Source organism: Balaenoptera ricei, chromosome 17, assembly GCF_028023285.1.
Source record: "Balaenoptera ricei isolate mBalRic1 chromosome 17, mBalRic1.hap2, whole genome shotgun sequence".
NCBI classification, from domain to species: Eukaryota; Metazoa; Chordata; class Mammalia; order Artiodactyla; family Balaenopteridae; genus Balaenoptera; species Balaenoptera ricei.
Window position 1 is genome coordinate 17072259 of NC_082655.1, and position 72089 is coordinate 17144347.

Below are 72089 nucleotides of genomic sequence, written 5' to 3' on the forward strand. Positions count from 1 at the left end.
CATGCCACCATGCCAGTGATACAGGCAGTGTCCCAGGAGATGCTAAAGAACCAGACCAGAGTGTGGGAGACATCCGGGCCCTTGTGGTGCTGATGGGCTGGGCTGAGTTCCCTTTAAACCCCTCTTGGGAGCCATCCCCCTGTCCCCACAAAGAACCCTGGACAAAATTGAAGATCATATGTTGTGGCAACAGAGTTGGCCCAGAAGACTCTTGGAGCAGCACAGAATGAGGGGTTGGGACTCAGAATTAGCAGGCTGGCAAAGGCTGCTGCTAATTTCCTGTAGTTCTGGCCTCAGAGTACAGTTGGGGCCAGAGCAGGTTTGAGGACTTCTGGGAGACAGGTTTTGCCAGAGACAGCTTGTTCTTTCCCAAACTCCTTGGGCTGTGCAGTCTCTGCTTGGAGAAGTACTGGGGTCTGGTGGGAAGGACTTTCACGACACATTTCCTTGGATGGGTGGATTAGGGAGCTAGAGAGGAGATAAGCATCTATAGTGATGAGGAAAACCTTTTCATGATGGAGTCAAGGGTATTCAAACCAGTGTTGGTTGCCTTTTGTTCAAAAGCAAAGATAAAAATTACTTTTTTTCAAAGAAAATTTTTATGGTTTAATTTTTTTCCTTATAAATAATATAATAAAACTTCTTAGTTAGGGATTGCTATGTGCCAGGTACAGTTCAAAATGCTTTAAATATATTAATTAAATCTTAACAGCACTATGAAGTAGTTACTCTTATTCCCATTTCACAGATGGAAGAACAGGCACAGAGAAATTAAGTAACAATTCCTGTCACTTTTAATGATTAGTCACCTTTCAACATAACATTTGCATTTATTTTCTAGTTTGTTCATAAGTCACCAGGGCAGGTAATAGTTTCTCTTGTTTTTCCTCTCTTTATTATAACTTGACTCTCAAATCAATCTGATTGATTTCTTCATAGAGGTGATATTGGCATTTTGGGCTGGACTATTTTTCACTTCTTAGGATGGTTCAATGAAGGGTGCCAGAATATGCCACCTCTTTGGTATATGAATTGTTTTGAGCTAAAGACCATTGAGAATAAGCAGATGTAGGAAAAGCTGTTTATCTCCCCCAACTGCCTAAATATAGAGTATAAATTTCCTCTTTTGTAAAGAAAATTTACATTCATAAAGAAAATTTCGATTTGTAAGTTATCTCCACGTTAGGAAGAGAGCTGTGCCCTGAAGACATCTCATCACCTGAGAGACTCTTACCTGCATAGCGTGGCCAACAAAAGATGCTCAACATCACTAATCATTAGAGAAATGCAAATCAAAACTACAATGAGGTATCACCTCATACCAGTCAGAATGGCCATCATCAAAAAATCTACAAACAATAAGTGCTGGAGAGGGTGTGGAGAAAAGGGAACCCTCCTGCACTGTTGGTGGGAATGTAAATTGGTACAGCCACTATGGAGAACAGTGTGGAGGTTCCTTAAAAAACTAAAAATAGAACTACCATATGACCCAGCAATCCCACTACTCGGCACATACCCAGAGAAAACCATAATTCAAGAAGATACATGTACCCCAATGTTCATTGCAGCATTATTTATAATAGCCAGGACATGGAAGCAACCTAAATGCCCATCGACAGACCAATGGATAAAGAAGATGTGGTTCATATATACGATGGAATATTATTCAGCCATCAGACAACCCTTGTTTACCATACATCTCCTCCCCTCATCTTTCCACAACTTGCTTCGTGCTCCCAGAAACCCCAAACCCCTTTTCCTTTCTTTAGCCTAAGATGGTAAAAAGCCTCAATCATCTGGCTGCCTCCTTGAGCCCCATGTTTCTTTGTGAACTCTTGTATATATTGATACACAGGTAATTAAACTTTTTTCTCATTAGCCTGTCTTTTTTCAGCTTGATTTGTGGGCCCCAGCCATTGAACCTAAGAGGGTAGAAGGGAAAAAAGAGTTTTTTCTCCTGTACACCACACCTGTAGGACATTTAGAGTTCTTGGCTTGCACCCCCCTGCATGCCAATAGTACATTTCTCCTGGTTATTAATGACAACTGATCCCCCCTCCTACAGATCTAAAAGCCCCCCAGCGGGGTGATTCCACCCCTGGTTGAGAAGCACTGAGGCATTTTCTGTGCACTTACTTTCTGGACATGCCCTTTAGTTATTTTTAAGTATTGTAAATTGTCAGGGTTTTTTGTTTTTTTGTTTGTGTGTTTTGTTAAACAAATTTTTCTTGCCTTTTATTTTCACTGTGAACTTTTTATCATGGCAAATTTCAACCACATAAAAAGTAGACAAAACAGCATAATGAATCCTTATGTGCCTACCATCCAGGTTTAACAATTATTAACTTATGGCCAATCTTGGTTCTCCTCTACCCCAATCACTTTCCCCATGACTGTATTATTCTGAAGCAAATCTCTGATGTCATTTCACTCCATCCATCAATATTTCAGTAAATATCTCTAAAAGATAAGTCCGTCTTTTAAAAACTATAACTAAAATGCCATTAGCATACTGAAGAAATAGCACTGATTCCTAAAGTTCCTATATCTAAATTCAAATGAGATATCCTCAGTTTTCACATTTATGGTTTTTATGTAAATATCATACATTTTAAAGTTTGTTTGAATTAGTATCCAAATAAGGCTCACATACTGTACTTGATTAGAGTAAATATTCTGTGTCTTTTTTAAACTATAGGTTCCTGATCCATCTGTGTCTCTATCTCTCAGAATTCATTTGTTGAAGGAACTGGGTCATTTCTTCTGTGGACTTTCCTATAGGCTGACTTTTGCTGATTACATCCACATGGTGCAATTTAACGTGCTTCTACGTTCCCTGTTCTTCCTGTAAACTGGTATTTGGATCTAGAGGCTCGGTCAGAATCAAGTTTCATTTCTTTATGTTTTTTACAGAAATATTTCATAGGGGGTATTGTTCTTTCTAAACGTGCGCAATGCATGGTTTTCTCTCCTTTTTTTTTTGGACATCAGGTACCTTTGAATCTCATTATCTTCAATTCATTAGGAGTTGCAACGTGACGATATTCCAGTGCTCCATAACTTCTTCTACATTAGTTATTTTTAAGTACTGTAAACTGTAATTGTTAGGGTGGGACTTCTTGCAGCGCCCTCTTTGGCAGGCGTAGGTTATACTCATAATTGAGTCACATCTGAAAAATCCTTTCTCCTTGAATCTAGATCCTAGAGCCTCTGTTGTCAGCCTCAGCCTCAGGGACTAGGTTCCATGGAGAACTGAAAAATCTTTACAACTAGGGTCAGTTTACTACTGTTCAAAGATAAACTGAGGTATATTAAAATTTCTGAGTTTATTTGAGCAATAATCAATTAGAATCGCTCAGTGCCAAACTCAAAGTGGTTAGGAGCCCTTCACCGACAGGAACTATGGGAAAGACTTGTAGAAAAAAGGCGGAAGCAAAGCAAGAAGCTTATTTGATTGGTTATATCTTAAGCAATTGCATTATTTTGGAAAAGCCTAGTTGGCTGTTTGCAATTGTTTGTCCTTAGATTTTGATTTCTTAACCTTGAGGAATTTACAGGCTTAGATTTTGGTTTGCTTTTGAGGGTTTCTAAGGCATTAGAACCATTTCAGTCTAATGGCCTCCTTGTTTAATTAATTTAACACCACCATTACGCACAAGGCTCACAAATATGTCAGCTTTTTTTGAAATCAGAAGAAAAAATGGACATAATCCAACTGGGGTTATATTTGTCTTTATAACAATGCAGTCAGAAAATGTAATTTTAAATATTTTTTTTATGGAGGAAGGAATCATGAATGGAGGAACTAAACCTTGGCCTTGTGAGTCACTGGACTGGTGGCCACATAATCACTAGATAGGTCATGGTGTCAAGAATAGAATGGAGGGGCTTCCCTGGTGGCACAGTGGTTGAGAATCTGCCTGCCAATGCAGGTTCGAGCCCTGGTCTGGGAAGATCCCACATGCCGCGGAGCAGCTGGGCCCGTGAGCCACAATTACTGAGCCTGCGCGTCTGGAGCCTGTGCTCCGCAACAAGAGAGGTCGCGATAGTGAGAGGCCTGCGCACCGCGATGAAGAGTGGCCCCCGCTTGCCACAACTAGAGAAAGCCCTCGCACAGAAATGAAGACCCAACACAGCCATAAATTAATTAATTAATTAATTAAAAAAAAAAAAAGAATAGAATGGAAATATTCAGTTTGGTTGGCTTTTGCCAAGACAGTCCAAATTCAATATGTTGGTTTGGAATTCAATGCATGATGAGTTTCTTATAGTTTTTAAAAGTACCATGCTATTTAATGAAATTGTTATACGTACTGGGAAAAAATATCTTTTTGACCCCATTTGGAGGTCCTTAAGCCAAGTCCATCCTTACAAAGAACACATTTCAGCTAGTCATTAAAACAAGGTGCAAAAGCCAGATGGTGTCTGAGATCATTTTTCATGTCAAGGCCTCAACACCCTTCTTACCCTTTCTCCTCTGACCATTTATGCTCAGAACTACTAAATCTCCTCTTTTGTTCCAAATTTTGACTCCATACTTACTTTCAGTTTCTACTTCTGGTCTTTAATAGAATTTTCACTATTCCTGATTATGTTTAATATTTGGACTTTGCAGTCCATGTTTGATTTCTGGCTTAGCTCATTTCTCTGCTCTTGCAACCATCATGTCACAAATGAGTGCTTCCCACTCTAAGACTCTGGTTCTGGACATCACCCTGACCTTGCCCTTTGAATTGGGGTCTCCTCTTTTTAGACTATAGATCCCTAAAGGAGCCCCTTGGATGCTCCAAGCCTTTATCTAAATTGAGCCAGTACAGACTTTCGGTGCTCTTGAGTGCAGCCTGATTCATTGCCTTTGTTAAAGAAGAGAGAGCCTGTGGCTCACAAAAGCATCGCACTAGGAATTTTTTTTTCGACAAGCACTTTGACCAGAGTTTTATAAATTGTAGAAAAAATCATATTATGATGATACATTTGCACATTGGTTTCCTGAGAATAGATTGTTTTGACTTTATCATCCTTCTAGAAAATGTGTGTTTACATTGACATTTATGGTTACAGTCTTGAGACACAGCCAAACCACAAGTCTAGATTTGGAGTAATGAGCAATGGGGCTGCAAAGATGGGTCATCCTAATGGGAGAGTAAATCAAACACTGATGCGGTGGCTGATTAACTTGCACTAAATGAATGAGAAGAGTAACAAGGTGTAGGTTGTTTTTCCTAAGGTTGATATAAACCTTTTCTTTTCCCCTTAAATTTGATTCTTTTGGATACCAGCCCAGCTTAAACTGTTGTTAGAGACTCTCCGAGCCAGTGATTCTTAGCTCTGCACTTCATTCTTCATCTTCAGGACATACTCACGCTTAAAGTCACAGGATTAGAGAATCGTAAACGTGACCTGCAGAGTAACTGGAGATTGTTCATAAGTGGGTAAGCAGGGTTCTCATCTAAGTTTCATAGATTTTTTTGGGGAGACCATAGATTATCTTTGGAGAGTCTACAGAACTCTTAGTATTCTATGTAAAACTAATATAAATGTGTACTTTTGTCCTGGAGAGAAAGCACAGTTATGTGCTTTTTCGTCAGATTCTCAGAGTGGCCCGTAGTGCCCCAAATCTTTGGAACAATTAGGATAAGATACAGAGACAGGTAGTGCCAGCTCAGGGATTGAAGCCATAGGCTGAAGCCACGTGGCCTCTCTGCCAGGCATCAGGTCTGCAGGTTCCTACTCAACAGGGGCTTTCTTACTTATTTTTGTTACCCTCTACTTTCTAGTGCAGTGGCTAGCCCCAGGACATTGTCACTGTAGGATATGTCAGCAAATTAATAGACATCTTTGCAGAAGGAAAAAAAAGTATACACTGTGTATATTTAATGTAAGGTCACTTCAATTTAAAAAATATTGAAATGTGAAAAAATGTTGGTCTCAGAATTGAGAAAATATATAGCATAAGCTTAATTATTCCTTGTCGAATGGATGAATGAATCCATGGTAATCAGCATGAATAATCATAATTACAGCTGCCATTTATTAAATATTTATTATGTGCCAGGTACTTCACCAAGCTCCCTAAATGCATTATCTCATTATGTGGGATTTCAACACAGTGCAGCAAGTATTAGTGTATCAGTTTGACAAATGAGGAAATGGAGCCTTAGGAGAATAAAGAAATTTTAAAAGACCTTAGTAAGAGGCAGAACAGAATTTGAACTTGGAGTTGTTCGAATATAAGTCTCATTCTTTACAGCTTGGGAGGTAAAGCCATATTACAACTAATCTGTAAATGGATCTCCATGTTTCTCCCTGCCCCCAGTCAAAAACAGAATTTTTGATATTGGTCTTGGTGATGCCTTGGTTTCTTTCATAAACTTCCCACTACCCCGCATTGGGTCAATCACGACACTGATTAGAACTTTTAGCTGTAAAAATGGAGACAGGTCTGATAAATACCAATCAAAGAGAAGTGTAGCTAAAGGTGTTTTCTAAGGAGAAGGGTAGTGGTTGCCTTGTAGAAAGATCAGAGAAAACCTCTACGAGGAATATGAATTAGCTTCTATCACAAATTGTTATATGTGTCACTGTACGTGTGTAAGCACATCTATTTACTTCACAATATACAAATGGGCACATTGGCAGTAGGAATAGATTGTCCTTCCAAATATCTTGGATCCAGAAAAAGAAAAAGCCTGGCACACAATTGCTAATACTTTTTTTTTTTTTTTTTTTTGATGGCTGAAAGCAGAATGATTGTCTTGTAATTTGAGGAAGAAACTGGGACATGAACTTTTATCGCTATAGGCAAAAATTATTCCAGAAATAGCAGAAGCATTTTAGGATATAATCTGAGAGTGTGGAAGAAATCAAAGGACAATCACCATCCAAATATATGGCCATTCACCATTCTCTGGTATTTTCTGTAAGAGAGTAGGAGATAGGTTCATAGGTTCATAATCATTTGAGGTCACTCCAGTTTTAGTAAATTTCAACCCAACTCTTGATAAATATAAGCACTTTTAGAGTCAGGACTCTGAAATCTTAAATCTTGCTTTGCACTTACAGGAATCTCTAAATCTCAGTTATGATGACAATGTACAGTAGAATTCCTTGGTGGATCTATAGATTTTTCCAAGGTAATTCAGATTCTATTTTCTTAGGTTATTATACTCACTCCATTCAGACTGACACATCACTTGAATCTAATGTTCAGCATAGTTTTGGACCTAATGTTACTTCTTCCTGGGGAGTTGGCAAGAGGTCTGGTGAACATTAATTTTTAAATCCTGCAAAGAGATATTTAGTTTAATTGAAACCCCTTTGGAGCTCTCTCAAGTTGGAGTCATAAGTTCTTAGGAACAATAGTGGTAGCCTGTCAAAATATTTTAAAAAAGACAGTGATTTTTCTTGGTTTACTTCAGAGGTTACCAAAAACTGCTGCTGCTATTTTAAACATATAATAGTTTAGAAAACATCTTTGGCTGTCCAAGGTAAAATAGATTCTTTTTGATATTCTGGTTTTAATATGTATGTTGTGCTTTTGTTATAAAAGTAGGAGACAGTTTTGTTTTTTCTTTGGAATTGGCACTTGACAGTTTATTATAAAATAATGTCTGTACTGGGTATAGTACCTAGATTTTTTGTATTTATTAAAAAATTTTGTTGTGATGTCTTTGTTTATTTTTGGCTCTTTTATACTGAGAGATTATAGTTTGGAGGCAAAAATATTAGATTTGGAGGAAGAAAACTTAGGTTCTTGGATAAGCCACCTAACATCTAAATCTCCATTTCCCCATCTGTAGAATGGGAATAAGAATTGTTCCACTTCCAATTTTATATAACCTTTCTCAAGATGAAGTAAAAAATGTATGTCATAATTGCCTTGTAAACAAAACAAAACTAAAGTATATGTATGTATGTATTCTTTTCATCTGTCAAATGGAAATAGTAATAACACTTCATGGAGTTTGTTATGAGGATTAAAGAACTCATATATGTAAAATACTTAGAATTGCACTGGCACATGACAGATATTCAACAAGTGTAGATAATATTATTATTATTCTGATAATTAGTTGTATTAAGCTTGTAGCCCAGCGGTTCAGTCTTGCATATTATGCAAGACAAAATAATCCATTTGAACAAAGGTGTGGCATCATGAAACAAGAACAAAACCTGGCTAAGAACTAGAAACAGAAACAAAAACAGTCACAGAAATTTTTAAAAAATCAACAAAGATAAATTTCTAGTGTGCTATATATTGCTTATGTCTCCTCAAAATTCATATGTTGACATTCTAACCCCCAAGGTGATGGTATAAGGAGATGGGGCTTTTGAGAGGTGATTAGGTCATGAGGGTAGAGCCCTCAAGAATGAGATCAGTGAAAGGGGCCCAAGAGAGATGCCTCACTCCTTCCACCACATGAGGACACAGTGAGAAGGTGCTGTCTATGAACCAAAGAGCTTGTTCTTACCAGACACTGAATTTGCTGGCACTGTGATCTCTGACTTCTCAGCTTCCAGAATTGTAAGAAATAAATATCTGTTTGTTTAGAAGTCACCTAGTCTATGGTATTTTAAAAAATTTTTTATTGGAGTATAGTTGATTTACAGTGTTGTGTTATTAATACTTTCTGTGTACAACAAGGTGAATCAGTTATGCATATACATATATCCACTCTTTTTTGATTCTTTTCCCATATAGGTCATTACAGAGCATTGAGTAGAGTTCCCTGTGCTATACAGTAGGTCCTTATTAATTACCTATTTTATATATAGTAGTGTGCGTATGTCAATCCCAATCTCCTAGTTTATCCCTTCCCCCTTTTCTCCCCCTGGTAGACATAAGATTGTTTTCTACATCTGTAATTCTATTTCTATTCTGTAAATCATATGAGATAGGTTATATGTGGAATCTAAAAGAATGGTACAAATGAACTTATTTAGTCTATGGTATTTTGCTTTAGCTGCCCAGACAAAGACATAATACTTTTTGGGAATCATTTCAGGACCAAAAAATGTGTCTGGGCTTAAAATACCTATCAGGTGCCTTTTTTGGGCAACTGCAGTTTTACTGGCTCCAACAGGTGACTCCACTTGGATATCCTGGTGCAACATCCAAAGCTGTCAAGTTTAATTTTCAAAAACTTAGAAAGATGACTCTTTTGCAAATGTAAAATGAACATGTATCAAATATTTTATGAAACTCATTAATTAATGAGGGAACCAATAAGGTGGTGAAGCTGGTTCAAAAGAAAATTGGAGGAATGGAGATTTATATAGACCGACATTCAAAGACACACTAAAGTAAACTTGCTAATATGTATACACTGGTTAATATCCCAAAGGGCAATGCAACTATAACTTTAGGTTTCTCTTTTCTATTAGCAAGAAATCTCCAAGTTCACATGGAACTTCACAGAATCTGGACTCTAATCAAAAAGTAAATAGCAAAGACAAATTAAGGTGTCTTCTCCTTGGTAATTAAACAATTCCTAGGTAAATCTGTCAAACAATGCCTTATATTGAAAGAGCATCCTGTTGTGTTATTTCCAAGTTTTGGATAATTTTTTTTTTAGTAATAGAAAGACACCAAAGGGTTTTAAAGAGGGGAGTGACGTATGATTTATGTTTTAAGAGCATCTCTAGGAGAATCTTTGCTTTGGGGAAATAAACATTAGGATACCAATAGCGGAAGCAGGGAGACCTTCGAGGAGGCAAATACTTTAGTCCAAATGAGAGATTATGTTGACGTGGATTACAGGAGTAGTGGCTGAGCTTAAAAGAAGTGGCCATATTTGAAATATATTTTTAAGGTAGAGCCAACAGGATTTGCTGATGGATTGGATGTATAGTATATGAGAGAAAGTGAGGAGTTGGGTTGAATGCTAGGTTTTTTGCTGAGTCCTGGGTGGTGAGGAACACAAATTCCCAGCCCTCATGGAGCTTACAGTCAACTGGGAGATTTTTTTTTTGTTTTAGAAAGCAAATTCTATTTTAATCACAAATTCTAAATTGTGTGCAATACATAAAGTGTTATGAAAAATACAAAGTGTTGAGGTAGTGACCAAAGGGAAGGAGCCTTTTAACAGCTACTGAAGGAAAGCCTCATGAGAAGACAGGGAGATGAAAGATGAGAAGGAACTAGTTACCTAGAGTCCAGGGAAGAACATTCCAGAAGGAGGACATAGCTACATAAGGGATCTCAGAGCCAACAGCTCAACTTTTAGGAACTGAGAGTAGACCTGCATGGCTGGAATACATTGAAGGAGGACTGGATGAGGTCAGAAAATTAAGCATTATAGAGCATTGCATGGAAAGTGAAAACATTTTGGTTTTATCGTTGGTACAACAGGAAACAGTAGTCTGGGTGAGAATGATGGCTGCTTGGACTAGGGAGGTGGCAGTGGAAATGAGATAAATGAATAGATATAGGAAATAGTTTGGAGTAGAGTCCTTCATTCAGATTACGTTAATCATGGGGAGATCCCAGAGTGGGGGAATAAAACCTCTCTTGAGTCCTGGCTCTCCCACTAATTATGGGTATCACCTGTGAATAAAAGATTTAACTGTCTCTGGTTTTCGGGTTTCCACACTATGAGACTAACACTGCAAGTAACCAGGCTGTTAGTGAGAGAAGTGCAATAAAGGGGAATTAATTGCCTCATGGATTCCAAGAAAATGTTAAAAAACATAACTTGCAAGTTCAGAGACCTCATCAGAGCCTCGGAAACAATTAGGTTCAGGTGCTTAATGATGCAAGCTAAGATTCACTGACTTTCGTCTGTTTCTCTGGGTACCAGCTTTATATTCTCTCAGGGAAGCTCCCGAATTGTACACCTTAAAACTTCTGCCAACAGACAAAGACTGCTTTGTGGTCCCAAGTTCAAAATCCTAGGAAAAAGCTCTGATAAAGTCAAGCTTGGGCTAGATGCTTATGGTGGGATAAATCAACTGTGGATAGAAGCAGGAGGTCACGTAGGAACATGGTAGCTTCCATGAAATAGCTGGAAAAAGAGGGAGGACTGAAACCTACAAGTGGTTGTGAAGGGCTAATGGTGTTAGAATTGTCATACTTAATCTGAGGGTATTCAGAAAATAATTACTGAGCATCTACTATGTAGTCATGGACTAAGTGCTTACGATATACGATGTCTGCTTGAAATCTTTGCCAACAATGATGTTCTGTAATTCTGTGAGATTTTACAACAAAACGATAAAACAGCCAGTTGCTTTGGTATCTGTGAATTTCAAATAATTATCTTCAGGTTTACCGTTCTTTCTCAGTAGTGGAAATAAATGGTTTAAACTCTCCAGACAAAACAAAGCTTTACGTTTCTAATTTATTATACCTTCTTTTTTGGAGGCGATCCATTTCCTACTGTGTTTTGGGTTTACTCAAAACTAACATTAACACTGTATGAAGACTTCCAGTCTTGAGTATTTGAGAACACACACAAACATAAGTGCCTTGGCTTTCACTTTCCCCTCTGTCTGGAAAGCTCTTCTTACCAAATTTCCACAAGGTTTGCTTCCTTACCTCCTTTAGGTTTTTGCTTAAATGCACGGTGGTACTTAGAATAAGGGCCCTCAAAGATGCTCGAATCCTATCCCTGGAACCTGGGAATATGTTAAGTTACATGGCAAAGGGTAAGTAAAGTTGCAGGTAGAATTAAGGTTGTAATCAGCTGATTTGAGTAGAACAGGATTAGCCTGGATTACCCAGGTGTGTTCAATGTAATCCCAGACTCTTAAAAGGGGGAAGAGGGAGGCAGAAAACGCTGAGTCAGAAGGAGGCGTGAGCACAGGGTAGTGCTTGGAGAGATGGAGCGTTCCTGGTTTTAAAGACGGAGAAAGGAGTCTCTGAGTTAAGGAATGTGGGTGACACGTAGAAGCTGGAGAAGGCAAAGAAATGGATTCTCCTTCAGAACTGTAAGTTAACGCATTTGTATTGTATTTATATTGTTTAAGTCTCGAAGTTTGTGGTAAAGGGGGGTCCCGGGTTAGGTATCCAGGGTTCTTCGGTTTGCTCTTTATTGGCAAATTAAAACAGAGCAGGAATTAAAGCTCGGGAAATTTTGACAAGCAGGGTCACTCAAAAAGGTCAGTTACGTAGGTTACCCAAGGCTTTCTAAAAAGGGGAACTTCATGGAGGGGGTAGGTTGGATTTTTATGTAATTGTGTAGCTGGCACTGTGTTTATTGGAGATGGATGTCTTTGGAGTGGATGTTTTGGCAATGAAAAGCTTAATGTCAGGAACTTACAATACAATAAGAAAAGCCAATTGTTAGATGCTTTACAAGACACCTTTCTACCCATCAATGTGTGATGTTGAGGGGATTGCTGGTGTGTAAGCAAATGCTTGTCTGGCAATTACATACAAGGCTAAGTATGAAGCCGTTTGAGACCATCAGAAGTGGCTGCACAAAGGGTTCAGAGAAGGCCTCAGGTAAAGTCTGAGGTCAATAATAGCAGATTAGCACATTTACATGAAAGAAATTGCACTTTATGTTTAGAGCTTCATACTTGTTATTAAACTTTGTCTGCCTTCTCTAAGAATTATAAACTTTAGGAGGTCATGGACCATATCTGTACTGAAACAGTCTGAGAAAATCATGCAGTGAATTCAAGGTTAACTCAATATGCTAATCCCTTAAACTTCTAGTGCCCTTCAGAATGTATAAAATATTTTCACATCTCATTTAAGCATCATTAAGACTCTGAAAGGAATGTGGACCAGGTGTTTTTTATCTTAATTTTATAAATACTGAAATCATAAAGGCTAAATGATAAGAGTAGTGTCATTATTGGTAGCATTCTTCAGTATTCTGTGCTTTCACATATACCGTCTTACTTCATCCTACCCACAATTTTGGGTGGGTAGGTAGGTAGGTAAGGTCTTCTTGCCCTGAATTTGCTGATGAAGAAATTAAGCCTGAGAGAGTTTTAAATGACTAGCTATGGAGAAGCGAAACTAGGATTCAAACTCGGGCCATCCTATGTCACCTCCAGTTCAGTGAGTTTATTTTCAATCTGTTGATTGGGAAGAGCTCTGGGTCATTCCTGAGGAGCTATTAGAGACATAATAGAAAAGAGCTCAGGCTTTGGGGTAGAATCCAACAGTCTTTGGTTCTTCCACTTTCTGTAAATCTCTGGGTCAGTCACTTAAACTATTTAACTCTTTAAGCGTTAGTTTCCTAGTACGCAAAATGAGAGTAACATAGGATTGTTGCAAAGGTTACATAAAACAATTATATATAAAATCCCTAATGCAGTGCTTCATTCCCCAGTAGATGTTCAATGAAGAATTCTTATGACGATAAGGATTAAATTCTAGTATGCAATTGGGTTTACAGGTATACGGTTTGGGGGAGAAATTGGGCCTGGATTTGGGCGCCATGGGCATACATATTAAAGTCTAATATTTCTACTGAAGGACATTTTAATGAACAACCTGTTTGATTAAGACCAGAAGCGTTGAAACCTGTGGCCTTTATATTGTCTCCTGGCTCCTTTGTTTTAATCAGTCATTTTGTTGGCCAAGAGGCTAATGCTGCCACCTGATATTATCCTTAAGAGAGTAGTAAAGAAAAGGGAAAATCTGGCATCCACAAGAAAAGGGAACATTTTTATTGTGTTTTGTGTACAGGATTGTCTGAAGGAACCTAAAAGCAGAACACAGGCCTCTGGAATGAAAAGTCCACTTTTTCCACCTCTATTCTCTGCTTCTTTCTCTGTGTCTGCTGAGTTACTCTCTCCCTCTGAAGACCATATTTCTCTTCTCCATTCCATGTGCTAGTTCCTAGGTCAACATCTTATTGCTCCAGGCCACCCATGGAAACTGGCTCAACACTCTTGGTTGAGATTCTAAATTGCTGGGAGACATAAACTCCTTACCCCGGCCTGGGTCAAGTATCCTCCCCTGAGTGAGTTCACTAAGCTACAGTCAGGAGGGAAGAACTCTATGGAATAGATGTGACTGCAGCAGGCCACTCCTGTGAATGGGATGGGTCCTGGAGGTGGGACAGATACCCCAAAGATGTTCACAAAATTCTTCCACACTTTGTTTTTTTTTAACATCTTTATTGGAGTATAATTGCTTTACAATGGTGTGTTAGTTTCTGCTTTATAGCAAAGTGAATCAGCTATACATATATCCCCATATCTCCTCCCTCTTGCATCTCCCTCCCACCTTCCCTATCCCACCCCTCTAGGTGGCCACAAAGCATCCAGCTGATCAACCTGTGCTATGTGGCTGCTTCCCGCTAGCTATCTATTTTACGTTTGGTAGTGTATATATGTCTATTGCCACTCTCTCACTTTGTCCCAGCTTACCCTTCCCCCTCCCCGTGTCCTCAAGTCCATTCTCTACGTCTGTGTCTTTATTCCTCTCCTGCCCCTAGGTTCTTCAGAACCATTTTTTTTTTTTAGATTCCATACATATGTGTTAGCATACGGTATTTGTTTCTCTCTTTCTGACTTACTTCACTCTGTATGACAGACTCTAGGTCCATCCACCTCACTACAAATAACTCAGTTTTGTTTCTTTTTATGGCTGAGTAATATTCCGTATATATGTGCCACATCTTCTTTATCCATTCATCTGTCGATGGACACTTAGGTTGCTTCCATGTCCTGGCTATTGTAAATAGAGCTGCAGTGAACATTGTGGTACATGACTCTTTTTGAATTATGGTTTTCTCAGGGAATGTGCCCAGTAGTGGGATTGCTGGGTTGTATGGTAGTTCTAATTTTAGTTTTTTAAGGAACCTCCATACTGTTCTCCATAGTGGCTGTATCAACATTCCCACCAACAGTGCAGGAGGGTCCCCTTTTCTCCACACCCTCTCCAGCATTTATTGTTTATAGATTTTTTGATGATGGCCATTCTGACCAGTGTGAGGTGATACCTCATTGTAGTTTTGATTTGCATTTCTCTAATGATTAGTGATGTTGAGCGTCCTTTCATGTGTTTGTTGGCAAACTGTATAACTTCTTTGCAGAGATGTCTATGTAGGTCTTCTGCCCATTTTTGGATTGGGTTGTTTGTTTTTTTTATATTGAGCTGCATGAGCTGCTTCTAAATTTTGGAGATTAATCCTTTGTCTGATGATTCATTTGCAAATATTTTCTCCCATTCTGAGGGTTGTCTTTTCGTCTTGTTTATGGTTTCCTTTGCTGTGCAAAACCTTTTAAGTTTCATTAGGTGCCATTTGTTTATTTTTGTTTTTCTATTTCTCTAGGAGGTGGGTCAAAAAGGATCTTGCTGTGATTTATGTCAAAGAGTGTTCTGCCTATGTTTTCCTCTAAGAGTTTTATAGTGTCTGGCCTTACATTTAGGTCTTTAATCCATTTTGAGTTTATTTTTGTGTATAGTATTAGGGTGTGTTCTAATTTCATTCCTTTACATGTAGCTGTCCAGTTTTCCCAGCACCACTTATTGAAGAGGCTGTTTTTTCTCCATTGTATATTCTTGCCTCCTTTTTCAGAAATAAGGTGACCATATGGGCATGGGTTTATCTCTGGGCTTTCTATCCTGTTCCATTGATCTATATTTCTGTTTTTGTGCCAGTACCATACTGTCTTGATTCCTGTAGCTTTGTAGTATAGTCTGAAGTCCAGGAGCCTGATTCCTCCAGCTCCATGTTTCTTTCTCAAGATTGCTTTGGCTATTCAGGGTCTTTTATGTTTCCATAGGAATTGTGAAGTTTTTTGTTCTAGTTCTGTGAAAAATGCCATTGGTAGTTTGATAAGGATGGCATTGAATCTGTAAATTGCTTTGGGTAGTATAGTCATTTTCACAATGTTGATTCTTCCAATCCAAGAACATGGTATATCTGTCCATCTGTTTGTATCTTCTTTAATTTCTTTCATCAGTGTCTTATAGTTTTCTGCATACAGGTCTTTTGTCTCCTTAGGTGGGTTTATTCCTGGGTATTTTATTCTTTTTGTTGCAATGGTAAATGGGAGTGTTTCCTTAATTTCTCTTTCAGATTTTTCATCATTAGTGTATAGGAATGCAAGAGATTTCTGTGCATTAATTTTGTATCCTGCTACTTTACCAAATTCATTGATTAGCTCTAGTAGTTTTCTGGTAGCATCTTTAGGATTCTCTATGTACAGTATCATGTCATCTGAAAACAGTGACAGCTTCCTTCTCCTTTTCTGATTTGGATTCCTTTTATTTCTTTTTCTTCTTTGATTGCTGTGGCTAGAACTTCCAAAACTATGTTGAATAATAGTGGTGAGAGTGGGCAACCTTGTCTTGTTCCTGATCTTAGTGGAAATGGTTTCAGTTTTTCAGCATTGGGAACGATGTTGGCTGTGGGTTTGTCATATATGGCCTTTATTATGTTGGGGTAAGTTCCCTCTATGCCTCCTTTCTGGAGGGTTTTTATCATAAATGGGTGTTGAATTTTGTCAAGCTTTTTCTGCATGTATTGAGATGATCATATGGTTTTTCTCCTTCAGTTTGTTAATATGGTTTATCACATTGATTTCTGTATATTGAAGAATCCTTGCATTCCTGGGATAAACCCCACTTGATCATCACACTGTCTCTTGATTCTTAAGGTTCTAATTTGACCTCTTACAATGAAATATATCATTATGATATTCTCAGTCTCAAGAGCACTGACTTTTTCCTATTCATTTCTGGATCTTGAGTGCATGGCATATGGCAATAGCTATTTATTAAATGTTCTCAGGCCAGTGTGATGCATTCAGTACATTATCTTATTTATTCCTCATATAGCAGACCAAAGGGTGGGTGTTATTTTCCATTTTCTACATGAGGCATTAAAGCACGGAAGTGTTATATACCTTGACCAAAGTCCACAGCTGATAAGTCACAGATCTGGTATTCAAACCAAGTTCTGACTGGACTCTCAAATGCTACATTACCCCTTACCCTTTGCTTTTAAGTGGGTACATTCTTGTCAGCGGGATGCTGTTGCCCTAAAATTTCAGTCAACTCTAAGAACCGCCCACATTGTTGCTTTTGGAGAGAAATTTGTTTACCTCAATATTATTCAAAAGGAAAGAATCGCTGACTGCCTTTTGAAATATCTTTTGTGGTGTCAAGAGGTTATTTGAAATGTTGGAATGGTGCAGTGTAGACAAAAGGTTGATGGGTAGAATCTATTCATTTAACTGTGAACCTTCACCCCCTCCACCACGTAATTCTTTAACATCCAGCCTTAAACACATAGACACTCACAAGCCTATACATTTAGGGCAGACCTCTGGGGTGTTAGTTCCTTTTGTTCTGTCTGGGTTGATTAGAGGGAGCAGCCCTGGGGTCTCAGCGCTTGGTGGGTGTAACACTCAGACCTGGTGTTGGAAAGCTTAGCAGACTTTTCCCTCTGTGAGGTAAGATTACACCATGTGAAACCCATCTGCAGATCTGTATTTACTTAGTTTCTGGTTACAGCTGTCAGGAGAAGACTCTGTAATGTGCTGCAGCTTCTACTATGATAGCCTAGGTGCAGAGGAGGCAGGCGGCACTGTTTTATTATGATGTGGACTAAAATCAGCTCATCTATTAATGTAACAAGCCAACAGGAGAGTAATCAGAGAACTTGGATCTTATTGAGACATCATTTTTGCCCAGAGAGTATGGATTTCTTTCTTTTCTTTTTTCTTTTTCTTTGTGGTGAGGTTGGATGAATCGTATACTTAGCCATCCTAACCTGCGTCTGTCTTCTCTTCTGAATGTGTTACTTTGCTCCTTTCTTTTCTTCCCGAGTCAAACTTAGTGCTTTCTTTGATCTTTCTGATCCTGCCAGTTAATGGAAAAGCTATTTTTTCCAAATCACAGCTGAGTATGAAATAGATACTGCATTCCTCCCTTAGTAATGGTCTGTATTTACAGGGACATGTCGTTTCCCAAGGCAGGCACTAGTTTCACCACATTCTTAGCCATCTTTGTTTAGTACAAATTTCCATTTATTGATCAGTATCTAGATGTGTGAGATATGGCCTATAGAGGGAGACAGAGGCTGTGTCAATGATTCAGGACAGTGGAAAGATTCCCAAAACTGTTTTGGCCACTATTTTTTGGTCAAGACAGTTACTTTCCATAGTCAATATATCTGACAGCAAGTTCCACAGAGGCCGGCCACTCGTGATCACACAACCATGCAAGCATGTCATAATTCATGATTTGGTGGAAAAATTAAAATCGTTTCACAGGACCTTTTGGCCTTTCATTCTGAGAGTAGACACAACCAAAGAAAGCTGAGTAGCAGAACAATCTTTGGATCACAACTGTTTTTCCTCCAGAAGGACCGATCCTCGGTGGAATATAAAATTGTAGTTCATTTTGAGGATGGAGTTAGTCCAGTTCTACCATGTTCTGTGTAAGCTCACCTCCCTTGTCCATGACTTTGGATTTCATCCTCATGTCTGAGAATGGTACCTTTAAAGGACTCAGCATCTCAGAGATGGGAGAACCTGAAAGAGGATATAATGTAAAACCATTCTGATAATTCATAGCCAGGTCTCTGAGTTCTAGTCTTTAATTTAAAAAAATCAGCAACTCTAAGGGTTTGGGTCATAGGATTTTCAAAGAAGGAAGCTTTACCTGGTGTGAGAGTGATGAGTTCTTTTATCAGAACCAACACAGTGGTTTGACTCTTCTCTCCCCAACCTTGTATGCATAGAGAGTAAACTGGGGACTCTTTGGATGCTCTTTGTATTCTAGGACAAATCAAGTGGAGGTCTTCGAGGGAAGGGTTGCCCCTTCATCCAACAGAATGAGGATATGAGAAATAGTGATGATTTAGTTTTCTATTAGGCTTTTTGTGCCCTAACAGTGAGTAGAGTTGCTGAGAGAAGGACTGGTGCTACTGCAAGAAGAGATACTGAATGCATCTCCGTGTATTTAGGAACCACTGGGCAGTAGAAATAGGGTATTAGAAATGTGAAGGTATTGCTGAGGGATTCGTGATTAGACAGTTCTAATATCTCAAGACCTCAGAAGTGCTGTGGTTGTCCTGGATAGAGGGGAGGGCACCTAAGCTTGGAGAAGATACCCGGGCAAGCAGGAGGTAGCTGCTTACACCAGCAGAGCCTAGCCCTACTGGAATTTCATACCTGTGGTGTGTTGGTAAATGTTTAACAACTGTCTCGCTCTAAAATGGGAGTTTTTTGTGTTTGCCCATTTTGATAGTGTAAGTATTCCCAATATTTATTCTGTGGCTGCTTTCAAGCTATCAATGAGACATCGCTGATGGCAGAGTTGGAAAGAAACGGGTACACTCAACTTTTGTGAGCTGGTGTCAGTAGGCTCCAGCACAGCCCTGCCCCTCACCCTCCTGCACCATGCTCCATGCTTATGTACCCAGGGTCTGCCAGCACCAGGTACCTTGAACCTGGATATTCACTCCGATTTCTGGACAAAGAGTGCCTGACATGAATTTTATCTCCTTCACTACTTTTGTGAACTGGATTGGAAGAATTTAGAAACCTTCAATTCCCTTCCCTGGGACAAACAGTAGTATATTAGAGGCTGACAACAATATTTCTTTATAATGAGGAATCATTTTCTTCTTGGGCCCAATCTGGAAGATATTATTTCTATCCAAATACCAGAGGCTATAAATTTGTTTCCCATCATAGCAGAGACACAAACATGGCTTATTAGTTATTGAAGCAGGAGAGACAGGGTTGAATTTTAGTGGTGAATTAATCCAGCAGCCAATTCTGGAATTATTCATGACAGGTGCTAGAATTTTTGTAGAGCATATTGGCAGAAATCAAAGCCTCATAAAAATACATTTGAGAACCACTGTATAGTTAATAAAGTATGAACTTTGAGCAATTGCAGTCTGAGAGACAGATCGTTCTCTACAAGTAATATTGAATGCTCGGATATCAAAGTGTAACCATCGCAGTGTAGACTAGAAAGATGAAAACAAAGGAATACTAATAAGGTGGAGTCAGAGATGATTCTCCGAGGGCCTAGGAGATTATGCTCCTAGTGCATTCGTTCTTTAGTATGCATTAGATATCAGAGAGGGAATTTATTTAAAATATCGGTTCACAGGTGTGGCAGATGCCATCACTGCACTGGCACATGTTCCCTGGGCAGCTCCTGTTCCTGTTTATCCTAGAGACTCCATACTGTAAACACCCACAACTCTCTGACTGTAGGACTATACTCAACCTGCTTGCGTGGCAGGCTGGAAGTTCCAGGGAGTTAGTGCACCCTCAAACAATCATGAATGGAACTTGGAACATGAACACCCCAGTTCTTTATTCCACAGCCACAACTTTGAGGTATGTTCTGGACTAGTGGTTCTCAAAGTGTGTTCAGGGGACCTCTGGGCAACCCTCAAATTCTTTTAGGAGGTCTCTGAGATCAAAACTATTTTTGAACTAACTCCAAGATTTTTTTTTTTGCCTCTTTCACTCTGATTTTCTCACAGGGGTACAGTGGAGTGTCCTATAGGTGATAATGTTATTCCCAACACAGCTAAGCGAATGTATACTTGTGAATTCTTGTTTAGGAAAATAGTTTTAACATCTAACATGGTATGTATAGTGGATATAACTCAAACAAAAACTCTTTGAGGTCCTCAATAATTTTTAAGAGTATAAAGGGGATGGTTCTGAGAGCAAAGTGTTTGAGAACCATGGCTCTACACCATCTCCCAGACCCACAGAGATATTTAGCCCCAAATCTAAATTTAGTCACTTGTCCAAAGCAGTGACCTACTCACTAACACGTTTACTGTTGGTTCCTTCCCATCTCTACCTCAGTTTTCCTTACGATTCTGGTCTCAGGGTCTGCCCTGGGGGAATCCAAGCTATGGCACCAGAGATTTTGGATGGAGCCTGGAAATCTGCATCTTAATAAGCAACTTGGATGATCTGATGGCTCAAGGACCTCACCTAGCTAAGATTTTCACAAATTCCATGCAAAGAGTGAGAGTAGGCTGTGCAGGATATTGGAAGTTTGCACTTGAACCACCATAATGTATGGTACACATAAGTGCACAGACTTTCACACTCACACATGATCACTTTAAGTGTTTAACTTAGTGCCTATAAGTTCAGGTTTAATTGTTTCATCTCCCAGCTCCCCAGGGTTTTCTTAATCTCTGTATCAATCTCTATGTTTGCCTTTTCCTTATAAATTCTTTAATTTATGGAATAGTACAGTCAAATACCTAAATACTATGTATTTGCTATAGTTCTAGTTCTGTCATGAGGGTTGAGTCAATTTGAAATGTATTGTCTTAATTGCTGGCATTATGAAATTCTTAGTTAAAAGACAGTCTCATTATTGTATTGTATTTGAATCAGGTAGCCAGCGTGCAGACTGGCAGTCTAGGTAAGCAGTGTATGGTAGGGAAAGTTATCAGCATTTATACTAATTTGTCTGCATTGAAATGTTTATTTCTTTATATCAAGATTTAACATTCATCCAGTGAAGCTGCATGAGTGGCAGTATAGTGCAGTGAGACCTGCGTTTGAGTCTCTGAATAGCTGTGTGACTAAGTCACTGGGCTATTATGGAAATTATAAAAGAAAACAGTTGTAAAACACAGGCTAGCGAATTTCACAAAGTAAACATTCCATAAATGTTAGCTCTTATTACTATTACTACCAAGTTTTTAAAAGCCATGATTTTAATCAAGTACAGGTACTTATAGTATTATTGGAGAGTAGCAGCAAAGAAATCCAGGTTTGAAACCAACATAAGAGAGTACGCAGTTAGGTGCTAAAGGACAAGACCCAGGCTTGGGGACTTGTAAAAGCTCAGAGAAGAAGGGAATCAGAGGAACTTGTGGTGATTGAGAAATTCTACCCTGGCTATGTGACTTGAAGCATTTGTCTTTGGAAACTAATTGCTGTCCTCCGTTTCCAGACAAGACTATATCAGCTCATACTTCACACAGCAGATTGAACGTGCAGTGTGTAAGACTGCCAAAGTTTGGGCTGCTTCCCAAGTCAGAATTAGGATACTACGTATCAGTTCACCCAGGACACTGGAAGGACTCTAAGGGCTTTTTGCCTCCCATGACACAGGGATGATTTGGGTTAGAGAACATCTTTTCTTTCAAAGGTATTTCGTCACATATACTTAAAAATTTTCCTGGGGAGAATTATAGTCACTATTTCCTGTTCCTAGTTAGTGGTTGGTAAAATTGAGATACCAAGTTTATCCATCCAATATGTCATTCCTTTGGAACTTCCAAGGGGGCATCTTTATAGAAGAGCTTTTCTCTCCATTCTTCACTTGCAAAACCCCTAAAATGAATTCTATTATATATGTATGTGTATGTATATATATTACATATAGAAATATGTATTAAGATTTTGTTTTCCCCTCTTATAATAAATGGCTCCTTTGGATATACATTGTATAATTTACCATCCAGCACATCCTATGATTATTATTAGTGACTATCATTACTTTTCTAATACTTCACTTTATTGATCATAAGATACAATTGATTTTTTTATGATGCCTTTAAAAAAATTGAAGTATAGTTGATTTACTATGTTTCAGGTGTACAGCAAAGTGATTGTTACACATGTATGTATATCTGTTCTTTTTCAGACTCGTTTCCACTATAGGTTATTACAAGATATTGAATTTAGTTCCCTGTGCTATAAGTAGGCCCTTGTTTACATATTTTACATGTAGTAGTGTGTATCTGTTAATCCCAAATCCCTAGTTTATCCCTCTCCCCCGCTTTCCCCTTTGGTAACCATAGTTTGTTTTCTATGTTGGTGAGTCTATTTCTGTTTTGTAAATAAGTTCATTTAAGATACTATTGATTTTTTTTAAGACATACTATTCGTGTACCACCAAGAAGGAAGAGACAATGCCGCTGATTAAACTGTGATGTAGTGCCCCTTTAGCACTTTGAATTTTGATTCGTACTTGTTAAAAGAGCGTTTTATGACTCATTTAAATGTGAATTTGTATCATATATCAATTTTTTGTACACATAAAGAAACCATAGAGCTATCATTAAGGTGTTCTTAAAATGTCTTCACATTCCACATCCATATCCTTTGAATCATTTAAAAAGTCATAATTGTTTTGTTTTGCCATTAACATCCTCTGTACTAGCCACGCTGCTCACACTTTTTCTTCAGTTTCGATGTTGACATTTTCCTATTTGATTGTTTTCTCCTCAGTTGAATTGCATGCTGCCAGCCAGAAGTTTAGCAGTTTCTGATCAAAGTCAATGTAAAGTTTTGACAAATTGATACTTGGCAATATAATAGAAGTTCTGAGTGAAGTATAACTTGGTCACAGCAATACTTCATTGGTTTGAAATTTCTTTAAACTGTTCTGTGGAATTTGGCAACTTTTCCTGTCTTCAATTGCATTGTTTGGTCTGTGGATAGGAAATCCTTTAGCATGTGTTTCAGTAGTTGAACATAACACAGCTTCATCTACTTGTGGGTATGCGGTGCCAGAAAATGTGGAATTGTGGTTGTACCAGTCAGAGTGGGCTAGATGATGCCCAAATCTCCGTGGCTTGAAATCACGAGGTTTATTTCTTGCTCATGCTACGTGTTCTTCTGGGTTGGCTAGGAGCTTTCCCTCACATCATCCTTTCTCCAGGATTCATACTGATGAAATAGCCATTGTTGGGAACATTGCTGGTCATTGTGGCTGAAGGGGAAAAAACAGAGGTGATAATTGTTTACTGCTCTTAAGGTTACCCATACCACTGGCTCACATTTCTCTGGCCAAAATACGTCATCTGGTCACATCCATCTACAGGGATTTGGAGAAGTACAGTCATACCAAATGCCTGGAAGAAGTGGGGATATTTGGTAGACACCAAAAATGGCCACTACCGTTTACCCTTCTGGGCACAAAATAATCTGTTTTCTCTCTTTGCTACATGCAGGACATACTCATTCCATTTTAAAAAGAATCACAGGTTCAATTCATTCCCTGCAGCCACTTGAAAGGCAGGCTATCTGGGTGATGTAAGGTGGTTTCGTCATTGGGGGAAGGTGTGCAGTGACTTCTATGTCAGGTTTTGAATGTAGTTTCTCTAGACACAGAGACTTATGAACTAAAAAGACAACTTGCTCTGCTCCCCCTCCCACCTGACTCATATGATTAATGTAAAGAGTAGGACAGGAACACTATACCTATGATCACTTCTGTTCATAGAGGGGAAGAATGAGAGAGACGCAATAGTCACTCTTCCTAAGCAATTGTGAAATCCCACTGGGCAGACATTGCAAAGGGCTCCTGGTTTGGTGGTGGGGAATGTTCCTTGATTAACCCTGGGGATGGGGTAATCTTCCAACTCGGCTGTTCTCTGTTAACTTTAGACCCACACTCTGGGAGTTTTTTCTTTTCCATTGTTTTTGGCCACAGCTGAAGAAGGCATTGGCAGATATGCCTTCTTAGGGGCTGAATGCTTTTTTAGTCCATTATCTGTATTTAGACAATTGGGAAATGCAAAGTTCTCTCAGAAACAGAGCTTCTTATTTAACCTCAGTCAGCTTCATGTGCCAATAGAGACTACAGTTATCTTACAGACATATTTCTTAGATTGCTTTATTTTTTCTCTCCACTAAATTGTGGAGATGTCTATTTTCCCTAAGACATTTTGTTTACTTTAAACGATCTATCAGGTACTGCTCTCTTAATCTGAAACAGTTTAAATGCTGGTATGTTGGTAAACATTTTAACAGTTGGCTCTTTGGGGGAAATACCCTGATTTGTAGCATGTCTTAGTTCAGAATGCTATAACAAATTACCCTAAGTTGGGTGGTATAAATAAATAATTATTTTTCATAGGTCTGGAGGCAGAAAGTCCAAGATCAGAGTGGCAGCGTGGTCGGGTTTTTGGTGAATGCTCTTTCCTGGTTTATAGATGGCTGTCTCATGTATTCTCACATGTGAGAAGGAGTTAGCTGTCTGGCCTCTTCTTATAAGGGCACTAATCCCATTCGTGAGGGTTGCATCCTCATTACCTCCTAAAGGCCTCACCTCTAAATACCATCACATTGGGATTAGGGTTTCAGCATATGGATTTGGGGAGACATAAACATTCAGTCCAAAGCATAGCATTTGCTGATTTCCAGGGTACAAATACTTCCACCATGGCCCATTTCAAGCTACCAATGTGACTGGTGGAATCACTGATTATACAGTATGTACACAACAGAGATATAGCAATAACTTCAAGAGTGTAGATAATAGTAAAATATTATAAAAATAATTAGAAAGTGGTGAGTTTTGAGTATTATCTCTGTTTTGACATAGTTTATGTAATTTTAAAATAATGGCTGTATTTAACAACCATCTTAGAAATCTTTAAACATTTAACCATTGAGCTAGGATAAGCCAGTTCAGCACACCATTGCCTTAATCTATTCAGATGTGATAACTGAGTGTGATGGCCACACACTTTTAGTCTTCCTTTGAGACTGAGCTTTAACTTTCCATTATTGCTTCACCTATTTATCAGTTTTGGGACTGAAAAGCAGTTGCCTCAACAAGTCCTGGAATGCCCACCTGAGAGCAGAAGAACCTACCAGTTTATGAACAACAAATTTCGGAAAGGTTTGTTACACAGCAGTATCTAACCAATACACTCAGAGAAGACCTTGTATGTAGTTTACACTGGCCAAAACCAAATGCAGACTTACATAGGCTAAAATGAAGAATGTATAAGCTCATAGAATCAAAGTAGCATTCAACAACCAGACTGTAGGAGGAACAGGGCTTTGGGAAGAGCTGGGCTTTGGGAACGATAGAAACTGAAGACTTCACTATTGAAACTCTCTCATCTCTGCTTTCTGTGTGTCAGTATTTTCTCTCTCACTAATTTCCTCTGCTTCATGAGTTTTAAGTTTTTCATCTTGGAGCTACCACCACAGTGGTAGTTTAACACCAGTGAAAATCCCAAGAAAGAACTGTGGCTGTTATTGGTGCCCATTCATTGACCAATAAACTATGATTGAGGGAGTGGTGGTAGGGAGACAGGTAATTATGATTGACCCCCAGCAGAGTTAGGTATCTACCTTTTGACTACAGAAGCTCATATTTTACAATATAGATAGTGGAGTAAAGGCTATGTAATTATCCTGACAAAGCAAAGCCGTGCATTATGGTATGCCCTGCTCATGTTTGCATGTTATCCTATGATAGAAGGAATTGTACATAGGTACCTGAGGTACATATTGCCTTTACCAATAGCTTATTAATTTTATCATCTATCCATCCAAATGAATTTGACTCTCTGGCCGCTTTGATTTAAACAAAGAGAGGAAGAAAGAATTCAGAATGGGAAAGTTAAAGACTTCACAGCGCAGGTGTCTTTAAGCTGAACTTCGAAAAATTTAAAAATAACCTGTCCATTCAGACAAGCTGGCTCTGTTAGGCTGTTAATCAACTTTAAGGTTATAGATTGTTTGTACTTCAGTTTTCACATGAAGTCCCACAAGTGCACATTTTAAAACTCTGGAGTAAAATTTAAGTTAACTCACTATCTGTTGCAATTAAACCATCTAAATGTGTAGGCTAGAAGTCAGGAAGAAAGCAGAGGAGGAGGTAAATGGTAAGACAAATTCCTATCATAGAATTGAGGGCAAATGAACTGGTAAAAAATCTTTCTGCCTAAAGATTAGTGGTTAGGTATCAGTGAACTCTGACAGCAAACATCTTTCAGGGAACTGGAAAGTTCAGTCCATTGCAAGGTGTCTCTCTCTCAGCTTAAAGATTCAATAATTATGCCCAATTTCTCTCCTTTGGACAGAGCTCTGGTGAAAAGCATGCCTGAGAGTAATGTGGAGGCTGGGCTGGTGTGGAGATAGGATGTGTCTCATCCTGCACGTGTAGAGACTAGAAGCTGGTTTGTGAAGAGGTGCTAAAGTCAACATAAAAAATTCAAAACCAGGTTACCTACCGAATAATTGAGGGAAGAGAGTGACAAAGCAGGGCTAAAGTGGAAGAGGCTGTTACGGACTGATCATTTACATCCCCCGAAGTTCATATGTTGAAATCCTAGTCCCCACTGTGATAGTATTTGGAGATGAGACCTTTGGGAGGTAATTAGGTCATGACAGTGGAGCCCTCATGATGGGATTAGTGCCATTATAAGAGACCTGAGAGAGCTAGCTGGCGTGCTCCTTCTCTCTCTACCATGTGCGTATACAGCAGGAAGGAGGCCCTCTACAAGCCAAGGAGAGAGTTCTCACCAAGAACCAAATCTGCTAGTGCCTTGATCTTGGATTTCCCAGCCTCCAGAACTGTGAGAAATAAATATTTGTTGTCTAAAGCCACACAAGTTATGGTATGCTGTTATGGCAGCCTGAAGTGACAGAGGTTATTGTATCAGGAAAACTGAGTGAGCAGCGACAAAGCAGACCAACAGACATAACCTGCAGGAATTCCACAGACAAGAGTCAGAACCATCAGTGGCTAGGTCATGTGGTGCAGGGCCATATAGGTTGGGAGAGTGTGGCTTGTTACAGGGACTGTACAGGGTGGGCAGAATCCATCATAGTTGAGGCTAAACATATACTTATTTGGCAACGAAGAAAAGTTGGTTATATTTTTAATCTGTTATTTATACACGTAGTATTAGAACTGGAGTGGTACAGAAATGGGCAGCAAACGGTGAGGGTGTAGAGGTGGTAGGTGGCCTAACTTGTTGGAATGGGTGAAAGAATGAAGAAGAGGTTTGTTCCTGGGCAAACCCACCCATATTTAATTTACTGGTGTAATGGCTGGAACTGCCTCCGGACACCCCTCCCTTCTCTCACCAAGCCCATCACCTGGCTTCCCATGGCTGTTTGGTTAGGGCAAGTGGGAGAGGAAAGAGTTATGATTGTAGGGATAGGATTTAATTTTGGAGTAGAAACTATTCTATATTGTTTACCTATTTCCCAGGAGTGTTCTGAGGATTTTTACTGATGGGATAGTTGAGGATGTTATCCCCAAAGTCCAAATATACATCATTTAAAATACTGCCTAGACTTTCATTGCCTTTAGGAAGGCACAGATACTTAATCATGCTTGTTTTTATATTTAAAATATAGATAAGATTTTAATTCTAATGGCAGGTGATTCTAATTACAATTATTTCCTCATGCTATGTTAAGTATGCATCTTATACCTTTTAAGATGAATATTACTGGACCTCTTAAGAAACATTCCTAAATTATGTGCTGTGCATTAATTATTTTTTAAAGTCAATATGTGTTGAAAGTGCTAGTATATTCACTTGCTCTGAATTTCTTCCAAACACATTAAATGAGCCTGTAGCGGGATTAACCACAGTAGATTTGCTGTTTCTTTTTTTTTAAATAACATATCATATTTGATTTAACTTACCATTTTTTTCTTCTTAATTCCCTCTGCCCAATTCTTTTAATAAGAAACAAGATTCCTGGAGAAAACACTTCTTGGCACAGATACTGTTCTCCCCAGTTGGTAGATGGTAGTGCTGCTATGATTGGATCTCCCAGTGGGACGAGGTATCTGAAGTCAGGTTGTTTTCAAAAGGTTGATATTGGGGCCCTGGTTATGATACTACAGTCCCATTCAGTCTTTTATTATTCTTGCTCTGTAACCTGACATTGTTTCAGGAAGAGGAAATCCTTGGGTTTAATGAAGACAATCAGCCTGAGGTCAGGAGGGTAATGATAAACAGACTGAAAGTAAAGGTAGCATGGAAATAAGGTAAGGCTAGAGTGGATTCAAAGATTAGACTCAAAGATGGAAACCAAATGCACCTGGAAGGCAAAATATACTTGAACCATAAAATATACAGAACCCTGGGGAGATATAAAAATAAATCAAGCTTATTTAGCTTGCCTTTCCACTTCCCTGGTGGCTTGTCCAGCTGTTACCCCAGTTTGGGCAGGTGGTTTGTGGCCCTGATTTTTAGGTGTTTATCATGGGGTGCCTGCTAGAGCAGCTGCTGAGAAAAGGGACCCTCAATGCCTTCATTATACATCAGCTCCCAAACTTCACAGTTCCTGATATTAAACTGCTTTGGCGATTATAGCATTTCATTTAAATTTTAAGTGACACATTGCAATGTACTTTTAGGTAATCTGTAATGTGCCTTTGGGCATAGCACTATTTTTTTTTTAATAAATTTATTTATTTTTGGCTGTGTTGGGTCTTCGTTGCTGTGTGTGGGCTTTCTCTAGTTGTGGTGAGCGGGGGCTACTCTTCAATGCGGTGCGCGGGCTCATTGCGGTGGCTTCTCTTGTTGCAGAGCACAGGCTCTAGGCACGCGGGCTCTAGAGCGCAGGCTCAGTAGTTGTGGTGCACGGGCTTAGTTGCTCCGCGGCATGTGGGATCTTCCCGGTCCAGGGCTCGAACTTGTGTCCCCTGCATTGGCAGCCAGATTCTTAACCACTGCGCCACCAGGGAAGCCCTATTTTTTTTTTTTTTTAATGTGGGTATCTAAATTGCACAAGAGAGTGGGAATGCTTTAGATTAAAATGAGTAAGCAGCCCATTCTTTCTGTTAGCTGCATTGCCCCTTGCAGACCTGGATATGGTTAATAAAGTATCATATGAAAGTTCCTGATTATTCAAAATGGATTCTTCTTTACAAAAGCCGTTGAGAGTTGGCCATAAGTTTTCCCTGAAAGGTAGTTGTTATTAATAACATTTTACAGATGAAATCAAAGGTTGTTTAAATGAGACTCATAAATTCTTATAGACTAGCATTGTGGTCAGAAAGCTGGACTGTGGGGAAAAATGCTTGGATTTGAATCTTGGCTCCTTCACTTATCATCTATGTTGCTCTGAGCAAGTTATTTATCCTTTTCATATTTTCACATCTGAAAATAGAAATAACACTAGTTTCTGCCTCATAGGGTTATTATGAGGAATGATGAGTTCATATGTTTAAAGCTTTTAGAATAATGCCTAGTACATGATAAGTGTGATAAGTGTTCATATAGACCCACAGACTCTTATCTGAAACCCTGAGGGACAGATACATTTTGGAATTCAGAATTTTTCAGATTTTTAACGAAGGCGCTATGAGGCAAAATTTATTTTACTTAAATAAATTTTAAGTACACACTACGATCAACTGGATAGTTATGCAGCCAAACTGGTGGGCAGTCATGCTAAGTGGGAAAACATGTATAAACAGGCTTATATTAGCTTAGGCCAGGTTTAGGTACTAAGTCAGTTACAAAATCCTTTTGGTTTTCAGAGCCTTTCTATATTTTTAAGTTATGGATGAGGGATTGTGGATCTGAAATAACATGAAATGGTAGATAAATTATTGAAATCGATACATTTCCAAGGTCCAGGCTAGAATTCTGAGCCAATGTTCTTTCTCTTATGGTTTTGCAAAATGAAAAAAGAACTTCAGTGGTTTGGTCAAGGTCGTACAACTACTCACATCAAATATGGGACGAGATTCTTGGTTTCCTGATGTTGAGCCTAATGGTCTGCATGAAATACAGATGTTTCAGAAGCATACTCCCCCAAACACTAATTACATGGAATATAATGCTTAATCCAGTCAAGAAGGAATTCTGGGATTCTTGTTTTGGATTTTTTCAGAGCCTTCATTGTTCTGATGAGCCTTGGGAATCTACAAAAGGGAGAAATGTTACACACCTTTCCTAAACTTATTTTCCCGTACATTCCTTATTTTGAGAACATTTTATGGAGCATATTTGGGACACTTTGTTTTACGTTATTCTAAACAAGACCTTTAGGGATCCTTGCACTGAGTGGATACAGGCAAGGTTGTGATACCCATCATTATAAGGAATGATACCAATTTCTTTTCAGGGCACCATTCAGGACGAGCTGCTTGTATACTGAACTCTCTGCTTCTGGATGTGGTTAGCTTGATTGAAAAGGCACGGCAATACCCATGGTTAAGGGATCCAGGAATCTCAATGTAGCAACTTCCAAGAATGTGAAGTCTTGAGTATTTATAGAAGACGTTGTTAGAAATCATGGATTTTTTGCAAAGAAATGTGGTTCATAGATAAACAAAAAGAAGTGAACCCATAAAAACTGACTTTATCCTGTCTCCCATCTCACAAATCCACTAGAGGAGCACAATTTCCTTATCCTTTGGCTATTGAAGAATTTCGGTTTCATCATTTCCACCACAAGGCAGTGGGGGGTTGATGCTTACAACATCTGTGGGTAAATCCTTGGGCTTGGATTGAAATGAACCTTCTGGTATGTATGCCCATGAGTCTTCTAAAGAAAACATGGTTTCTTTTAATGTTGATATTCCAGAAACATTGCACAGACCCTTGGAGATGAGTTTTTCTTCTTGAAATAATAACAGTTCTTTTGGACATGCAGTGAGGGGGGTACATTATGTGCTTGAAGCATTTTGTTCTACTAAGGTGCCATTGGGGAAACTTTTGGTTAGAAATTGGCTGTTAATATTAAGAATTTAATGTGCTGTATTCCTGTGAAATCCTTTGTTCTCTAAATATTTGCTATTTATCTTTCTCTTACAATCAACTGGCTTTTCTTCCAAGTTTATGCTCCTCTTTATTTTTAAAATGTTGACTACTTTGGGAGCAAGGCTTTACTTGTGGACTTCACTTATGCTACAAGCAGCCTAGTAAGTTTCATTAAAGGGACCCTTGAAAGGAGTGATGCTTACTTGGGTAAACATGAGTCATTCAGGATATTTCAAAGTGCCTGATGTCCAGGCTCACCTGGGCAATTGTATCAGAACCTCTAGGGCTGGAATCCCAGCATCAGTATTGATGCTGAAAACTCGGCCTCTGTGCACCAGTGCCAAACTGAATCTTAGAGACAGAGTTTTGGGTGAAGTAGAGAAGAATAGCTTTATTGATTTGCCAGGCAAAGGGGGACACAGTGGGCTCATGTCTCAAGCTGTGTGTCCCAACCCGGGGAATTTGGTGAGGAGGAGTTTTATAGGGTTCAAGGGCAGGCTTGCTGATAAGGATCAGGGTGTGTGAAGGGCCTGTAGCCTTTTAATCTGGTTTCAGGTGGTCTCCTGATGAGTTTCTGTGGTTTCTTTGATTTGGCCTCAGGTAGTCTCCTGATGAGCTTCTCGAGTTTATCAAACTGTGACCTTCTCTGGAATGAAGGATGCTAACATCTTTCATTTGTTGGGGGTTTTAGTTCTGTAGAAGAGCTCAAAGATATTATGTGTATCCCTCCAGGTGGAACCGGGACCCTGCCCCAAGGCTGCACTGTTGTTTTTTGACTGCTCCTCCCTTGTCTCTGAATCCCCTCCCTTCCCTGATTAGCAACTGTTCGAATCTGCCCTTTGGAACTCAGGGAAGGTCATGGAGGCTGGTGTCTATTCCCTACAAATAAGAAATGGGAGACATAGAAAGGCTTCTGTGCCCAGGAGCCCCACAGGATCCTGCTAGGTTTCACTATTTTTTCTTTTTTTAAGTCTCCAGATGATTATGTGTGGCCAAGATTGAGAAATACTATCTTACTCAAAGTTGTTGGTTTATCCCACCTGATTCAGGTATCTTTCATTAACCATACCTCAGGGGTTATAGTCTAGTAGCCTATGAACTGAATCCAGCCCAAAGATCTGTTTTGTTTGGCCAGCACAGAACAATGTTAAATATGCCTGAATTAGAAAGCCCCCAGGAAAGGTCTGTGCTCTCTACTGGCCCCAGTCTCAACAATCTCTGTTGCGTTATCCCCAGCCACTTCTCAGGCTATGACATCTGCTTGGCAACCATAGGTATTTGAATTTGTGACCCCTGAAATACCTAGAGGGGTTCTTTAGTTCAAGACTATATTAAAACATTAAGATTATCTGAGAATGACTAAACATACACTAAAGGCTGAAAATATTTTCTGTTTAACGGAAGCCTAGATTCCCACTTGTCCCTTTTCTAGGAGAGTTCCCTTCGGGCAAAGATGTGTTCCCTGGGGTGCTAGGCAAACTGAAGGCCCAGATGATGTCTCTCACATGTGATCAACAGCAGCGGAACCAGAGCGAAACTGACTCCTTCCTTGTGAGGAGTGAGTGAAACACACTTCTGAGGCAAAGAGAATAAGAGGAGGAGAAATAGTGTTAGCAGCTGAGAGGCTTGAAAGCAAGATCAAGTCCAGATTGAGGATGGGTTCTGGAGAGGTGTTCTGAATCAGGGCGATGAGTGGGGGAAATCTTTTGGTTTCCTTCACTGGGAGGGCCCAGCGAGCGTGGCAGAGTTGATATGGTTTAAACTGGCCTGATGCGGGGTCTCCCCTTTGTCTGTTTCGGGTTCAGGTATTGAACATCAATACACACCACACAAGGACCAGTGACTGTGAGTAATTCAAAAGTTTATTATTTAGGCATAGACAAAGCAAGGGGGGGGGGTCCCTGGGAGAAGGGGCCTTCCAGCGAGGTGGCTCTCTGATGTCTGGGGAGAGAGAGTCTAATTGTGGAGACAAATATAGGACAGGAGACTTCCTGTCCTATATTTTGATAAGGCCCGGGGCAGGATTTACATTGGCTTGCCCTCCTGTGGGGGGTAGATGAATGGGGGAGATAGGTTGCCTTGCATGTGACTTATGAGGGTAGCAGAAGTGAGTCTGCACCATCGGTGTACAGAGAAAAAAGAATTAGAGATCTTTCATTTTATTAACTCAAAATTTTATTAAGCAGCTACTATGTACAGACTCTGTGATCCAAACAGTTATAATCTCTGGATGGAGAGAAACAATAAACACACAAATATACATCATATCAAGTGGTAAGGATGTGATATCATTTTACGTAGAGTAGCCAGGGAAGACCTTTCTTTTCTTTTCTTTTCTTTAAGGGACTTCTTTTTTTTTTTCCTTTTTTCCCCTCCAAGCATGGGAAGGGAAGCCACTGGAAGGTTTTTTGTTTGTTTTGTTTTTGCTTTTTTTTTTTCTTTTAAAGCTGATTTATTTTTTTAAACATTTATTTATATTTATTTATTTAGGCTGTGCCAGGCCTTAGATGCAGCCAGCGGGATATTTAGTTGTGGCATGCAGGCTTCTTAGTTGTGGCACGCAAACTCTTAGTTGTGGCACGCATGCGGGATCTAGTTCCCCGACCAGGGATCCAACCTGGGCCCCCTGCATTGGGAGCGCGGAGTCTTACCCACTGGACCACCAGGGAAGTCCCACTGGAAGGTTTTGAGCAGTGGATAAGAACAATCTGATTGACCACATATAAAGGAGTGATCATTTGTGGTATACACACACTTATTGCAAAAGGAGTTGAGGAAAGGAGTCAGGAATGTGGGTCAGAACCATGAGAACAAGGGAGTAAGAGGAAGGAAGATAAATTTATCCTGCAAAACCCTAGTAAGGAAACAGTTTGGAAAATTTGCAAGACTTAATTTGCCAAACATGGAGTTTGTTGCCGAAAAGTAAAGGAAAACACCCTTGAGCCTTTCACATAAAACGTTTACTAGGGAAAAAGAGAGATGGACAAATTTGAAGTGCTTCCAGAACAGACACAGCCATTTTGCTGGAATGATTGCCCTTGGCAGTTGTAATCAATTGGGTAAATCTGGTTTGGATCAGTCTGAAGTGCATATGCTCTAAAATCTCGGATCTACTTTCAAAAGGCTGTGCATGTGTCTTATTGTAACCCTCGAATGAAAGATAGCTATGGTGCTGCCGCTCTGTTTCCTGGGGCTTGTGAGAGCACTTGGCGTTCGCTGAGTGGCTCAGCTGGGAGCACTGATCTTAGATCTGGTCTGGGTCCTCTTCCTGTGCATCCCTGTGGTTCCTGTGTCTGAATCCCTGTGTCTGATGTTGTCACCTGCTTGTCCATGATGAGATTCACGCAGGCTGGACACTTTTTTTTTTTTTTTTTTTGAAGCTGATGATACACTAATTGTAGAGAGTGTTTCTCTTCATCTGTGATTAAAGTTCAGTCCTTCCCAGTTTTCTGCCTCAGCTAAGTTCAGCCACACGTTTCTACTCTTCTACTGATGTACACTTGCTGTTGCACACACTCATACAGGGCAAGTGCCCTGGGAGTAATACTCTGAGCTTCAGGGGTCTCGGTGAAATACCCTCTCTCCGTGAATGCCTTCTACAGTTTCTGCTACTTCCATAGGAGACTTTTTTAAAAAATCACCTTTCAAGATGGAGAATAGAATTCATTTTAAGCAGGGAACAGCCTCAAATATGCTCATTCCTGGTTCAAAATGCTTTCATCTTTAATTAAAAAAAAATCTCTCCCAATCAATGTTCCTTCTGCCTAGCTTCCAAGTTGGCAGCAGAGTTTCCTCTTTGTGGTTTTGCAGATTTACTATTTGATACTTAAACCGTGGGAGGTATGCTCATCTGTGAGCTTTGATGAGCTCTTAGCTGGGGTTCACTGGAACTATGACTATCCCATAATATCATAGTTCTGACTTCATTCCTTCCCCTCATCCTACCAGCTCAGCCTGGGGTCACCTGAGAGAATTCTCTCTGGAGGAAATTCATGCTCTGGTGAGATTCCTTTTTTGAACTTGTAATATGTCATTTATCTAACACATTGTTTGTCTTGCATAGAGTACACCTTCTCTCAACGTGTTTCAGTTCTTAAATTCCTTCTGCGCCGCTCCCCTCCTTCTCCTGTAGCCGCCTCTGCTTATTATGTCTCATCAGGATTTGATGCATCAACCCCCTAACTGATTTTCTGCTTCCAGTCTTCTGTGGGTCTGATCTCACCACCACGCTGTAAGTTCTTAGAAGACAGAGACTCTATCTTATTTCTATTTTTCCGTTGCCTAACCAGTGCCACTCACGTAGTGGGTTCTGAATGAATGTTTTTGAAAGAAGAAATGGTGCTCACTCTGTAGAGTTAGTCTAAATCAGAATTTCCCAAAGTGGAGTTCTGTGGAAGGGTCTCTCTCCAATATTGTCTGCTTAAAACAAAGAAGTTCCATGGTCAAATAACTATGGGCATCACGAGAAATTTCATATCTACTGTAGGTAATCAGAGTGCACATTAGATTACCAAAAGCCACAGAAAAGACCCACAACAGCCTACTTTAACTCTATTTCCAAAACATATTTGGCTGTAGATTTTATTTTAAAATGCAGCGCACATTGATATCTTATGGAACTAGTGTTCTGTGGATCACAAGCTGGGAAACATTGTTCTGAATTTTCTCTTTCCAAAATAAATGTCGAATGAATACTGTCACTGATAGTCAATTCAGGCTTCTCTGTAGTTCTCACCCTCCGGGTTCTAACTAATAAAATATGCACAGAAGGGACTTAAGCAAATAGTGGCCAAAGTATTCTTTTTATTAATGGCCAGGCAGTTCTCAGAACTCTACAAAGTTAAGACTTGTGGTAAACTGTGTTGAAGAACATGGCTTAGACTGGATGATAATGTGGTACCTCCTCGTCTTTCTCTCTACTGAACTGGGGAAAGTCAGCTCCAGGGTGTGTCACAGGTGTAGATACAGGTGTAGACAAGGCATAAAGGCTGCCTCTTTTCAACATTCTCCAGCAATTTGTGCTTTTAACCACTTGGGCTGAGGAGCTAAATTTATGGTTAACCTTTCTCTCAGGGGGAAGGGCCTGCACTGAATCACTGCAGTGGTAGAGTCTCATCTTCACTGGGGCTCTTTGGCCCCCACCCTATATGCCCCTGGTCTTCCATGGCCATTGGAAATTTTAGCTTTTGCCCCCAGAAGGTTTTAAAATGCATTGTAAAGAATATTAAATAAGCTTCAAGTGTGCTTCAAGTGTACATTGTCACTTATAGAAAAAGTAAATCCCCTATTTCCCACTTCAAAGTCTGTCTTGACACAATTTGAAGATATAATACTGTCTTTTTGTACAAGTGCAAAAAGACAGTATAAAAATACCCTAAAATAATTCAGTTTTTTTTTTTTTTAGTTTTAATTAATTAATTAATTTATTTATTTTTGGCTGTGTTGGGTCTTCATTTCTGTGCGAGGGCTTTCTCTAGTTGTGGCAAGTGGGGACCACTCTTCATCGTGGTGTGCGGGTCTTTCACTGTCATGGCCTCTCTTGTTGCGGGGCACAGACTCCAGACGCGCAGGCTCAGTAATTGTGGCTCATGGGCCTAGTTGCTCCGCGGCATGTGGGATCTTCCCAGACCAGGGCTCGAACCCGTGTCCCCTGCATTGGCAAGCAGACTCTCAACCACTGCGCCACCAGGGAAGCCCCAATAATTCAGTTTTAACCGTATAAAAATGTCCCAGGGAGCAAGATGAATGATGCTCTAATTATTATATTAGATAGAAATGAAAATGAAATCTCCCTAAAACTAACACCCAGAAAAAGACCAAAATTCTGTTCTCCCCAATTACATGTTCTACTCAATCTACGTTCAGAGGAACGTGGATTCTCAAAACTGGTTGGACTTCAGGATATTTACCAAATATTTACTAGTGATTAGGCTCACTCGCCCTCAATATTCCCTGATATCTTGTTTTCATTCTTTCTTTGACTAAGAGGATAAGAGTTATTTCAGATTACTGTACCCTGCAACCATCCAGGAGATGGACAGTCCATCCATCTGAAGATAGTCTACCTTCAGCAGGAATCTGGAGGGTTCACCTTGACTTGATCAGGAGGACCTGCTCAATAGATTTTTCAGCTCCTCCCATTAGGACTGGAGTCTAGATCCCTTAATGGTGGATGGAATGTTGGTCTCATGAGAATTAGGGACACTGGTAGGACATTCATTTCTTCCTTGCTTCATTCCATAAATGTACATTGGGTTTCTGTAATGAGTTAACTGTGTGATAAAGAGTAGAGATTTGACACCTGCCCTTGTGGTGCTTACAGCTTAACCGTGGATTTGCAGAATAGACAGACAATGATTGTTTGCAGCTCTGAGTGATACATTTTCAAAGGCATTGAGAACTTGGAATGCTAAAGAGGAGCAAGCATAGTGATAATGACTCTGGAAACCATATCCAATATGAGGGGTATTTGGTCTGCTGGTTAAGCAAGTATGTGTCCTTCAATGTGAAGGTAATATAAGCTCATTCTGAGTGGTCCTAGGGTGCAAAACTAGAAGCATGGGGGGAAGTAATGGGGAGGTAGCTTCTGTAGGGAGAAGCTAAGTTGCCTGTAGCCTGAACTGTTCCACTGAATGTGGAACTTCCTATCTTCAGAAGTGCTCAGGCAGTATCTGCATACATTTTTGTGAGTGCTGCACAAAAGATGCTGAAATGCTGCGGATGTTGAGCTAGATGATGTGAAGCTTCTTCAAACTCTTAAGATTTCTTTTCTTCTATAGATGTTAAGGGCTTTAACAGTGCATAATAGATCTTAACATTTCTTATGATCCGTGTCAGTTCAGGTGCTCTAGGAAGCACACGCTAAGATAGAACTAGAAACACCTGTGAAGGATAATGGGGCGAAGTAGCAGAAGCAGCTGGAGAGAGGCTCAGATCGTGAGGCAGGTCTGACCCCTGTGAAGAGGGAGAGGAAAGAAAGGGAGACTTGGTAGGAAGCGTCTCAGACTGTGGGGCAGCTCTGAGAAAATCTCAGCCCATATGTCAGGGAGCAAAGATCACTTGCTAAAGGAGTCCCACACTGGGCAGGAATGGCCTGGCTGTAGTGCCCCTGCTGTGCTCAGTTGCTGCCCAGGGCAGCCCAGGGGGATTATGCCCTCGGTGTGAACACGACAGTGGATCAGACACTGTCCACTCATTTCAGTCCTCATGTCAGGCTCTCCCCTGAAAGGAGATCTGAGCAGTTCACTCCCATGACTGCCACATGATCTCATACCCAGAGCAGCGTGTTACTGATGCTTAGTAAGCACATGAGGTCATTTCAATATTTGCATTTTTTAATAGCCTTCAATGTCTTAGCTAAAGGGCTGCTCCTTAGGGAATTTTAGGGCTTGTGTAAGGATAATATCACTAGCCCGAATAGTTCCACTATTCTGAGCTGAGTTTATAGGGCTCGGTCAGTGCCAGACATGGTGGACCCAAGGAAGCCTGGCACTCTATACTCCACGTGGGGTCTTGGACGGGGTGAGGATTAGGAGGAGCTTCTCGCAGCTTAACTGTCTGACCTACCTTGAATTTCACATATATCCAGAGCCAGGATCAAGAAGGAATAAGCTGTATGAAAACATGGCAACCCTGTTTGGGGCTGTATCGTTCTGGATACTTTGCCTTCACTCCCAGTTGTGTTCTTCTCTGCCATTCCACTTCTGGATATATCTGCTTGCTCCTCTTTTTTTTTGAAGAGTTGAAAACATTGTTTAATGGGTACAGAGTTTCAGTTTTACAAGACGAGAAGAGTTCCGAAGATGGATGTTGGTGATGGTTGTACAACAACAAGAATATACTTAATACCACGGAACTCTATGCTTAAAAATGCTTAAGATGGTAAATTTTCTGTTATGTGAATTTTAGCACAATTAAAAAAAAATTGGAAAAAAAAGAAAAGAAGCCTCTGCATAGGAACACAGTATGAATGGAACATTCCTGTCATTATGCAAACAGTGCATAACTCTGAATAGACATTACGAACAGCCTTCATCACAAAGATTCCAGTGCTTATGTTGTAGTATAAGAACTGAGAAGGTGGGGAACAGCTATGAACAAAGACTTTCAGCCAGAGAGTGATCTCTTTGCTCCTCTTTTTTAAAAATTATTTTATTTTGTCTCATTTCTTTGGACCTTGATCACTGATTCATCATCTTTAGTTTTGCCTCAGGGGGCTCTTCTCTCTCTCTCTGGTGGCATCCTCTGTTTGCACCTCCAACTAACCGTCTTCCTGATCAAGTCTGAAACCTTTTCAGGGTAGACCCACTTGGCTGTGGCCCAGCCATTTTTGACGAGAAAATAGATGTATGCCTACTTTTTCCCCAGTTAGAAATGATTTAACGGATGTTCAGTAATTACTGAACTGGTGTTTTCATGAGCTACAAATCAGTTTCTAACAGCATCAGGCTTTGGTGGACTTTGTTACTTACCCTGAATCTATTCTCCTTTATCTTCCATAATAAAATGCTGGTTTGCCTTCAGCTCTCACGCCTTAGGGGAAGATTAACCCTTGCACAACTTTGGAGGTGAGTCTGAGTAATTTCAGGATAATCTCATCTCCCTATTCTAATGATTGGTTCATAAATCCAGGCTTAAACCAATCCTCACATGACATTCCTTAAGACAAAGGTATTCATTTAAAATGGACATGTGATCTCATTCAAGGCAGTGAGACTTGTGAGGAAGCTAGCTGGGACATGTAAGTTTATTTGCTCTTGAAGGAGGAACCACAGGAAGAAATGGCCTTTCTTTACTTGGACATTGTCAGGATGAGAGGTCTGGAACTACTGAGAACATTTTATCATCAGCAAGACGATAAAGCCTACACATGGAAATTGGTGGAAACTCATTGTTAAGTTCACAAAACATAATTTCAGAGTCTGAGGGGTTGGAATGGTATTAGACAGTATGCATTGTATTGAACTGGGGATAGCACATTACCTGGCATTTAATAGGTGCTCAATAAATGCTTCTTGGATGGATTTGAAAAAGCAGGTGTCATAGATGGCAAATAGTCCCTGGGATCCCCTCAGAATCTGGGCTCTGTATTAGTACTGCTTCACCCAGGATACTGAGGGTAGAGGAGGTCTGGGATTCAGAAAACCTTGTTCTTTCCCCCCTTCTTAGTACAAGAGACTTATGTGAGTGTTGAAGGCGGGGGCTCTGGAATCGGGTTGTCTTGGTTTGAATCTTGGCATCCCATGATGTTTGGCAAACTACTTAACTTGATGAGCCTCAGTTTCCTAATCTTAAAATGAGGCAATAATGTTTATCTCATAGGAGAGGTAAGGATTTTGTTTAGTGCCTGGTGAATACCAATCCTCAGTAAGTGCCAACTACTGTTATTATTACTATCCATAAACTATTAGTAGTAGTAATAGTGTTAATATTTCTTCATGGAGTTCCTGCCTGATTAAAAGAAAAAAATCAGATTCTGGAGGACAGGTCTGATTTTGCCAGTGAAAGTAAGCATTAACTCTTTTCCTACTCTTTAATATTTCTATAACATTCAGAAGTTCACAGTTCCTTTTAGTTAATGAGAGTACAGTCTAATTCTTTGAGTTGCAAACCAGATGCTTGTTGCCAGGGTAACTCATTGTCCTGATGTTTTCCTTAATTTTTCATCTTCCTTGTCTAGAATTAAACACCATGTGTGTTTACCTTCATGTTTATCTTGTTCAATGCTTTATCCTCAGCACCTAAAACAGTAACGGGCACTACTATACTCAATCAGTTGCATCAATAAATGAATTCCATCTGTTTTATTTAATCAACTCTTCAATTTAATATCCAGCTGGACCTAGATCAATGGGTCTACAATAACCTTAAAACTTAACAAGTATAAAGACAACTTTATGTTAAAGAGAAAACTAAGAAAATCCATGCATTATAGTTAATGGAAAGGAAAAAAGAGGCCCTTATAGTATCAGAGCCCCAGAGACATTCATGAAATAATAAACACACTAACTAAATGGTTTTTTTTTTTTCTGTTGTGGATATAGTCATCTTTTAATGGTATGTGGATAAGTTACTGAGGACAGTTTAAAAAATTTACTTGTTTGTCTTCAATGTTCTTCTAATGACTGTTCTTGATCTCTTGCACCCTGGGGATTGGGACAATCGGAGGACTAATGATGAGTTTTTATTTGTTCAGATAACAAACACATTTTGTTAATAGTAGGTGCCCAGTACTTGATATGTGCCAGCCACTGTGCTTTGCTCAATTATGTCCTTCAATTAATTAAGCACACTTAAATGTGTTTAGTGCAATTAAATCAATCTTTGAGGCAGGAACTATTATTCTCTTTTTTAATGAGACAAGGGAGTTTTAGAGAAGTCAGTCTGTTGCTTGAGATCACAGATATTAAGAAGTGGAGCCAAGATATGAATCTAAGTATAAGTGGAAAAATCTAAGGGACATTTATTTCCTATTTCTTGCTTTTTGAATTTGCCAGGGTTTAACTTTGAATCTTTGTGTTGGATAAATTCTGTTTTGGGGGGGGGAGAGTGATAATTCTTATTCTGACTACACTGTGTTTAGAACACATTAATAAAAAGATACAGGAGTCATACAGATCAAAGTAAAAATGATTAGCTTCGTAATTTTGGTATAGCTGAATTGCAGTGTGTTCCCTAAACTCATCAAGACAACAGGGCCTTCTAATATCGCTACCTCCTCAATTCTAGACATTGGGTAAATCCAGCAAATGGAGTTTGGTTCTGCAGAGAAGACAAACAGATTTACTACCTTACGTTAGTCCAGAAGCTCCAGTAGAGTAGTCACAGAAAGAAAAGGCTCTATAAGATGAGCCCTAACCCATGGGTTATTACTTTCTGGGGTAAAAGACCAGAACCAAAGTGCACTGGTTCCGTGAACAGGTAGATTCCAAACTAGAGGGAAAATGCTGCTGAGCTAAATGTTCAGATTTATCTGCCAGACTCATCAATCTTATCTCCTTGGAGAAGAGAGAATGAGGTATATAGATGGACAAGGGTATTTCCCATTATTTTAAAAAAAAATATCTTTATTGGAGTGTAACTGCTTTACAATGTTGTGTTAGTTTCTGTTGTACAACAAAGTGAATCAGCTATACATATACACATATCCCCATATCCCCTCCTCTTGTGTCTCCCTCCCACCCTCCCTATCTCACCCCTCTAGGTCGTCACAAAGCAGCGAGCTGATCTCCCTGTGCTATGCAGCAGCTTCCCACTGCCCATCCATTTTACATTTGGTGGTGTTTATATGTCAATGCTATTCTCTCACTTCGTCCCAGCTTCCCCTTTCCCCCCTGTGTCCTCAAGTCCGTTCTCTACGTCTGTGTCTTTATTCCTGCCCTTCCCCTAGGTTCATCAGTACCGTTTTTTTAGATTCCATATATGTGCATTAGCATACGGTATTTGTTTTTCTCTTTCTTATTTACTTCACTCTGTATGACAGACTCTAGGTCCATCCACCTTATTACAAATAACTCAATTTTGTTCCCTTTTATGGCTGAGTAATATTTCATTGTATATATGTGCCACACACATCTTCTTTATCCATTCATCTGCTGATGGACACTTAGGTTGCTTCCATGTCCTGGCTATTGTAAATAGTGTTGCATTGAACATTGTGGTACATGTCTCTTTTTGAATTATCCCATGACTTTTTGAGGAGATGGAAGCTCCTATTTTAGGGGACCCAGACAGAATTCTGTAATTTATGTAGATGATTGGAAGGTAACTGTACTTTAATCTGTGTTAGTCTCTGAGATGTTGGGCAAGAATTTCTGGAAAGACATGGTAATTGTCTCTTTTTTGGAAAAGAATAATCTGATTTTTGGTTGAAAGGATTGACCAGATTACCTAAGAAAATGACTCTCATGCAACTCAAAGAATTATACGACAGAGAAATTCTAGAGATATGAGTAGTTAAATTCTAAAGATATGAGTAGTTAATTCCAGAACACTCCATTGCCATGTGAAAATCTTTACCCTTTAGAGGTACTGAAATTTGTGTACGTGTGATGATTATCCTGGATATGATCAATGAGCTCTGACTTAGCCATAAGTGGCCTGTTTGGATTCCTCTGTTATTTGTGAATTTCCTTCTTGGTGTACCAAACCTGGTTTGACTTATTTTTCCTAAGAGTGGGACAGATGATTCAACAAAGTGCCTCTGTGTCGCTATTGTGGTTCTGAGCTATGTTTTAATCTTGAGTAAAATCCTGTCAATTTTATGCTATGCCTCATGGGAACATCTTTTTTTCTTTCAAGTCTCTTTGGGCAAGTGGAGCCCCTTTTGTGCTTCCTAATCAAATGTGTTACCTATCGTTTCTTACTCTTTGTCAGAGTGTTTGCTCCCTCTTAAAGTTATTGTTTCTCAGTCTTGACCTTGGAGAACCAAGGGCAAGAATCGGTTACGCAAAGCAAATTGCAGTTAAAAACTGTGATGTCTATCCGAATCTATCTAAAGTTCATGTGTGTAGTTTTATTTTTTGAACAGATGCTCATAATCATGTACATGGGTACATGTGGTTATGATTTTCAACACTGATTATTGCTGGTCTGTCTCCCATTCTTTTGGGTTACACTCATACAGTCATGAGCAGAAGTAACAACCATTCTCTCTGCCTGGAATGTCTTTCCTTCCTTCCCATCTCTGAATGTCTAAAATATATTTATCTTTCGAAGTCTATCTCAAATTACTCTACTGCAGGAAAATACTTAAATTGGCTTTTTTTTTTTTTTTTTTGGTCCACTGGACTTGGCTTATGTCACAGCTCAGCCACCCACAGGTTTTGTAAGTTTAGTTTAGGGAAATTACTTCTTTTAGACTCAATTTCCTTATATATAAACTGGGAACAATAATACCTACCTTACAGAACATGTATGAGAATCAAATTATATAATGTATAAACAGTGCTTGGCACTACATCTGCTTCAATGTAAGCAGTCAAATGTAAATCATTAATAAAAATTATTATTCGGTTCTCAGGCCAATCTACAGTTCTTTATTGATAAGTTGTCATTAATTCCTAGCGACTGTTATTTTTCTTCATCTTCATATGGGACGTGGTGACTACTTCTCAACCTAGATGACACTGAATGTGTGTCTTTATGTTATCACTTGTAAAATGCCATAGATGACTGTAAATGATTGTGAGATACTTCAAAAGTCAGCTGTCTGCCCCACCTCTGTTTTCCATCATGTATAAGGTTTGACTGCAATCTGAGATTTACAGGCATTATCTAGGTGTAACTTGGATAAATAGGTTTGGTTTTTCACCTTTCATTTGACAAATATTTATTGACAATCTACTATTTGTTCACAACATGTGAGGTGAGAGCTGCTGCCTTTTGTTCTAACATCAGAATAACTGAAACTCGGGTTCAAATAGGTTTCAGCTGTACATTTAGAAACAAATCCAGTGATTAAAAACGTCTTTTTTTCAACCTTTTGATTTCCTTATGTTAATACTAGCACTATGCTGTAGGAGACAAAACGTCTTTATAAAGTGCTACATGTATAAACTATTTTCAAGAACAATACTTTCTACCCTGTTTGCTTCCCAAACAAAAACCTGTTTGAACCTGCCATTTTCCACAGGTTATTGTAAGGTTTTCTTTTTTAACAGTACAAACTCCTCTGCTCCCTATTATCTATTCTTTTTGTTTTAGAAACTTTACCATCCTTTTATTTTTATTTTATTTTTATTGGAGTATAGTTGCTTTACAATGTTGTGTTAGTTTCTACTGCTGATTCTACTGCAAAGTGAATCAGCTATACGGTATACATATATCCCCTCTTTTTGGATTTCCTTCCCATTTAGGTCACCACTGCTACATGCAATAGTAGCCAAATGAGTCCAACATCTCTCTACAGAAAACATCATACAGTCCTCCCTCTTAGCTCCAGGGAAACTTCTGAAAATCCAGTGAAAATGGTATATTACTTAATAGAGCCTGGGAATATTCTACTTTTTAGGCTAGCCATGTGATTTCATCAGGCCTCTTGCTTCACTTTTTAACAAACTAGTCATACATTGCCATAGTTGCTGGTGGCAATGACTCTGGGATGAATATAAGTCTTGGGGGACATTATGGTGAGTTATTGAAGGGAAGTTGAGGGATTATTCAGCCTATGAAAACAGACCACATCCCACTGCATGGGGGAAAGCTGGGTAGAGTTCTGCATTTTCTCACAGAATCAGACTCTGATCTAATTTCCTTTGCAATTAAAGTTATCTAAAATATGTTCACACAGAAAGACAATGTACTTTTGGCTGTCAGTATTGGTGTTGTCTTGGTGACAGTGTACAGAAACAATTGTTAAAACAGTTTATTTTTTATTTTTAAAATTTATTTAAAATTTTTTTATTTTTTATTTTTCTTTACAAATACACACACACACACACACACACACACACACACACACATTTATTTATTTATTTATTTTTTGGTCAATCCCAAACTCCTTAACTATCCCTCCCCCCCTCCCCCCCCTTCCCCCCTGGTAACCATAAGTTTGTTCTCTGAGTCTGAGTCTGTTTCTAAAACAGCTTTTTTTTTTTTTTTTTAAAAACAGCTTCATCAGTTTTGTCAGCTGAGTATATATGTAGGGTTATATGTTCAATGCTATTTTCCTTATTTTCTACAACTGGAAATAACACATTTTGAAGTAGTATGAGAGTATAGTTGAAGATTTCACTCCTACTTTGTTATAGTCATTAAAGGAAACTTTTAAGAGAGTAATGCATTCCTTTCCCCTGCCCCAAATAGCCTCAGAATTAAAATAAATAAATGTATTCCAGTGGAAGCAAACATCAAGTTTACTTCAGGAATCATAAATCATAGTCTATGTGATAAACATGTGGAACTGATTCTTGTCACTTAACACAGCTGAGAAAACAATTTAATGTCAACTTACTGACAAATTAAGCTGCTATAACATCATTATTGTTTTAAGAAGCCACGTTGGTAGCAAAATATTTCAAAGCTAAAATGTATGCAGTGCACTTTGTCAGTGTAGTTTGCTAATTAGTGAGTAACAGAAGGTAAATCATTTTACAACCAGGATCTGGTCATTAGAGAGTGGTGAGATTATAGGATTATGGATTATTATAATGGTAATTTGGTAGTCCCCTAGTTAAAATTGAAGCCCAGAAGAAAATTGAAGCCCAGAGAGGGCAATACACTCAAATTGTTTAGCCCCACATCCTTTTCCTTTTATCTCCTCTTTCCTTTATCTTTGTATCATCCTCTTCCTTTATCTCTTCTAATTCCAGACTGAAATTCTAGGGAGCATGAATAGTCAAGAATCTATGCTATGTGGAATGCTGGGGTGGCGTTTTGTCTATTCTTTCTACTAAGACAGCTATTGAAAAAGATAGTTTGAATGTACATGGAACAGAATTTTCTTTATGAATCATAGCTAATAAAGTTAGCAATTATTTCTTATAAAGACAGTGATTCAGATATCTGTAATACCTTTTAAAAAAATGCTCCTTCCTAAAGGACTATCTTTGTTCATGAAAGAATTAGTAAGAACTTGCTGTGAAGGTTATATTTTTCTGAGCATGGACAAGCTAAAATGTGGAGCTATTCATCTTAATGATGTTGTAACACATATTTCTAAGCGTTATTTTGAGTATATGTCTGTCTATCTGAGGATGCAGTATACCAAAACATAATCTGCAAGTCAAATGCATTCTAAATTAGTTTGCTACAAATGAGCTAGCACCATTAGGTTGGGAAAGCCACAACAATATTATCACATACCCAGGAACAGAAGTGGAAACAGGATGGAGGAGCTTTCCATGAAGAATAATGGGGAGTACCAAGATAGGAACTTTTATAAATGAAGGCTCAGTATCTAGTTAGAAAGAAGAGTTGAGTCCATACTCTAGCGTGAAAGTCACACAGCATAGCAATTTTTTTTTCCATAGAGCTTCAAAGTCTCTCATGTAAACATATCCCTTTGTGGTCTTTGCTCATGTAATATATTTCAAGGTAGATGGTTGGCAATGGGAATGCTTCTCTTTGTTACAACTTCCCTTTTTTTTTTTTTTTTTTTGGGCCATGGCATGTGGGGATCTTAGTTCCCTGGCCAGGGATTGAACCCATGCCCACTGCAGTGGAAGCACGGAGTCTCAACCATTGGACCGCCAGGGAAGTCCCTCTTTGTTACAACCTCTAATCTGTGAAGTTTGAAGTTTCACCAGAGTTTTGAAACCAGCCACAAGAACATTAGCTTCCTATTCAACAGCACTCCTAAATACAACTTCATATAATGCACAGAGCATTGAATCTAGATAACAAAACCACCTCATTTTATTTTTTTTAAATTTTTATTTTATATTGGAATATATTTGATTAACAGTGTTTTGTTAGTTTCTGGTGTACAACAGTGATTTAGTTATACATATACATGTATCTATTCTTTTTCAAAAGTACCTTATTTTGGATTAGACAAACTGCCTAAGTCACAGTTTGTCATTAATTTGGACTCTTTAGGGTTCAGATCTTGAATGCCGAGGAAATAATTTATCAATACATCTTTCACTTACTTAGCAAATATCTGGACATCTACTACATGCCAGGAAATGTTAGACATTGGTGTTAATACTTTATCGAATGTTCATTACATGCCAGGAAGCCTGCTAAATGCTTTACGTGTCTTACATACATAAATCTCACAATAATTCCATGTGTTCTGTGCCATTCTTGTCTCCACTTTATATGGGAGGAATCCAAGGTACAGAGTGGTTGGGTAACTCTCCCAAGGACACAAACCTGAGGTGCAAACCAGTCTGGCATTGGAGTCTATGATCTTATCCTACATGTTCTGCTTCTTCATTGGATGGTAAAAAGACTCAGGCCTTTGTCTTCAGAGAAGTTACTATTTAATGAGGTAGATAAGTGCATGATTTCAAAACAGTATAGTAAGTGCTGTGTTAGAATTAAAGGGCTTCAGGGACACATGTGTGAGGCACTTTACCCAGACTTGTCTGATCAGAGACAACTCCATGGAATGATATTTTAGTAGAACTCCGGAGTCTGGGTTGCCTTCCAAAGTCTCCTCTAACAGAATGACAGGCCCATAGAATTTTAGAAAACACTTACTTACACACCTTCAATGTATAGATCAGGAAACTGAGGCTCAGACAAATTATTTGTCTACAGGCTAATAGAATTTTAGTAAGAACTCAGGGATCCAGATACCCAAGCTTTTTTTGTTATATCATATATTTAGGCTGCAGTTTAAAAAATAAGTTAGTGGTGCTCATGTCTTGATTGAAGACAAAATAGTCTCCCTAGTCTCATCCTATAGAACTTATTACTTCCCTCTGATGTCACATGACCTTCAAGCAAGATATGAAATGTGATGTGTAGGTTAAGTGATCTTAAAAAACAGAAAGAAAAGCTTAGGGACTTCCCTGGCAGTCCAGTGGCTAAGACTTCGCCTCCCAATGCAGGGAGTGCAGGTTCGATCCCTGGTCGGGGAGCTAAGATCCCACATGACTCGTGGCCAAAAAACCAACATATAAAACAGAAGCAATATTGTAACAAGTTCAATAAAGACTTTAAAAATGGTCCACATCAAGAAAAGCTTTGAGTATGTATTGGTGTATTTTCAGGTGAAAGTCACATAAGTGGGCCCATCCACTAGCGTAGATTCTTGTTATGTTAGAACCCTAACTTTATTACTTACTAGCTAGTAAACTTGGGAGTGCTACAGTTGCTAGACCTCAGTGTTCTCATGCATAAACTGGGAACAGTAATCACTTCAGCATATCAGTGTTTGAATTCAAGTTGTATTGAATTTCCAGTCTTTCACTGGGTAGTTAAAGATCTCTCTTATGAACTATCTGTTAACTAGGTTGTATAACTAATGTTCCTACCAAGACGATGAATTGAAAACAAAAGAATATTTATTTGCATTCCTCCCTGGGCTTTTACTTGAGGTCTGTGAATATTTTAAGACTGTGAGTGGGTTTAGAGAATTCTTAAATGACCAATATTGTGCATTATTGTAGAAAGAGGGCTTCTTATGATTTTCCTTGGTGTCTTGAGGGGGGTCCGTGATCCCCACATTTTAAGAACTACTAGTGTGTTTTTTTACCAAATGAACCCAAAGCTGCTTGTTTTCTAAGACTAAAGCTTCTTACCCCCACCCGCTTTCTGCACTTTGCTGAGTACACATTAGTGTTGAGAGAGGTTTGATATTCTCTTCTGGATTTTTCTCTTGAGAAAACAACCTTCAGGTTATAAATAGCCAAAAAATGCTATTAATGCCAATTAATGAAGCAACCAACCCACAGCCACAAAAGTTTTTAGCAGACAATCAACCTAACTAAAATAAGCCAGCAGAAATTTTGGAGTCTGTAGTAATGTCTCTTCTGACTTGTTTGACTGAGTAAAGGGAGTCTGAAGAGGAGTGATCTTTCCAAACAGACTTTAAAATTGAGAACAGAAACGTGGCTGAGGCCTTGTGTTCATCATTTGAGATTGTAAAAGAGTAAGAATCAGCAGAAACCTGCTGTACAGTTGTAGGAAAGGACCGGGCTGCTCACTGCTGCATCTCATCAATAGCTTCCCGGGTAGTAAGTGGTGTCAGAGGAAGAATGGCTCCCACAGAAGGTAGATCATCTGTGTTGTCCCATAGCCTGACTCTACAAATGGAAAGATGGACCTTTGGAAGCCTGAGAACCAAGTATTTGCAAACGAGCATTAAAAACAACAGAGAACAAAGAAAGAAATCCCACAAGATGGGTTAGTTCCATATATAGTTATAGGTAAAGCTAGGGCAACCAGAAGCACTCTATCTTACCTGTAGTCAGACAGGACGTGCACGTCCTAGATGAATGTCTCCCTAGAAATTCTTGCCTCTCTGCCTGCCTAAACTGGGAACTTTCTCATCCAGGGCATCCTTCATCCAAGTCTTCTATCTCCTTCTTCATCCTGTGACTTAAGAGCTCTTCTTATTGACGTGGAACTGACATGGTCCTCCCCACTGGAAAAGAAGGGGGATGGCTAATTTCTGCTTTTGTATCTAAAATGCTTCCAAATGGAAATCCATCTGTGGCTGGCATCTTCTTGTCTGTTTCTAAGCAATCTCACATCCTCTGGCCATTGAAGTAGTCGAAAAGGTTTGACTTGGGCACTGAAAAAGAATTAATTTCTGTGTCCAAGATCAAAACATTACTTGCAGTTAAAAAACATAAGTTGTACTTTGGGGATTAGATTGCCTCAAACACTGTCTAGTGGTTTTTAAAAATAGTCCAAAGCTAAAAGTTTTTATAGATTGAAATTTAATGGTTGCTTTAAGCATTCTTAAATAGGAACCTAAGATAATTTTCCAACTCTATGTTTTTCAGACTTTGATATTTTATCCCTAAAGACAATTGCAGTTAAATTTAGGAAAGTGGTTGCAATGCTTATTGGCGAAGTCGTCCGTCTCCTAATATTGTTTGGTATCCTGAATAACTACACTGGAAAAAGCACATTTTTTTTACTGGCACTTCCACTTCTTTCATAGCACAAGGAGTGGTATATGGATAATCTCCTATAATTTCTTAATGATCTCAGAATTAAAATCTAATCCACTCAATGGAATTCCAGATAAATAGTGGCTATGGACATTTGGACAAAGTCATACGGAATAATTCTATGGCAGCAGTAGTTTTGAAAGGAGGAGGAATGGTACTGATTCAGAGAGATTTGGGTTGCAGGTTGTTTTATTCAAGGCCAATAAGAACCTTCTTAGTAAAGTGATCAATATAAAATATTAACTCACAACTGGGTGCTAAACAATTCTCACTTGATATCTAGTGACTATTGGTTTTAATATTAATCTTTCTTGATTTCTTTTTTGGGGCAGTCAGAGTTTCAGAACATCATATGGATGTATGAAAAGGCCCCTGAGTAAAACAACAGGGAACTGTAGGGCCTAAAGAAACTGAGGAATATCTTGTTCCAAGGGAGCGAATAGTACTCATTTCCAGACAACTCTGTTATAGAGGAATATGGGCCAGTGTTGCCAGAACGTTTGATTTTTCAAGAGAAGCCTAACATCTAAATTTTATGTGAAATATCCTGATTTTTAATTGATAGCAATTAATTACTTTTTTAAACTAATAGCAATTACTTTTTTCTAATCACTTGTGCAGATCAAGGAGAACACAGATTTAACCCTGCATTACAATTTTTTTTTTTTTTTTTTTTTTGGCTTAAATGACAGAAGTTTATTCTGTTGCAATTCTGAGGTCAGAAGTCCAAACTCAAGGTGTCCTCAGGGCCACACTTTCTCAAAAAGCTCTAGGCAGAAATCCTCCCATGCCTCTCTCCTAGCTTCCGGGGTCTGTGGCAATGCTTGGTGTCCCTTGGATTGGGGTGGCTTCCACACCTATCTTAGCTTCTGTCTTCAAATTACCTTCTCTCTGTGTGAAACTCTCCTCCCTGTGTCTTTTTTTTTTTTTTTTTTTTACACACACACACACTGTATTTTATTTTTACAAGAGATAAATAGACTGACACCAAGCATTGTACATGGATGACCACGACAAAAGCAACAATGATTGCAATTACCAAACATGAAACACACTCATACTGTGTCATAATATTGACATTCAGTCCAGTAATCCTCCACTGTAACAGCTCCTTTACTTTGCAGTGAAAATTGATTTGTATATTCTTTGCCTCTGAGTCCTTGTGGGATTTTTTTTTTTTTAATTCAGACAGAAAGTCACAAAAATTATACTCATCCTCACCAGTTCACTCAGTCCCATGTAATTAATTTTTTTTTCATCTTGATCTTTTGTTAGCACTTTTATGAGTTCATCAGTTTTTCATTAGAGTTCTGAAAATGCTTATTCATTCAGTTCAGCAGTACAGTCAGTTACCAGAAACCTGTACTTGTCAGAGTCTTTTCCATGAATTTCTTGAAGATGAAACCCTTTTATAGGAACATATTTGCAAAATCATCAGAGTACACCCAGAACTGTCTGTAAATGACAAAAGACTTAAAAATGACCACGGTTAAAGATTTGATGAAAGTTCATAATAATGCAGTTGACAAGAAAATTAGTTATTTCTGAGATATACATTTTAAAGTAATAACTAGGATTATTACTTATAACATTATACCAGAGCATATAAGATTTTTAGAAATTTCATGCAATGTCTGAAACATTTATATTAACATATTTCCATACATATTTCCATACAAATACAAATATAAGATTTTTAGAAATTTCATGTAATGTCTGAAACATTTATATTAACATATTTCCATACAAATAACCCAATGAAAGTTTAGTATTAGTTGTTTTGTTTGTTTGTTTATACTGCAGGTTCTTATTAGGCATCAATTTTATACACATCAGTGTATACATGTCAATCCCAATCGCCCAATTCAGCACACCACCATCCCCACCTCACCGCAGTTTTCCCCCCTTGGTGTCCATATGTCCATTCTCTATATCTGTGTCTCAACTTCTGCCCTGCAAACTGGCTCATCTGTACCATTTTTCTAGGTTCCACATACATGCATTAATATACGATATTTGTTTTTCTCTTTCTGACTTACTTCACTCTGTATGACAGTCTCTAGATCCATCCACGTCTCAACAAATGACTCAATTTCGTTCCTTTTTATGACTGAGTAATATTCCATTGTATATATGTACCACACCTTCTGTATCCATTCGTTTGTTGATGGGCATTTAGGTTGCTTCCATGACCTGGCTATTGTAAATAGTGCTGCAATGAACATTCGGGTGCATGTGTCTTTTTGAATTACGGTTTTCTCTGGGTATATGCCCAGTAGTGGGATTGCTGGGTCATATGGTAATTCTATTTTTAGTTTTTTAAGGAACCTCCATATTGTTCTCCATAGTGGCTGTATCAATTTACATTCCCACCAACAGTGCAAGAGGGTTCCCTTTTCTCCACACCCTCTCCAGCATTTGTTGCTTGTTGATTTTCTGATGATGCCCATTCTAACAGGAGTGAGGTGATACCTCATTGTAGTTTTGATTTGCATTTCTCTAATAATTAGTGATGTTGAGCATCTTTTCATGTGCTTCGTGGCCGCCTGTATGTCTTCTTTGGAGAAATGTCTATTTAGGTCTTCTGCCCATTTTTGGATTGGAGTGTTTGTTTCTTTGATATTGAGCTGAATGAGCTGTTTATATATTTTGGAGATTAATCCTTTGTCCGTTGATTCGTTTGCAAATATTTTCTCCCATTCTGAGGGTTGTCTTTTTGTCTTGTTTATGGTTTCCTTTGCTGTGCAAAAGCTTTGAAGTTTCATTAGGTCCCACTTGTTTATTTTTGTTTTTATTTCCATTACTCTAGGAGGTGGATCAAAAAAGATCTTGCTGTGATTTATGTCAAAGAGTGTTCTTCCTATGTTTTCCTCTAAGAGTTTTATAGTGTCCAGTCTTATATTTAGGTCTCTAATCCATTTTGAGTTTATTTTTGTGTATGGTGTTAGGGAGTATTCTAATTTCATTCTTTTACATGTAGCTGTCCAGTTTTCCCAGCACCACTTATTGAAGAGACTGTCTTTTCTCCATTGGATATCCTTGCCTCCTTTGTCATAGATTAGTTGACCATAGGTGCGTGGGTTTATCTCTGGGCTTTCTATCTTGTTCCATTGATTTATGTTTCTGTTTTTGTGCCAGTACCATATTGTCTTGATTACTGTAGCTTTGTAGTATAGTCTGAAGTCTGGGAGTCTGATTCCTCCAGCTCCATTTTTTTGCCTCAAGACTGCTTTGGCTATTCGGGGTCTTTTGTGTCTCCATACAAATTTTAAGATGATTTGTTCTAGCTCCGTAAAAAATGCCATTGGTAATTTGATAGGGATTGCATTGAATCTGTAGATTGCTTTGGGTAGTATAGTCATTTTCACAATGTTGATTCTTCCAATCCAAGAACATGGTATAGCTCTCCATCTGTTGGTATCATCTTTAATTTCTTTCATCAGTGTCTTATAGTTTTCTGCATACAGGTCTTTTGTCTCCCTAGGTAGGTTTATTCCTAGGTATTTTATTCTTTTTGTTGCAATGGTAAATGGGAGTGTTTCCATAATTTCTCTTTCAGATTTTTCATCATTAGTGTATAGGAATGCAAGAGATTTCTGTGCATTAATTTTGTATCCTGCAACTTTACCATATTCATTAATTAGCTCTAGCAGTTTTCTGGTGGCAGTTTTAGGATTCTCTATGTATAGTATCATGTCATCCGCAAACAGTGAGAGTTTTACTTCTTCCTTTCCAATTTGTATTCCTTTTATTTCTTTTTCTTCTCTGATTGCCGTGGCTAGGACTTCCAGAACTATGTTGAATAATAGTGGTGAGAGTGGACATCCTTGTCTCGTTCCTGATCTTAGAGGAAATGGTTTCAGTTTTTCACCATTGAGAATGATGTTTGCTGTGGGTTTGTCATATATGGCCTTTATTATGTTGAGGTAGGTTCCCTCTATGCCCACTTTCTGGAGAGTTTTTATCATAAATGGGTGTTGATTTTTGTCAAAAGCTTTTTCTGCATCTATTGAGATCATCATATGGTTTTTATTCTTCAATTTGTTAATATGGTGTATCACATTGATTGATTTGCGTATATTGAAGAATCCTTGCATCCCTGGGATAAATCCCACTTGATCGTGGTGTATGATCCTTTTAATGTGTTGTTGGATTCTGTTTGCTAGTATTTTGTTGAGGATTTTTGCATCTATATTCATCAGTGATATTGGTCTGTAATTTTCTTTTTTTGTAGTGTCTTTGTCTGGTTTTGGTATCAGGGTGATGGTGGCCTCATAGAATGAGTTTGGGAGTGTTCCTTCCTCTGCAATTTTTTGGAAGAGTTTGAGAAGGATGGGTGTTAGCTCTTCTCTAAATGTTTGATAGAATTCACCTGTGAAGCCATCTGGTCCTGGACTTTTGTTGGAAGATTTTTTAATCACAGTTTCAATTTCATTACTTGTGATTGGTCTGTTAATATTTTCTGTTTCTTCCTGGTTCAGTCTTGGAAGGTTATACCTTTCTAAGAATTTGTCCATTTCTTCCAGGTTGTCCATTTTATTGGCATAAAGTTGCTTGTAGTAGTCTCTTAGGATGCTTTGTATTTCTGCGGTGTCTGTTGTAACTTCTCCTTTTTCATTTCTGATTTTATTGATTTGAGTCCTCTCCCTCTTTTTCTTGATGAGTCTGGCTAATGGCTTATCAATTTTGTTTATCTTCTCAAACTGCATTACAATTTACAAAGTACTTTTAAGTCCACATTTGGTCCTAACAAAGAAACTAAAACATAGGAAGGTATTTTCTTAACTTTAAAACTGAGGAAACTGAGGAACAGTGTTTAAATGATGGGCCCAAATTGACACATCTATTTTGAAAAGAAAGCAGGCCCAGAACCCAGGTGTTGACACACCTAGGCTTGAGTGAAACTCTCCCATGTCATAGATCCTTTATTGTTCATATTCTAAGACTTTCTATTATTGATGCAGAAAATAGTCCTCATTCATATCCTAAGACGTTCTATTTCATTCTTGCTTATCTAATTCCTCTGCTTTTGCATTGTATGTAAACTGTGTTGTCTCTCGAACAAAATCACAAAGAATAATCTCAACATTTCAGGTTTGGTCTATTTCATTTAACTGGCTTTGAGGAGTGAACAAGAATTTTCACAGGGATATTAATTATCCTCTATCTAGTTTTTCTTTTTTTGTTATCATTTCAGCATATTCCCAGCTCGGAGGCTCTTTGCTTAAAGTCATTATGAACAAAATTATAAATATAATACCAAAAATTATTTTCCTTTTGTCAGATATGTCTCAGAACAGCCACGATAAGCCTATTAGGACAAATACTTTTTTATGCTGAGTTGTACTGTTATTTTCAATTTTGTGCTGTAGTGTTTAAGAGTCTGTACTTCCCAGCAGTCTCATAGTTAACCACTTCAGCAAGAATAGATAGCTTTCTCTCAGTAGTTAACTAAGAAAATTACATTTCATTAAACCCAAACTTGTTTTTTGGAAGTAGAAGAGACACTTCATTTCTATAAACCCTATTAGCAAGCAGTGATTTTTATTTATCTTAGCAATCAAGAAATCCCCGAAATAAACGACCAGGTGACTTGAGGGTATTTTGATAGAGTCACACTATTCCCTGGTGTCCTGAAAAGTTTCTGGAATTTTTTGGTAAGCTTCTGCCTCGGAGTTTCAAAAGGGATTTGAGCATTCCGTTTGAATCATCGTGTTTTGCTTCCCCAAGGAGCATTCATCAACTTTACCTGCAGCTGATGCCATTCTAGATGCCAGCAGGGGTGTCCTCAGGATTACCTGTGTCTGCCCCCTTACCTGAGTTTGTTTTTTGAAACCAGGCCAATTTTCAGGAGCTGGAAAATGGGAGCCACTGTAATGTTGTCAAGGTCAAAGCATAGGCCGAGGCACCTGGAATTCCAAGCCTGGATCTGCACCTAGTGGTTGTCGGTGCTTGGGCTGTTTACTTAACATCTCTTAGTCTGTTTCCTCAAAGGCGTCCTGAAAAATTCAAATGAAATAGTTAGTTATGCCTTCCGCCATTTGACTTTAGCCTTCCCAAGAGCCCCTTCCACAATTATACGTATACAATTATACTATATACACAGCTGATACAGAGACAGTTTCTAGAGTTGTTTAATCTTCACTGAATAACACATCTATTAGATGATTTGTGTTAAAGAGACCAATTATTAAAGAAAAGAATAGGGTAAACGCTGCAGGAGAGAAGGAACAATTTAGAAGCCCCTATCCCTTACTGGATATCTTTTGATAATTGATAAAGTTTTCTGTTTTTAAGAAAATTAACAGTATTTCTTCCTATGGACTTTCTTTTTAATCTTTCGTTTAGCTCAGTGATTTTCAAACACAAAAGCATTATTATATAGAATTGTGTTCCCAATACCATGGTGATTCTAATGCTTGGCTAATCTGGATATGCTTGTATTCATTTCCTTGATCCTTTTCACTAATTTAAGCATAAGGAAAATGAGAATGTTAAGACACTGGGATTAGGCTATGTAACTAGTTCATGCAATAGTCAGGCAGCTTTCTGAATCAAACTTAATATATTTTTGTGTGTGGTGTTTATTTGGACTTGTATTTTTTCCTATTTTATTTTTCCTATTAGGATAAGTAGAAAATTCTTCCAGATTATTTTCTTAAGGTTATATAGATTCCTAAACTGATCATTGCCCTTTGCTCTGTTCAAAAGTTCTGAACATCTAAAAAAAAAAAAAGTGGATATAGGTACATGTGTAACAGATTCACTTTGCTGTATACCTGAAATTAACACAACACTGTAAATCAACTATACTGCAATAAAAATTAAAAAAAATTCTTTTGGGTGATGAGGGTTATTTTCAATTTATAGGTTAGAATTATTTTTCAGTCTAAACAAAATAATATAAGCCACTAGAATAAAATTCTTTAAAAATAAACTGTTAAAAAAGCCAAAAAAAGTTAGTACATTTGAACAAGAGCATTTTTTTTTTTAAACAGAGGATTATATCGGCGACCTCACACAAACCAACAGTGATTCATTTATTCATTTAAGGTAGTAATCTCAAGATTCAGAGGGCCCAGAAAAGGTTGAAAAGTTTGCTTGGAATCATGGAAGGAGAGAGTGTATAATATGCTCAACATTATACAGCAAGTAGGAGCAGGGACCAGAATCTGGGTCTCTTGACTCCTGGACCAGGGCTCTGCACACCATTCTGCTCCTTCTTACTTAATGATCTGTCATCCTTGAGCTTTCTAGCCTGATCCTTACCACAGGATAATTTCACAACTTAAAACCCCACTGAAAGCATGATGCTTTGCCTTTTGTACCATTTCTTTCTACTGAGAAAGTCTGTGGATACAGGAGTCAAATTATGCTGCATTATGATCCCATCATTGGACTCTCAGTTTAACTTTTCCACTTATTTGGCGTTTTTCACAATGACTATTTTTATGAGATGGTTCCCTATTTTGCCTTATTTTCTATGCTTAAAATATGCCAGTCCTTGCTCAGGTCCACACACAGGAGAGAGCCTAGGAGAGCTACATAATGTCCATGCTACTTTCTAGATTTGTTGAGTGTTTTTGCAAAACATATGGATCTTACTTATAAATATATACTTGTGTAGCTGCTTCTGAGGGCAACAGCATGTTGTTAATGGCTTTTATGCCATTTCTTTATTTTCAACTTCTAAAACTACATTCTGTGATTAATTTTCAGTCCAGAGCTACTTACGTTTACCTACTTGTTTCTTCTAGCATCTTACAAAGACGTAGTTGATTTTTCACCAGTTTTCTTTCAAGGAAATAGAGGATTTGTTTTCCCAGTTTGGTCGACCCACATATCATTTTCCTTACATGGCTTAGGAAATTTCAGTTTCTCAGGTGGCATTGTTTATGTATATGACTCCTCTTTAGACGGAACGATATGGTTAAATAGAGTTAAATGACATTCAGTTAGACTTTTGAAGGTGAAACTAGGGGGTTATAAATGTGGCCAAAGACTAGGTAGCTCTTCATCAAATCTATTTTTTCTCCTGGGAATACAACTAGACTACATTGTTCAACATCCCTGGCAGTTAATGTGGCCCTCTGACTGAGTTCTAACCAATAGAGTGTGGGTAGAAGGGATGTGCATCACTTCCCGGTATGGATGTTAAAAACTCTTACACTCTATTCATTCAACAAATATTTGAGTGCCTGCTATGGTCCAGGCACTAGGAAATGAGGAAAGTGATAGTGTTGACAGAAGGATGCCAACGGGGACAGGGTTAAAGAATATAAAGTTACTTTTTTTTAAAACATCTTTATTAGAGTATAATTGCTTTACAATTGTGTGTTAGTTTCTGCTTTATAACAAAGTGAATCAGCTATACATAGAGATATATCCCCATACCTCCTCCCTCTTGCATCTCCCTCCCACCGTCCCTATCCCACCCCTCTAGGTGGTCACAAAGCACCGAGCTGATCTACCTGTGCTATGTGGCTGCTTCCCACTAGTTATCTATTTTATATTTGATAGTGTATATATGTCCATGCTGCTCTCTCACTTCATCCCAGTTTACCCTTCCCCCTTCCCGTGTCCTCAAGTCCATTCTCTTCGTCTGCGTCTTTATTCCTGTCCTGCCCCTAGGTTCTTCAGAACCAATTTTTTTTTTTTTTTTAGATTCCATATATATGTGTTAACATATGGTATGTTTTTTCTCTTTCTGACTTACTTCACTCTGTATGACAGACTCTGGGTCCATCCACATCACTACAAATCATTCAATTTTGTTTTTTTATGGCTGAGTAATATTCCATTGTATATATGTGCCACATCTTCTTTATCCATTCATCTATCAATGGACACTTCGGTTGCTTTCATGTCCTGGCTATTGTAAATAGAGCTGCAATGAACATTGTGGTACATGACTCTTTTTGAATTATGGTTTTCTCAGGGTATATGCCGAGTAGTGGGATTGCTGGGTCATATGGTAGTTCTATTTTTAGTTTTATAAGGAACCTCCATACTGTTCTCCATAGTGGCTGTATCAATTTACATTCCCACCAACAGTGCAAGAGGGTTCCCTTTTCTCCACACCCTCTCCAGCATTTATTGTTTGTAGATTTTTTGATGATGGCCATTCTGACTGGTGTGAGGTGATACCTCATTGTAGTTTTGATTTGCATTTCTCTAATGATTAGTGATTTTGAGCATCTCTTCATGTGCCTCTTGGCCATCTGTATGTCTTCTTTGGTGAAATGTCTATTTAGGTCTTCTACCCATTTTTTAATTGGGTTGTTATTTTTTTTGATATTGAGCTCCATGAGCTGTTTGCATATTTTGGAGATTAATCCTTTTTCCATTGTTTCATTTGCAAATATTTTCTCACATTCTGAGGGTTGTCTTTTAGTCTTGTTTATGGTTTCCTTTGCTGTTCAAAAGCTTTTAAGTTTAATTAGTTCCCATTTGTTTATTTTTGTTTTTATTTTCATTAGGAGGTGGGTCAAAAAATATCTTGCTGTGGTTTATGTCAAAAAGTGTTCTTCCTATGTTCTAAGATTTTGTAGTGTCTGGTCTTACATTTAGGTCATTAATCCATTTGGAGTTTATTTTTGTGTATGGTGTTAGGTAGTGTTCTAATTTCATTCTTTCACATGTAGCTGTCCAGTTTTCCCAGCACCACTTATTGAATGAAGATGCTGTCCTTTCTCTATTGTGTGTTCTTGCCTCCTTTATCAAAGATAAGGTGACCATATGTGCGTAGGTTTATCTCTGGGCTTTCTATCCTGTACCATTGATCTATATTTCTGTTTTTGTGCCAGTACCATACTGTCTTGATTACTGTAGCTTTGTAGTGTAGTCTGAAGTCAGGGAGCTTGATTCCTCCAGCTCCATTTTCCTTAAGATTGCTTTGGCTATTCACGGTCTTTTGTGTTTCCATACGAATTGTAAAATTTTTTGTTTTAATTCTGCGAAGAATGTCAGTGGTAGTTTGATAGGGATTGCGTTGAATGTGTAGATTGCTTTGGGTAGTATAGTCATTTTCACAATATTGATTCTTCTCATCCAAGAACATGTTATATTTCTCCATCTGTTTATGTCATCTTTGATTTCTTTCATCAGTGTTTTGTAGTTTTCTGAGTACAAGCCTTTCACCTCCTTAGGTAGGTTTATTCCTAGATATTTTATTCTTTTTGTTGCAATGCTAAATGGGATTGTTTCCTTAATTTCTTTCTGATTTTTCATTGTTAGTATATAGGAGTGCCAGAGATTTCTTTGCACTAATTTTGTATCCTGCAGCCTTACAAAATTCATTGATTAGTTCTAGTAGTTTTCTGGTGGCATCTTTAGGATTTCCTATGTATAGTATCATGTCATCTGCAAACAGTGACAGTTTTACTTCTTTTCCAATTTGTATTCCTTTTATTTCTTTTTCTTCTCTGATTGCTGTGGCTAGGACTTCCAAAACTATGTTGAATAAGAGTGGTGAGGGTGGACATCCTTGTCTTGTTCCTGATCTTAGAGGAAATGCTTTCAGTTTTTCACCATTGAGTATGATGTTTACTGTGGGTTTGTCATATATGGCCTTTATTATGTTGAGGTAGGTTCCCTTTATAAATGGGCATCATTTAGATAAGAGGTTGGAATAAGTGGGAACATGATATTTTTATATCTGACTTCACAAGGAAAGTTATTTCAATAGAGAAGTCTTTAAGTTAAAGCCCAAGGATGAAAAACAAAGCAAAAACTGTATATTATTCTGATACTCGCTCTTACCTTGATTCCTCCCATCTCTCTGCCAGTGGAAATATGTCTTTCATGCTAAGTTCTTGGAAAGTAGGGGACTTTAGTTGGATTATTTGTTATGTAAATAAACTGGTAAGAAATGAAAATTCAGTTCCTGTGACTTGCAGGAAGATGATTTTCTTTGGGTATTTTCTTTTGCATTGTAGATAGAGGGATTTGAGGCTTGTTATGGAAAGGGTGAATGTATGTTTGGGTGTGTGTGTCTGTCAGTTTCTCACAACAACCCTATCTTTCTTTGCAACACTTGTCTACTGTGTTCATTCTGTTCTTTTTCTGCCATAATACTTTCACTGTCAGATACATTACTTTTTTACTTATTTTCTCTCCTCCTCCCACCTCTCTCTGCTGGAATGTGAGCTCCATGAGAGAAGAGATTTTGCCTATTTTTTGATGCTGGCTGAAAGCCCAGTGCCTAGAATAGTGCCAGACACATAGTAGATGTTCAGTAAAAGTTTACTTAATGGATGTGTAGTGGGATGGGTGAAATCCAAAAGCAAGTGGTGGGGCCTGAGGAGGATAGGAAAGATATTACTACATTAAAGCATTCAAATTTATGTTTTAAAGAGCATGTAAGACAAAAATAAAATGATAAAATAAATGCAAATCCAGCAGCCTAGACTCAGCAAGGAGCCTTCAGTTTTTCTTCCTTGTGCTAAGGCTTGGATAATCTTAACACACTGTCATGTGTAACCAGATTTATCAACAGTATATAGGACTTGAATCCAGGTCTGACTTCTCCCCATCCAGGGAAATGACCTTAATATTTTATATGTATCCTCTGTCCCTCTGCTTTGTTGTCATGATAAACAACATCTTGGTAATATCTGATCCCAGTTCATTATAGGCTCCATGCCTTTGGTCTGCTCTTGAATAGCTCATAACTATTCCAACATGGCAGCTCCATTTGGCTCATCATGCACAGAATACAGGAAGCCATTGTAGATAGAAAAATCAGAGACTTATTAAAACCCAGAGTCTGAAATTTCATCTTTCTCTACTCCCTAGTTTAAAAAAAAAAAACAAAAAAACTCCCAGAAAACCCTGTGTGTAGCTAATTGAAAGGCTGCTTTTTCAGGGAAGAGGTCTCTTCTCTAATCACTTCCAGGATTTGGTTGGATGTGACTGCCGTTCTGGGATTCTAGTGAGTGAATAAGTTCCCTGAGCCTGGGGGCCTAGAAGTTGGAGTTGGAGCCCTAGAGGAGGAAAGCTATTCATTCGGAGCTGTCAGCACATCTTCCTCTATGAATTACTCTCTCCAACCTATCAGGATTTTTTCCTTTGTTATAGTAGAAGACTTTCAGTAAGAATGGGACCCATTCAGAGCAGGTCACTACAAACATAGATTTCCTTGTTAATACACATTTGAGCCAAAGTATACTTCTCGGTAAACAGGACTGGGAAGAAAAAGAATGGGGAGAATCAGACTGCATTTGTTTTGTGGACTTTTTGAATAGGTTCATATTAACCCAGCCAAAAGAAATTACTTTTTCTACCCTGGCACTGAACCTGGGTGGCATACTTGACGTGGTAATCAGAAAGTATGAGTTTATTATGGAAATGAGGTAACAATGTGTGTTGAGTGGGGGAGTAGGAAAAGGATAGGTTGATAAGCCTGGCCCCCCACATTGAAGGGCCTCCCCAGAGCCCCTGAAAAAACAGGAACAGTACGCTAGGTGCAGAGATCCAGCCAGCTTTGTCTTTTGACCTTGGCTGCCACTTCAAGCATGGATTTTGTACAGAATCAGGCTGACTCCATCACTCATCCATCACTGGCCCTGAAGGCCATGGCTTCCCAACAGCAAAAACAACTGAGTGATTCAGGCTGCAGCTACACCAGGGATTTCCCAATCTGTTGTTGTTTCCCTTGTTTCCAGGCGTGTTACAAAATTTCACCCACTTGGTTTTTTACAAATTAAGGTAAATATATTTTCTTAAAAAACTGAAAAAAAAATGATGCTGTTTGAAGCTGAAACTTCAAAAGGAATAAGATCACCCATCTATACAATGCCTAAGTAAATAATGGGGATCTGACGAATTCGTTCATCAGCTGGTTATTTGGCTTTCAACAGACAAAACCACCCTTTTGATGAGTTTCTTATTACTGAACAATGCCTATTTTTCATGTTGCCTTGAGAAACATTGTATTGTATTAAAAGTGAAGCTGGATTATTATTACCAGGAAGGGATATGGATGAAGATTTTAATCAAGGAAACACAAGCCTTTCTTTTTCCTTCCTTCCATCCCTCCCTTTTTTCCTCCCTCCCTTTCTTTGTTCCTTCATTGCTTCCATTGCTGAGAGTAAAGAGTGAAGTTGTGTTCAAATCATATGAATATGGTAGTACTTTGTAAACCAGGGAGATATGTAGATACTTAGGTTTATAAAAGAACCTTTGTTTATATCACTAAGACACATAGGTAGTAGGCCTTTGAATGTTCTGCTAATAAAGAGGTAGGATGAAACCTCACTTATTTAATCATAATTCATTGTCCTTGGATTATGAACCAAGGTACATTGTCTTGGATGTACCTGCAATCTATAGTACTTATTTTCTAATACTGCCAAAGTCTTTGCCTAATCGTGTATGGATAAACTGTATCGCTGTGGCAAATATTCTCTTCAGCGCTGATACTATGCACTTAGCAAATTACATATCATTTGTGAGCTTTAAAGTTTTAAAATCTGTGTCTGTAGTATTTCCAACTTTACCAGGAAGTTGTAAGGGTTATATAAAATTACTTTGAAAAATTAGTTAAATAGAAGTGATTTAGCTCAGTGGTGAAGTGGAATTCTTGAATTATATAATTCGTATGTTTAATTCCAGTTGCTTTCATATTAGTTGAGCAATTATAAGTAATTTTTCTTAATCTCTCTGCATGTCAACTTCTTTATCTGTATGTTCAAGGTAATAGCATTACATTATTGGTAACATTACTGTGAGAAAGAAATTCATGGAAAACACTTGGTATAGTATATGATACAAAATTCCTCAAATGCTATTTTATGTTCAGAAATAATTATAAAAGAGACTTAGAATACTTAGAGAAACATTTCTTCTTTGTATTATCAAGAAGTCAATATATCTGAAAAGCTAAAAAATTATTGTTGCTATTCATCTAAGCTCAAAAGCAGGTTTCCTCTCCTCTCTGTAACAGTTACCTTTACACTCTTATGAGATGATCCCACCCATTGCAAGACTTTATATATTAACATAGATCTCAAAATCGGTCTCCAGTCTGGACCTTTCTTCAGAGTTTTGTACACTTCATATATCCAGTTGTATGTTTGTTGTTTCTTCTTGGGTGAACAGCAAGCACCTCAAACTTAACTCCTCTGAACTTTTGATTTCCTCTGAAATCTTTTACTCCCCAATCTTCAACTCAGTCATACACTCATCAGCTCAAGACAGAAGCTAGAAGTCATTCTTGACTCTTCCCTCTTTTACTCCCATTCTTTATTTTATCAAGTCCTTTGATTCCACCTACATAAACTTTCTTGAATCTATCCAATTTCCTTTGTCTCTACTACACTCACCCTAGTTCAGGCTAACTTCTTCTTTCACCCAGACTCCTGTTAACCTTTTTTTTTTTTTTTTTGAATTTTATTTTATTTATTTTTTTATACAGCAGGTTCTTATTAGTCATCAATTTTATACACATCCGTGTATACATGGCAATACCAATCGCCCAATTCCTCACACCCCCAGCCCCCCGCCGCTTTCCCCCCTTGGTGTCCATATGTTTGTTCTCTACATCTGTGTCTCAATTTTTGCCCTGCAAACTGGTTCATCTGTACCATTTTTCTAGGTTCCACATACATGCAATAATATATGATATTTGTTTTTCTCTTTCTGACTTACTGTCACTCTGTATGACAGTCTCTAGATCCATCCACGTCTCAACAAATGACTCAATTTCGTTCCTTTTTATGGCTGAGTAATATTCCATTGTATATATGTACCACACCTTCTGTATCCATTCATCTGTCGATAGGCATTTAGGTTGCTTCCATGACCTGGCTATTGTAAATAGTGCTGCAATGAACATTGGGGTGCATGTGTCTTTTTGAATTATGGTTTTCTCTGGGTATATGCCCAATAGTGGGATTGCTGGATCATATGGTAATTCTACTTTTTAGTTTTTTAAGGAACCTCCATACTGTTCTCCATAGTGGCTGTATCAATTTACATTCCCACCAACAGTGCAAGAGGGTTCCCTTTTCTCCACACCCTCTCCAGCATTTGTTGTTTGTAGATTTTCTGATGAAGCCCATTCTAACTGGTATGAGGTGATACCTCATTGCAGTTTTGATTTGCATTTCTCTAATAATTAGTGATGTTGAGCAGCTTTTCATGTGCTTCTTGGCCATCTGTATGTTTTCTTTGGAGAAATGTCTATTTAGGTCTTCTGCCCATTTTTGGATTGGGGTGTTTGTTTCTTTAGTATTGAGCTGCATGAGCTCTTTATATATTTTGGAGATCAATCCTTTGTCCGTTGATTCGTTTGCAAATATTTTCTCCCATTCTGAGGGTTGTCTTTTCGTCTTGTTTATGGTTTCCTTTGCTGTGCAAAAGCTTTGAAGTTTCATTAGGTCCCATTTGTTTATTTTTGTTTTTATTTCCATTACTCTAGAAGGTGGTTCAAAAAAGATCTTGCTGTGATTTATGTCAAAGAGTGCTCTTCCTATGTTTTCCTCTAAGAGTTTTATACTGTCCGGTCTTACATTTAGGTCTCGAATCCATTTTGAGTTTATTTTTGTGTATGGTGTTAGGGAGTGTTCTAATTTCATTCTTTTACATGTAGCTGTCCAGTTTTCCCAGCACCACTTATTGAAGAGACTGTCTTTTCTCCATTGTATATCCTTGCCTCTTTTGTCATAGATTAGCTGACCATAAGTGTGTGTGTTTATCTGTGGGCTTTCTATCTTGTTCCATTGATCTGTATGTCTGTTTTTGTGCCAGTACCGTATTGTCTTGATTACTGTAGCTTTGTAGTATAGTCTGAAGTCAGGGAGTCTGATTCCTCCAGCTCCGCTTTTTTCCCTCAAGACTGCTTTGGCTATTTGGGGTCTTTTGTGTCTCCATACAGATTTTAAGATTTTTTGTTCTAGTTCTGTAAATAATGCCATTGATAATTTGATAGGGATTGCATTGAATCTGTAGATTGCTTTGGGTAGTATAATCATTTTCACAATATTGATTCTTCCAATCCAAGAACATGGTATATCTGTTCATCTTTTTGGTGTCATCTTTAATTGCTTTCATCAGTGTCTTATTGTTTTCTGCATACAGGTCTTTTGTCTCCCTAGGTAGGTTTATTCCTAGGTATTTTATTCTTTTTGTTGCAGTGGTAAATGGGAGTGTTTCCTTAATTTCTCTTTCAGATTTTTCATCATTAGTGTATAGGAATGCAAGAGATTTCTGTGCATTAATTTTGTATCCTGCAACTTTACCAAATTCATTGATTAGCTTTAGTAGTTTTCTGGTGGCATCTTTAGGATTCTCTAAGTATAGTATCATGTCATCTGCAAACAGTGACAGTTGTACTTCTTCTTTTCCAATTTGTATTCCTTTTATTTCTTTTTCTTCTCTGATTGCCGTGGCTAGGACTTCCAGAACTATGTTGAATAAGAGTGGTGAGAGTGGACATCCTTGTCTCGTTCCTGATCTTGGAGGAAATGGTTTCAGTTTTTCACCATTGAGAATGATGTTTGCTGTGGGTTTGTCATATATGGCCTTTATTACGTTGAGGTAGGATCCCTCTATGCCCACTTTTTGGAGAGTTTTTATTATAAATGGGTGTTGAATTTTGTCAAAAGCTTTTTCTGCCTCTATTGAGATGACTATATGGTTTTTATTCTTGAATTTGTTAATATGGTGTATCACATTGATTGATTTGCATATATTGAAGTATCCTTGCATCCCTGGGATAAATCCCACTTGATCATGGTGTATGATCCTTTTAATGGGTTGTTGGATTCTGTTTGCTAGTAATTTGTTGAGGATTTTTGCATCTATATTCATCAGTGATATTGGTCTGTAATTTTCTTTTTTTGTAGTATCTTTTTCTGGTTTTGGTATCAGGGTGATGGTGGCCTCATAGAATAAGTTCGGGAGTGTTCCCTCCTCTGCAAATTTTTGGAAGAGTTTGAGAAGGTTGGATGTTAGCTCTTCTCCAAATGTTTGATAGAATTCACCTGTGAAGCCATCTGGTCCTGGACTTTTGTTGGAAGATTTTTATTCACAGTTTCAATTTCATTACTTGTGATTGCTCTGTTCATATTTTCTATTTCTCCACTTCATTTAGTCTTGGAAGGTTATACCTTTCTAAGAATTTGTCCACTTATTCCAGCTTGTCCATTTTATTGGCATAGAGTTGCTTGTAATAGTCTCTTAGGATGCTTTGTATTTCTGTGGTGTCTCTTGTAACTTCTCCTTTTTCATTTCTAACTTTATTGATTTGAGTCCTCTCCCTCTTTTTCTTGATGAGTCTGGCTAATGGTTTATCAATTTTGTTTATTTGCTCAAAGAACCAGCTTTTAGTTTTATTGATCTTTGCTATTGTTTTCTTTGTTTCTATTTCATTTATTTCTGCTCTAATCTTTATGATTTCTTTCCTTCTGCTAACTTTGGGTTTTGTTTGTTCTTCTTTCTCTAGTTCCTTTAGGTGTAAGGTTAGATTGTTTATTTGAGATTTTTCTTGTTTCTTGAGGTAGGCTTGGATAGCTATAAACTTCCCTCTTAGAAGTGCTTTTGCTGCATCCCATAGGTTTTGGGTCGTCGTGTTTTCATTGTCATTTGTCTCTAGGTATTTTTTGATTTCCTCTTTGATTTCTTCAGTGATCTCTTGGTTATTTAGTAACGTATTGTTTAGCCTCCATGTGTTTGTGTTTTTTACATTTTTTTCCCTGTAATTCATTTCTAATCTCATACCATTGTGGTCAGAAAAGATGCTTGATATGATTTCAATTTTCTTAAATTTACTGAGCCTTGATTTGTGACCCAAGATGTGATCTATCCTGGAGAATGTTCCTTGTGCACTTGAGAAGAAAGTGTAATCTGCTGTTTTTGGGTGGAATGTCCTATAAATATCAATTAAATCTATCTGGTCTATTGTGTCATTTAAGGCTTCTGTTTCCTTCTTAATTTTCTGTCTGGATGATCTGTCCATTGGTGTAAGGGGCGGTTAAAGTCCCCCACTATTGCTGTGTTACTGTCGATTTCCTCTTTTGTAGCTGTTAGCAGTTGCCTTATGTATTGAGGTGCTCCTATGTTGGGTGCATATATCTTTATAATTGTTATATCTTCTTGGATTGATCCCTTGATCATTATGTAGTGTCCTTCCTTGTCTCTTGTAACATTCTTTATTTTAAAGTCTTTTTTATCTCTGCTAACCTTTTAATAAACATCCCTACTTCTATTCTTGCCTCTCTTTAATCTACTTTTCATACAGTGCCAGACTGTTCCTTTACATTAGTAAATTTGACCATGCAACCTCCAAGTTTCAAATCACTTGACACCAAGATCATAGAATAAAATCCAAAATCCTTATCTTGGCCCATGAGGCTCTGCATGGACTAGCTCTAACTCAGTAGATTCTAGCCATGTGTACCTTTTACTAGTTTTCCAACAAGATGAGGCGATGTTTCTTTTTGCCTTTGAACTTTTTCCAAAGCTTTGTCTTCTACCTAGAGTATTCTTCCGCACAATGTCATACACCTATGCTCTCATTTTTTACATCAGAGCTTAAACTATAGCAACTTTCCCAGACTATTCCATCTGAATAGATATACATTCTGTTTCAGAACTGTGTTAAGTACATAGCACTTATGTAGTTTGAATTATGTAGCTTTTTCTTGGTTTTCTTTAGTAATTTTCAGGTGATTACTTAGTTTTCCTTTTACTTTTTTTTCTTTAGTAATTTTCAGGTGATTACTTAGTTTTCCTTTTACTTTTTTTTCTTTAGTAATTTTCAGGTGATTACTTAGTTTTACTTTTCATCCAGATGTTTTGGACTCATCCCTGTTGCTGATTGTGCTATGTGTATTTCATTGTTTTGAAACTGTAAACTATGAAGAAAGAGTTTTGTCTGTTCATAGATGACACAATATCTGGGATAGTGCAGGGCTTGTCTTAGAAATTCAAAAGTATGTGGAAAAAAATTACTTAAATTAATCATTGGTTGTGGTCTAAAAAGATATTAAAATTTAGGAGACTTCGATTGTTTCCATGAATGGCTTTTATGACCTAGAGGTGGTTAAAGTTTTCTAGATTCTCATTATTTTTTCCTATAAAATTAAGAAATAGAATAATGTATAGGGTCATTTTATATCATTATTACATGACTTTATCTTTTTATCTGTCCTTTTATTTAAGGAAATGAACAAAAAGCTGATAATAGGTATACAAGGTTGAATCTCAAAATTTTATTCTAGGAAAAATTATTTGTATAGGGGAGAGTTGGTGAAAACTGGTACCTACTGTCCTCGTGAATCTCAAAGAAGATAATTGTATAATCCAGTGGTCCAGTAGATTTTGATTATATCTATTTTTCCTGCCTTTAAACTACACACACACACACACACACACACACACACACAGAAAAATACTTCTGTCTCCTTAAATATAATTTTACCTTTAGTAATTTTCAGGTGATTACTTTTACTTTTCATCCAGATGTTTTGGCCTCATCCCTGTTGCTGATTGTGCTATGTCTATGTCATTGTTTTGAAACCTTCTTCATAGGCACATCTTCTTGGTCCTCTACTTATTGTTGCATTTTGAAGCTTCTCCTGTTCTCATTATCTCATTCTTCCCTAAGTCCCAACTCAGTGGAAAGCCAATGGAGGACCTAGCCGAGGACAGTGGCTGAATTGGGGATGTATTTTGAAGATAGGTGACTTAGGGGGACAGGGAGGAGCAGGGGCTGGCCCTGTATGAGTTCTTGCTTCCCTCAAACTCTAATTGGGGGACTTACCTGGTGGTGCAGTGGTTAAGAATCCGCCTGTCAGTGCAGGGGACACAGGTTCGAGCCCTGGTCCGGGAAGATCCCACATGCCGCGGAGCAGCTAAGCCCGTGTGCCACATCTACTGAGCCTGAGTTCTAGAGCCTGAGAGCCACAGCTACTGAGCCCATGTGCCACAACTACTGAAGCCTGCGTGCCTAGAGCCCATGCTCCACAACAAAGAGAAGCCACCGCAATGAGAAGCCCGTGCACTGCAATGAAGAGTAGCCCCCGCTCGCTGCAACTAGAGAAAGCCCATGTACAGCAACGAAGACCAAACACAGCCAAAAATAAATAAACAAATAAATTTATTTTTTTTTAAAAAAAAGGCACTATAGGAGGCACTATATTTTGTGACTCTTTCACTCAGCTCTGCAAACTGAGACTATTTAACTGATTCTAATTAATCACATACATTTCTGGCCCTTCTGCTGATTTCAAAAGATTATCTAGAGATGCTGCTCTTCATTCTTTAGATAGGACAATTCGTAGCTAAGGCAGTGGCTCTAATATGAGATGACTGTGTATCTCCATGACAATCTTGCTTTGGTGTTGCGAGTTTGCCTCAGGCTCAACAAGAATTAGAACAGCTCTGAGAACAGCGTCCGTCATCTACTCGACTCAGGGGAGCAAAACTCATCCTTCTCCTTTACAAAGCTTCGGTGGATAAAAGCCTCCCTTAATATCTGAACATAACTAAAAATTCTGGAACTGACAAAACACAGGAGGGATAACAGTATATAAACTCTCCCTTGCTGTACTATGTTATAGACTAATAACTATTAGTATATATTTTTGTAGTATGTATTATTCTTCATTTTTAATTCACATACAAGTGTCATCAGGTATACAGTTTCTGTTAAAATATTTTAAATCCTAAGAATTTTTTCTTTGTTATGCATTTTGGTACTCTATATTTTTAATGAGTGTGATATGTTTTAAAATGTCTTTGCAATGCAATTTCTAATAAAAGTTTAGAAAGCAGTCTGTGTTCATAGAAGTTTATATAATTAAACCAACACACATTTACTGGACACCAACCTTTGGCCAGGTGTGGGATTAGAAGGACTAATAAGGAATTTAAGGTTTAGTGGGAGAGAGAGTGAATACAAAGGAACACTCGTTTTGGTCTGTGTGATGGTTTGTAAGAGGATCAAAGTTTTTAGTTCATTGCCCAGCACTCAGAATATTCATTTCAAGTGAAGAATTCATCAGAGAGGGTTAGGGAAGCTTAGCATGAAGAAGAGAAGAAATGTTGTTAGGGAACTCTAATTAGATTCATGAAAAAAGCTGACATGGGTCAGGTTCAGTTCTAA